General features: G+C 37.1%; 3 protein-coding genes across 4 annotated transcripts; all 3 read left to right on the top strand.

The window, feature by feature from the left end:
* The first annotated feature begins 33783 nt into the window (after positions 1–33783).
* LOC149818613 (uncharacterized) lies at positions 33784–35142 on the top strand. The gene has a single exon (XM_089986261.1). It carries the CDS (start codon positions 33784–33786, stop codon positions 35140–35142), a length of 1359 nt encoding a protein of 452 aa, XP_089842387.1.
* Positions 35143–35171: 29 nt separating this feature from the next.
* LOC149818612 (uncharacterized) lies at positions 35172–35984 on the top strand. The gene is made up of 2 exons (XM_089986260.1): positions 35172–35544; positions 35632–35984. Exons 1-2 carry the CDS (start codon positions 35172–35174, stop codon positions 35982–35984), a joined length of 726 nt encoding a protein of 241 aa, XP_089842386.1.
* Positions 35985–58647: 22663 nt separating this feature from the next.
* LOC149818611 (potassium transporter 6-like) lies at positions 58648–67847 on the top strand. Of its 2 annotated transcripts, XM_089985654.1 has the most exons (9): positions 58648–59340; positions 60018–60252; positions 60357–60602; positions 60688–60741; positions 62911–63171; positions 63250–63302; positions 64210–64333; positions 64419–64673; positions 66665–67847. In XM_089985654.1, the coding sequence occupies exons 1-9, from the start codon at positions 59302–59304 to the stop codon at positions 67714–67716; spliced, it is 2319 nt and encodes a 772-aa protein (XP_089841780.1). In that variant the 5' UTR covers positions 58648–59301; the 3' UTR covers positions 67717–67847. The 2 variants fall into 2 exon arrangements, with proteins under 2 accessions (XP_089841780.1, XP_089841781.1); XM_089985655.1 differs by lacking the exon at positions 60688–60741.
* The last annotated feature ends 4242 nt before the right edge of the window (positions 67848–72089 follow it).

Below are 72089 nucleotides of genomic sequence, written 5' to 3'. Positions count from 1 at the left end.
AGGACAAACTTCCCCCATATCATTATAGACCCCAAACCCTAATTTGGGGCCAGACAGAGAAAGGACACCTAAATCTCTTGACAAGATTACGTCTTATATGGGGCGGATCCCTTCACACACAATCCAAACGCCAATTTTGTCATTTCTTTGAAATGATATGTATGTGTCTTCCAAATTTGGGCATCCCAAATTTAGCCCACATCCCCATGATTAGGGGAGCAAGCGGATCGGATATATGCTGGATCATGGTTGATCTGATCCAAATATGAATTCTAAGCAATAGATCTGACTCCAAATTTGGATATGAATAAGATTCAATAACAATGAGTTTTCAGATTTAAATATGGATCAAATAAAAATTTGAATTCAAATCTGAAAAGAGAAAAGTCCAATTGGGCGAAACTGAATCTGATCCAATTTCACATTCAAATCTCATTGTCAGATCCATATCTGAGATTAACAGGTTGGATTTGGGCAGAGGCCTGACCGCACAGAATCCATTCACACCTTTACTTAAGATTCTTAGTTGGTTTTGTAATCCAAGTACCAGATCCATTGGATAAACAGCAAGAAAGGTGGGCCTAACAAAGACCCAAATCCAGCTAAACTATCTCACTTATTAATTTAGTTTGAATGAGGGCAATGAGCTACTTGGATTTGGATATTATAATAAGTGGAGTATGGACAAGGCCTGGGTAAGGACCTAAGAATGCTACAACGATCTTGTTGGATTAGGCTATATTTATAACATAATCAAACCCAAGATTGTGTGGAAAATTCTCCCTATTTCGTATCTCAAATTGATGAATTCATCATCTAGATCTCATACTTAATTTACAGAGGTGTAGAAGGTGCAAACAGACTTAGGTTGAGAGCCATAGTGCCAAAAAGTTTAAAACGGCAAAAATATCATAAGCAAAAAACTCGCAAGAAATCGAAATTTTTTGAAAAAAATAAGAAATATATACAAGTAACAAAAATTAAAAGAGTTAAAAAAATAAAATTTTATGAAGAAATACAAATAAAAATATTTAATAATAAAAAACACATGATTTTTTCACATTAAGAACAGTTAAAAACAAAAAATATCGTCTTTAAAATGTGATATTTATGTTTTTACAAAAAATCATGATATTTGGAAAATATTACAAGAAATTAATGTTTAAAACTTTCAGGTAATTTCTTGTGATTTTTTCATGTCTTTTTTTATAAATATTGTAATATTTGTCACACTGGTAAGAACAATGACTAATCAGAGTCCATATGTAGTTTGCCTCTACTTCTCTCGGCACTCCAAGCGAAACGATCAGGTGCAATATGATTGCACAAATATTTGTGCGATCACCTTCCATCTTGGTCTTGGGCCTGTAAGGTGTGAGGCCCAAGACCTGAAGGATGGCAATCCCGTGCTTAATGCACAATTTTTGTGCAATCATATTGCACCCGATCTTCTCACATCCTCCAATCCTTTTCGAGAGGACTGCACATTGTGGACCCCAATTCTGTGGAAAGGCCTAAAAGGTTAGGGTTAGGTCTAGGGTTAGGGTTTTCTAAAAGAGGAAGAAAGAAACAAATGGGAGTGCTTATCATGACATGAAGACCTTGTGAAATGACTCAAGTGCCCTTGTTTAGAGGCCATATTTTCCTCCTTTTGCATAGTTACTTTTGTCCATGTGCAAGGCTCAACTTTAAGCGTCCGTGTCTGATTGAAAACCAAAAAAACAAAAAACTTTTTCTTCTCAAAATTTTACTCGTTAACAAGAAAGTTTGTACTACAAACGCCTGGAAGCAGATCAGGTCATGCAGAACATGAACGTTTTTGCTCATGCTGACATCCTGGCCGTCTGTTTGCATTTTGGATGAATGCCACGTGGTTTTGTTTAACTTTTGAGCTTTTTAAAATGCAAATCGGATGGCCACGATGTTGGCATGAGCAAAAACGCTCATGTTCAGCATGACCTGATCTGCTTCCCAAACGCCCCTAAAAATAGGTCTGGAAAACAATGAGCATCTCTCTATGGGGCTCCGGCTTCGTCTCAAAAATTGAACTTGACGAGCCTAGCTACGAGCTAGCTCATTTAGGTAAATGAACCCAGTAGGAACACAGCAAGCTCAGCTCGTATAAGCTCATTTTGCATATTATATACCTATATATTATATATTTTATACATATGTTATATAGAGTAATGTATCTGTGCTAAATAAAATATGCTAAATGAGCTTTTCAGGTCTTTTTCCTTTTGTTTTTAAATTCTGACAGAACAGATGTGATTTATGTACTTGATTTTATAGGGATCAAGCTCTTGAAGTGTTCCATTCCAACACATGAATGGGTTTTTATAAAGTTCAAAAAATCAATGGTCTAAATCTTTGTAAAATTTTGAGGCTTCAGATATCATTTTTTTCATGAAAAAAACATGATCCGGGTGTGGATTCCTGGTAAATTGACCATGCCCAACACATTTATGGGGATGAAACTACGGAAAAAACAACTAAAGAGCAGAAAAACCCATTTAACATGTTTCAATTAGCTCTGACCTATTTCTCATGATATATATTATATATAATATACATATTATATGTGTTTTATGTATATATTATCAAGCTTAAAAATACTAAAAAATATTTTTAAATTTTTTAAAAAAAATGAACCAGCAGCTACAATGGGGGTTGGCATATTAGGCTTTGGCTATCATATGGGTGGTTAAGGTTCAGTCCTTGTGAGCGTCACCTCCTTACACAAGCCAATGCCCAACATAGGCTATGGGGCGGGTCCTAGCCATGAAATTTTCTCCCCCTAGGTGGTCCATCTATTATCTACCCATTCCTAGGATTCCTAGGTCTTGGGTTTCTCTATCTAACTAAATAAAAAACAAAAACGAGCCAGCTCGTGATCGGCTTGTAACAAGCTCGAGCTCGGCCCGGATTGTGAAGAGCTCATGAGCTGAGCTTGAGCTGAGGTGTCCCCTTAACAAGCTGAGCCCGAACAGTGCAAGCACGGCTCATTCAACTTGTTTGCCAGCCCTACCTAAAAACACTCAACATAAATCTAAATTTAGTAGAAATAATATTTGGATCACATTGCATCTAGGACATAAAGTCCACAGTTTTTACACTTTATAAGTTAAATTTTAAAAAGCATATATATGTTCATTTTCTGACATCGTTTTATTAAAAACGAATACTAAAATAAACTGAAATATATCATTAGCTGATTCCTTTAACTAATATTTTTCAACAATTTTTTCTCCATCCTTTTAAATGAAAAACACTTTAAAATCTGCATTTGTTCTTTGATCATTTTTTGCCATTTTTACTAACGGGGGCTCCGCTTGTCTGGTAGGAGCAGCTAGTGCATGTCACCTTGTGTTGGGACATTGCAGGTTCAAAACTCAATGGTGTAGTTTGTATAACTGGTAGGGGTCTGCCTATCCCCAGCTTGCCTTTCAAATTTTTTTTTGCCACTTTTGCATATTTTGCTGGCTATTGTTATGACCTACATAAAATGAGAATGGACCCATTAAGTGAGCCGGTTCTAAGCTAGGGTTTCTCATCATTAAGCAAAAAAAAAACAATTACAAGTTGCCAGCCTACGAGGCTGAACCATGGATGACCAACCTACGTCAAATGAATGATTTACAAAAAAAAAAGAAAAAAGGAAATCATGCGTGCCTTATCTGTCAAACTGATTGCTATTTACAGTGCCTAACATTTTGATAGTTATTTTAGTTACACATTTTTAGAATTTATGTTTTAGAGACACTCTCTATTAAAATCATTCAGTTCTTAGAAGAAAGTGACTCAAACACTCACGGTTGTTGATTTGTTTAACAAAAAAACACAAAATGATCGATGTGAATTGTTATAATTTTTTCTTGACTAAGCGAAGGAAAACCCTCCCATCGTCGACCTTGCGTTCGCCGACTCTGGTTGGTAAAACCTTTTAGGTTCTCTCAAAAAAAAAGAAAAAAGAAAGAAAGTTATGCTGTTCTTCCTGACTCTGGATCAGACCTTGCAATAAGGGGTGTCTCCTAGGTTTCAAACTCACAATTTTCCATAAATGTAGTGCCATTCACAAAAGTTCCATCAACTTAGTGCCACTCAAAAGTCACCCATACCAAGTTAGCAGAGTAAAAAATAAAATAAAATAAAAAAATGTTATTTTGTACTTTAAGGTAATAAGTAAAATGCATTTACATAGTGTGCCCTTGAATGTAAGGTTTGGGTTGGCTTTTTTTGTAAATAAATGATAAGTTAAGCAGGTCTTTGTAATTTTTTTTTTTTTGCTTTGTTTTCCTTTCTTGATAGGCACTTTTTATTATCAAAGAAGGGGAAGTTCGGTTGGATCATTTTCTCAGGGGAATCTGAGAAAACAATTCTAATAGCTTGAAATCTCATATTCCAAACATAAGATTTCTGGCAACCCGTGAGATTTCAAATCTGCCCTGGGATTTAGAATCAAATCAAATCATTCGGATTCTAAATCCCGTCGTGTTGAGGCACCCGAACGCACCCCAAACTTTTCAAAAAGTATGATAAAACTATTCCATTGTTGAAAATTCTGATGGCTACTTTAGTATGATGTTTGTCTGAATCAGATGATAATACAACACCTGCTTTGTGCAACGTGTTGATGTGTTCTTTTAGGCTTTTGTGATACTTTTCTGTCTGCATTGTTACATGATCATGTGCTCCATAGCAATTTTCTTTTACTTTTGTATGATGTGTTGGTATCGCTCAACCAATCAATGCGACAATGCAATGAAATGCACAAAAAGTAGAAGAGGCTTGGTCTCTTATTAATGGCCACCATGCATATTTATATATTTTTAAATTGTTAATAAGTTAAAAGTTATTATTAAGATCATCCGGCTAGAGGCCGACCATAGTTTGTCACCTGACATAAAACAACCATGGTGAAAACTCGCTAGAAGAGAGAGAGAGAGAGATCTTTATTGCAAGATCGAAGCTGGATGTGGAAAGACTTCAGAGGTTTACCAATCGGACCTGCTAATGTATAGTTCAATTAGTTTAGTGAAAAGAATAAAAGTTATTATTGAGGGTTGAATGAGAGCTGGATGGATGGTTAGGTCTATTTTTTAGGTTAGAATCCTAAATGAATTATGTTCCAAACCATTTTTCCTAAAAGAAAAGGTCGTTAACATAATGAATTGAGCTGCCCTTAATTACACTACAAGAAATTTCACCTTTACTGACTCAAAAATTATGCTAGTAAAGACAGGACTAGTGCTAGTAAAGGGCTTTACTAGTATTATCGATAAGTCAGTAAGTGCACCATTAGTAGGTCCTGTCGGTATAGCCTTTACTAACACAAAATGATAGCACTAGTAAACATTGTCTTTATTAGCGCTAAATTTGCATCAATAAAAATCTCTTTACTGGTGCCATATTAGCACCAATAATATAATATCTTTACTTGCACAAAAATTTTTTGCAGCAGTAAAGGCCACTTTTCTGGTGCATTTTTTTTGCCAAAAAACATCACTTCATTGGCACAAAATACGCACTAGTAAACATAACTTTTTTTATGCATTTTGATTCCAAAAAAGTATTGTTTTCTTGTATTATTTTGTACCTATAAAATTATGTTTTCTGACATGAAAAATATGCCAAAAAGTGGCCTTTATTGGGACAAAATTTGTCATGTCAGCAAAGCTGTTATTTATTTATTTTTTTTCTCGTTATCAATCTGTTTATACATTCATTTATTTATCCATAACCTGCTCATGCACACATTCAATAATATATACATGTTCATTTATTCATTCATTCATGAACTTGCCTATATATTCAATAAAATATACTTGTTTCATTCATTCATTCGTAACCTATTTATACATTCATTGAATACAAAAATTGTTTATACATTCATTCCTTCATGAACATATTTATACATTCATTCATTTATTCTTTGATTTATTCATGAACCTGCTTATACATTTATTAATACAAAAAATACTTACACATTCTTTCATTTATGAACCAAATCATTCATTGACTTTAAAAGTTGCTTATACGTTCGTCCGTTCATTCATTCATCTAATCATTCAATATTTATATATGCACTACCATATATCTTATTTCAACTCTCCATAACTACATCTTTTATAATTTTAACATTCATAATTGAAATCATACAAGAAACATAACATACAAAATATTTATACATACACTACCATATATCTTTTTTCAGCCCTCCATAACTATGTGCTTCATAACTCTAACATTCACAATTGAAATCCTCCAAGAAACATAACATGCAAAGCATTCATACATACACTACTATATTTCTTCTTTTAACCCTTCATAACTATATCTTCCAAAACTCTAACATTCACAATTGAAATCTTGCTATAAATACAACATACAAAGCATTTATACACACATTATTATATTTCTTCATTCAACCCTCTATAACTACATCCTTCATAACTTCAATATTCACAACTACAATATTTATATAATATTTAAAACATGCTAAATAAGGAGACAGTCTTAAAGGTTAAATCATTATGAAGAATTCATATATATAAACAATATCAAATAACAAAAAAAACAAGTTTTGTCTCATATATATATATATATATATATATATATATATATATATATATATATATAGAGAGAGAGAGAGAGAGAATTTCAAAGTTCATGAATTGCATGGAGGAGAGACAATTTAAAAACCTGAGGTGCACCACCACAGTTGTACACAAGACTTACAAACAAATATAAAGGAAAGAATTACAGATACACATATATATAATAGTTTGAATAATTTTATAGTTTACAAATTAAGAAATGATGACATCGTATAACCTAAAGTTTTATGCATCACAATAATGCACTAATGTCAACCACTGATGATCTTTTCATGTTGGTACCTGGCATTTCTTCAATAAATATTTAACACACACATATTTAACATGATTTTCAATAAATAAATTATAAAATAAAAAATTAAAATATAAATCTCTTAAAATTTAAATTATATATAAGAAAAAAATACATTTAGCATGCATTCAATAAATAAATCATAAAATAGGTAATTAAAATGTAAAGCCGTAATATTTAAATCATATATGAGAAAAAATATATTTAACATGAATTTAATAAATAAATCATAAAATAGTCAATTTAAATATAAAATTCATAAAATATAAATCATATATGAGAAAAAAATACATTTAGCATACATTAAATAAATAAATTACAAAATATATAATTAAAATATAAAACCCTAAAATCTAAATCATATATAAAAATATATATATTTAACATGAATTCAATAAATAAATCACAAAATAAAAAATTAAAATATAAAACTCATAAAATCTAAATCATATATGAGAAAAAAAATATTTAACATGCATTAAACATGAAATGGATAATTAAAATATAAAACCTCTAAAATATAAATCATATATGAGAAAAAAACATATTTAACATATATTTAATAAATAAATTATAAAATATACAATTAAAATATAAAACCCCTAAAATCTAAATCATATATGAGAAAAAATATTTAGCATGCATTCAATAAATAAATTATAAAATAAGAAATTAAAATATAAAATCTCTAAAATCTAAATCATATATAAAAACAAAATACATCTAGCATGTATTTAATAAATAATTCATAAAATATACAATTAAAATATAAAACTCCTAAAATCTAAATCATATATGAGAAAAAATATATTTAACATGTATTTAATAAATAAATTACAAAATAGGAAATTAAAAATATAAAACCTTTAGAATCTGAATCATATATGATTAAAAAAATATATTTATTATGCATTCAATAAATAAATTATAAAATAGATAATTAAAATGTAAAACCCCTTAAATCTAAATCATATATGAGAGAAAATTATATTTAACATAAATTTAATAAATAAATCATAAAATAGGTAATTAAAATATAAAATACCTAAAATCTCAATCATATATGAGAAAAAATATATTTAATGTGTGTTCAATAAATAAATTATAAAATAAGTAATTAAAATACAAAACCCCTAAAATCTAAATGATATATGAGAAAAAATATATTTAACATTCATTCAATAAATAAATCATAAAATATGCAATTAAAATGTGAAACCCCTAAAATCTAAATCATATATGAAAAAATACATTCAACATGCATTCAATAAATAAATTATATTAAACTAAAAAAACCCTAAAATCTAAATCATATATAAAAGCAAAAACACTTTAGTATGTATTGTCTAAATAAATTTAAAATTAAGCAATTAAAATACATAAACCCTAAAATTAATAAAAAATATTACCTTATTAGTTTACATAACATGAGGGAGAAAGAGGGGGTTGTCGATGAACATAATGCGAGGGATAAAGAGGGGATGATAGTGAGAGAGGGCACAAAGAGAGGAGAGTGCGGGGGCAAGAGAGAGAGAGAGAGAGGCGTGGCAAGAGAGATGGGAGCAAGAGAGAGAGAGAGATGAAAGAGATGGGGCAGGGGCAACATAGGGGGGTGACAGAGGGCTGGGGCGAGGGCGAGAGACATGGAGAGAGAGATACGAAAGAAGGTTATGTCTCGCGGACCTTTTTTTTTAAACAAAGCCCTTTAATGTCATAACAGTATCAGAGCCTGGGAACAATAAATCAAAGATCACAGTCGTGCCACACCCTGCAAGCGCTCTGTGAGTATAATTTATTTTATTTTGTTATTGGTCATGTTACTTGTTCTTTTTAGTGTGATGCTCATAATAGTATATAGGTGAATTCATGCATACAATTTATTAATTTTGACCTATTAGGTGAATGACTTATCACACCTACAAATCATTAGTATCGATCTACTAGGTGAATGATGTATCACACGTACATAGTTTCATTCTAGATGATTGTATTATGATTGTCTGAATAGATCTATCATACTTGCATAGCTTGATTGATGCATGTATTATGAATATTTGACTAAAATTCTTAGTAGATATGTGCGTGTGTTTCACGTCAAAATAATCGAATGTGATATGATGTAAGAATTATTAATGCACATGAAATGATCTGAATGTCTTAGATTCATATATGATTTGAATCATGTATGCATAACTCGAACTACATAAAAGTTATGTATCTTGAGGTTTAGTTGATTCTTGATATATACAGAATCACATTGTATAGAACTCATGCTTTGGTTATGCATGCTTCGAGGTCTAATTAGAGAAATGTAATGTTCTTGGTGACAGTGATATGATGCTTTAGGTATTATGCATCTGTATGATATGATTTAAAATGCCACATGATATGAAATATTGAATGCATGTGATATATGCTTAAGTTCAATAGTGAACTATGATTAATAGAACCTTATTGGTGAAAGGTGATTTTATGATTTATGTGTCAGATGAAGTGATGATGCATATTGATGATATGTATGCTTGTGCCCGTATTGGTGACCACCGACCTTAAGAGCGGACATTTGTAGTTATGCATGTATCACTATTTTGGCACATGTTGAAGACCTTTTTAGTAAAGGATTATCTGTGAGGTTGTATATGACCAAGATCAGGTAATTCGGCTAGAGCGGTAGATCTCCGTGAGGTAATATATTGTCCAAGAACGGGCAGCCGCAAAGACGATAAATTCATGTTAGGAAGTGTATTGTCCAAGACCGAGTATACCATCTAAGGCAGTAATTTTGTGTGTGATTGTATATTTTCCAGACCAGGTGATCCAGCGTAGATCTTGATAATCTTTAATTAATAAAGAGTTATGGTAAATTAAGAGAATTTGCCGAGATTGATTGATATAGCCAGTTAGAGATCAATAGATTTGACTTTAGTTATAGAAGAATTGAATCATTATTAATTTTAGATCTCGATATAATGACATGTTTGTGTCTTTTTTGGATAGATGGGTCACTTTGTGAGAGATTCTAGACCTTGATTTAAAGATATGTTTGGGTCTTCTGTGAAAAGATAGGGCTATTTTGAGAATAATATCATGGCCGAGGTTACGACATGTGACAACTAGCTGCGCAAAGCCTTGAGAAATAGAAATATGTGGAGGTTATTTAGGACAAAAAGTCTATTAGAAATAGCGAGGACAACAAACAATGGCGTGATGAGATCAAGATAGAGTTTTTTTCCTAACTCTTCGCTCCTGAGGACATGTTGGTAAATTTGGTATAAAGTGTATTTCAAAATTCTCTTTTGATTAAACCTTGAGTTACTAAAACTGTTTTAGTAAACTTCTTTTTGGTTTCAATAAATATAATGGGTTGTAAAATCCCATGAACAAATTCTCAATTATTGAAACTGCATTTTGAAACCATTTGATTTTAATAGTTGTGCGGAATTCGACAAAGGAAAGTTTATGATGTAATGCACTCAAGATCCATTGACTTGTTGTTTTAAAAATATCATTTTCCGCTGAAGTACTATTTAAACTCTGATAATCGTATGATTTCAAAGCTTTCTAAACTATTCTAAAAGTTACAAGTCCTGGATTTTTGGGGCGTTACATGATAGGGGTGGGGCAAGAGATGTGGGAGCAAGAGAGTGAGAGAGAGAGAGAGAGATGAAAGAGATGGGGCAGGGGCAACATAGGGGGTGACAGAGGGCTGGGGCGAGGGCGAGAGACATGGAGAGAGAGATGCGAAAGGAGGTTATATCTCGCGGACCTTCCATTTTTATTTTTTTAAAACAAATCCCTTTACTGTCATAAAATTTTTTGTGCCAAGAAAGATCTTTATTTCACTGGCGTGATTCTTTTCGTGCTAGTAATAACACATCTTTAATGGTGCGAACATATTTCACGCCAGTAAAGATGTTTACTTCATTGGTGTAAAAAACAATTGTGCCAGTAAAGGTGTTATACTAATGCAATGTATGTCACACCAATATAACATACTTTTTTATTGGTGTGAATATATTTCATGTCAGTAAAGATGCTTCATTAATATCATTGTATAAGAGGTGTACCAATAAAACGGTAATTTCTTGTAGTGTTAGTTTAGCTTGGTAATAAACTTGTTAGAGCTTAGGGCTTGTGTTGAGCTCGTAAGGCTGGATGATGATGATGGTGATAATGATAGGATACTCTATCATATAATAATGAGTAAATTAAGTAGTTGTTCCCCAATTTAGATACAAGTGATAGATTTTCAGCTTTTTCAACCGCCCATTTATTCCATTGCAAGGCATGAAAAAAGCAAGCTATTTTCAAACAAAAATGGCCCATTTTTTCATGTGAAACCAAACTTAAGAAAATTTGTGGAATAAAGTAAACAAGATTCGATCATCATAAATTCCTATTTACTTCCCATTTCATATGAAAATGAAATTGTAGTCTCTCCCCAAACACACACATACAATGATGCAATGAATTTCCTCTCCTTTCTCTCACAACGGGTCTCATCATAGAAGGCAAAAAGTTGCTCTTAGAACTCACTCATGTAATGATTGTTTTATAATATATAACTTAGATAGGGTTGTCAATGGATCGAGTTTGTATCAGATACTTGACCCGACTAGAACTAGAATTTTTAGGTATGGGCATCAAAGCTGCAGATCTAAATATTATTTAAATTTGGCCAAACATGTCCAAAGTGATATGTGGTCCATGTTTGGGCTACGATTTTTGTTGAATATCTGATCCAGCATAGCTTGACTTGAGTGTTTTGTATGCATTTTTAGTAAAAGTAAGTTCTTTAGATTATATTGATTCAGGTTTGGGCATTCATTTCTTTGACCTGACAATCAAATCCGACTAATTATTTGGGCAGGTTTGGCTACTCCCTCATGGATTGGGTACCCTTACAAATATGAAGCAAACATATAAAGCCACTTTCATAAGAAAAGTCTTATGTGATTTATTGCTATACGAAATTCAAATCACTTGACGAGATTTTCTCTCATGCCCAAAATAAAGGGTTGTTTGAGAAAGAGAATCTCTTCAAATAATTTGATTTCTTCACATGATTCTAAAATCATATGAAAATCTTTTTATATGAAATTGACTTTTAATTTTTCTTTTTTGTAATATCTATGGAAAATGCTCCAAGAAGGGGACCTCACTAACTTACAGAAACAAATAGTGAAACCACCAAAAGTGAGAAAAGGATGTCACAAATATGGGGAGAATGTGCAAATTTTGACTTGGTGTAAAACGTGCTCTCGATAGAAATTACGTATCTGTTTGTTTAGGCATACCTTTTTCTTTCAAGTTTGGTTTCATATGAGAAAGTGGGCCATTTTTCTTTACTTGAGATAACGGGAGAAAACCACTTCACACTCACTCTGGAGCTCATTGGGGTAAAAATATTAGGTCCTAATTGCCCACCAAAGACAACATCGACTCCATCCTTGCAACAAAAAATGCGCATTCATGAGGTTCGAACTTGTGACATTCCTTCAGCTTGGGAACATTTAGAAGTTGTCCCTATCAGTTGAGTGAAGTTGTTGTGAGTCATTATGTGTTGGACCAAATGTATGTGTGCGGAATGCCGAACTCAGGGTTTTGGGCTTGCATTGTTATGCAGAAAATCGTCACAGTTTTCTTTAAATCTCAGCCTCTTGATCTTTTTGATTTCTATATTTCAAGAAATCTGTAACACTGCTTTCTCTTGTGTATTCGTGAATTCGACCCCATGAGCCATATACACACCTAAAAGGTGGGCTGAATTGGGGATAAGTCAAATGGAGAATTGTTTCTTCAACCCCAAGGGTCACAACCCTTGAATGAGACATGCTTGGGTGCTTTCTATAATTTGGATATCTTGATTCTTAATAATATATTATATTTGTGTTTAATTAACCATATATGTTTGTTGGCCCAACCATTGGGAGGGTATAACCATTAGGGTGGCCCTCCCAATGGTTGTCTTATGGCTACTACATTTTCTATATCTTTCACTTGACCATAAGAGACAACAAGAACTATGCATTGGCACACACTTTTGAGTAGTATTTTATTCACACAATTTATGTGGACTTATATATTCAGTTAGACATATTCGAGTCTCATCTGACTCACATGTCCAGTGAAAAGTTTCTTAGTGACAGCCTTGGTCAATAGTTCCACTACCATGTCACTTGAAGGAACATAATAAACTACTATTTCATTCGTCATAAATGTATCTTGAACATTTTGATATTTAACCTTAATATGCTTACTCTTAGAGTTATTTGCTCTTATATGAATCAAATGTATAACAACTTTGTTATCACCCTAAATTTGAACTGGATCTCTTAGAATATTCAATTTCAAGTCATTTAGAAAGCCATTTATCCCAAACACTAAATGTGTCTGCCATATTGCAGACTATATATTCAGCTTTCTGGGTATGGTGTGCTACATGCTTTTGCTTCTTGCATAACCATGCAACTGCTCAACTTCCTAAGATAAATACATAACCAGAGGTAGATTTTGTTTCATTTCTATCACCAGCTAAATCTGTATCTGAATAACCCGCAAGCTTTAGTCTATCTGCCTGATAGCATAACCTGAGTTCTTTAGTTGCACTTAGATACCAAAATATTTTCTTTATTGCTTTCCAATGAAAGATCCTAAGATTGCTATGGTATCTACTTATTAGACTTACAACAAAACTTAAATCAGGTACATAACATATCATATATCAGGCTTTCAATTGCATAAGCATAGAGAACATTTTACTTTTTTTGTTTATCTTTTGGACAATCATTCTTGTTTAGTATTAGGCATTTAACTATAATAGTTGACTTTTTCTTGGTACTTTCTATTCTAAATTTTCTTAGAATGTGTTTTAGATACGTCTCTTGACTTAAGTATAATAATCTTGATTTTCTATCTTTAGATTTTAATTTCAAGGATATATGAGGTTTCACCTATATTCTTTATTTTAAATCAAAAATTCAACTAAGACGTTTCATTTATCATTTTTAAGTCATTTTTTATAATTAATATATCATCAACATAGAGAGACAAAATAGTAAACAGTGGTCTAGATTATTTGCCTCATAAATCATATTGGTTATGACCTTATGAAATATCAAGCACTACTGTTTAGGTGGTTGCTTAAGTCCATACAAGGATTTATTTAATTTGTATATTTTTCCTCTTGACCTTTAATGTTGCATAAATATAGTTTTTTAATTCACCATTTAATAAAGTTGTTTTAACATCCATTTGATATAGGCCAAGATTAAAATAAGCCACTAATGCCAAAATAATATGAATACAAGCTAATTTTGCTATAAAAGAATAATTTTTTTTATAATCTAGACTCTCACATTGAGAATAGCCTTTTATAACTAATCTTGCCTTGAACTTATCAATAGTTTAATCAGCCTTGAGTTTCTTTTTAAAAACTCATTTACTATAAATTGCCTTGTAACCCTCAGACAATGTAGTTAGTTTTCAAACTCCATTTCTTTCTACAGAGTCCAACTCATCGCTCATTACCACTATCTAATGTTTAGATTTATTTGAGGCAACTGCATCATTAAAAATCAGGTTATCAAGAGTTTTATCCAAATTCATAGAATAACATAACTCTTTGCTAAAAAAAATATAATAATCATCTAAATAAGAATGAAGAGCTCTCGACCTTTTCTACCCAATCACAAGTTATGAAGACTGGTGGTCATTCACATTTGAGTCAAAATGCTCAAACTTTTGATTAGGTACCCCTAAATCATCTATGATATCAAGAGAGACTTCATCATCCTCAAGATCAAAACCACATGCTCTACTTTTTAAGAATTATACTTGCTTTCTATAAATCATTTTCCAGGATTATATAGTCTATAACCCTTTGATCTATTTGAGTATCTTATAAAAATACATTTGATAGTTTTACTATTCAACTTGTCTCTCAATTGACTAGGAATTAACACATATTGGCGACCCCTACTTTTACAAATGACTTAGATATGACTTCTTGTCAGTCTACAACTCATAAGATGTAAGCTCTACTGTCAGGTACCCTATTCAGAATATACATGTGCTTATAGCTTCTCCCCAAAACTTCTTGGAAAGGTTTGCATATATGAATATTTTCATATCCATTAAAGTTCAATTCTTTCTGACCGCTATAATATTTTGTTGTGGTCTAAAGGCATAGTTGTATGAAAGGTTATGTTGTTATCATAGCAGTAGAACTTAAACTCATTAGAGTTATATTCACCACTTTTATTAATTATTTGGATCTTTCTTCCTAACAACTCTTCTACCTCCTGTTTATATGCCTTAAACCTTTATAGAGCTTCAAAATTTCTAGAAATTAGGTAGATATAACCATACATTGAATAATCATTTATGAATATAATAAAATATTATTTTTTATGTGTTTCTGCTGTCAAGAGCCCATATATATCAGTATATACCATAACTTGCAATTCAAATATTTAAGTGAAGGTAATAATCTCATGCGAACTATCTTTTTTTATTTTATTCATATTCAAATGCCCTTACCTTAAAGTCCATAAATATGCATCCACAATCATTGCACAATTAGTATAACAAAAACTAGTTATTGCATTAATTTTTTAAAAGAGTTACATTAAGATGAAAGAGACTATAGTATACATCATAGTGACTCATGAGCTTCACTTTCTCACATTTCTCAAATGTGACTTTATCACCACGGATATAGACTTTGAAGCCCTTCTTGACAAAGTCTACTACAAATAAAAGATTTATTCTCATAGAAGGTGCATACATTATATTAGTTAATATCAGACTAGTCTCATCTAACTGAAACCTATAGGTCTTTATCTTGACCACATCACTGTAGGTGTTATTTTTCATGTATACCCTATGGTCACCAGGCTTCAGCTCCTTCAATTCCACAAGTCCTTCATTCGCCTTTGAAATTTGCTGCATCACTTCTGAGTCAATCTACTAATCAAGGAGGTCGCCATCTATGATTAATGACTCAAACACTCTGCAGTTCACTTCATGCTTTTTTGTCACCTGCTTTTCTAGATTTTTTTTTATTTGTTTGGGCAGTCCTTTTTTAAATGCCTAGGTTTTCCACAAGAAAAGCAAGAACTCTTTGTTGCAGTTTACGGATTCTTGTTTTGCACATGATGCCCCTTGAATTTTTTCTTGAATTTCTTGAAAATTGAACCTTTAGTCTTGAACCCACATGAAGGCTCTGAGATGGAGACTTGTATGTTCATGACTTCTCTCTTATTATCTTTATTCATATGCTTTTGTTCAAAAGTTAGTTGCACGAGGAGCATGGTTAGAGCAAGTCTCTTTTGATCTAACCTTATGACTACTGTCACTGTTTTTCATAATGGAGGGAGACTATTTAATGGGGTGGAGATTTGCATCCTTTCTAGAATTTCATTTTTAGCTACGACTAAATCTTTGGTCATCACCAACATATAATTTACATGGTTGACTACATTATCACACTCCTTTATTTTGCATGAATTATATTGTTTCAAGAAAAGCAGGATATGAGTCTATGAAGTCATATCGTATTTCTCTTTAATCGCCGCTATCATTTTTTTGGCAGTGTCAAAATCTTCAAATATCTATATAATGTCATCTTACATGAACGTGAGGAGAGTATTTCGAGCAAGTTGTTATCCTCAATGAATTTGTTACACACTTTCTTTTCTTCTTCACTAGATTTATTAGTTAATGAATGTTTTGTTTAGTACATGCAAGGTTTTATCACGTGTCAATAGGTATTCCATTTCCCTCAATATTCCAAAATTTATCTTATTTAATTTCTCAATTTTGAATAGTTCAACCATGATAATTTTGTTTGTCATATGCCTAAGCATTGATAAATATTAGGATTAATAAAATTTTCTTTAATTAGTAATTCTCAAAATATATTCACTGAAATAACTAAACAAATATTTTGTATGTCTATTTTAGTTTAGGCATGCAACAAGAACCCCTAATATGTCAAAAATATAAAAAAAATGCTAAATCTCATAATTTTCATCAAAATAATGCACTAAGGGAATTCAGCAAATCATAAACCCTTTTCTATAATTTCAGAAAAATAGAAGACTGTTCTGTGCAAAAAATAACAAGACAAAACCTTTAAACAATAATTTTGTAATTTTTTGAGTTAAACAAAAAAGCCAAGACACTTTTCTGTAATAATAAAAAAGTTCAAAGGGATGTTTTTAAAAAATTAATATACAGTAAGGGTGTCTTCATGATTTTTTAAGCAAATAAGCCTATATCTAAAATTAAACAGAATCACAGTCATACTCAAAATAAACACCTAAGGTAATTATCAGATATTTTATGTACTAAAAAGAAGATATGCAATAAACAAGATTAAAATAGGCTTAAAAAGGAAAAAACAAAGATGAAGGGTTTTCGATCCTTCTTCTCAATCGAAACCCTAAACCCCTTTTGCCCCTTTTGCCCCTTTTCCGGTGTGATTTCTCTATAAGGAAATCCCAACCAAGCGGCGATTTACTTTTCGGTGGCGGGGATGATCCTTACCCACAACAGGAAATGGGTGATTAAGCCCTTTCTCGGCATTATAAGTTTTTTGGATTTTCTGTAAGAGAGGTTCTTTGGCTGTTTTCTAATCTTTCTCTCTCTGTGTGAATGGTTTTTCCGTCTTCTCTTATCCCTTGAGATAGCTGGTTTTCACACCAAATCGGTGTTGTCACGTCCCTTGCTTGTTGTTCTTATGGAGTTTGCCTATCAAAACTTTTCAGGATTTGAAAAAAATTCTTTTCTTTGTTTTGATTTCAGCCCTGTGATTTCTGGTATGTTTTGTTTTTATCTTTTTACAAAAATCTAGACATGATGGATTCTGTGTCGCCGGTCATGGCTCCAATAATTTCTAATGATGGACCTGAACGATCATCGATGACCAGTAAACCCGAGTATGTAATGTATTTTTGCACCCTAAGAAACACAAATCAGGGTTGCCACAACCAGGAATCTCCAGTTCACTGTTTGCCAAAACAGAAAAGGAATTTTACTAACCTCTTTGCTAAATCCTTTTTTTTTTTCGATTTTGGATGCATAAACAGTATGCTTTAAATCACAACCTCTTGACCTTGTTGATTTCTAGAAAATTGTACTACTGTTTTCTCTTGCGTATTAGTGAATCCAGCCCCATGGGCCATATAAACACCTGAAAAGGTGTAGGATGAATTGGGGACATGTTCAATGGAGAAGTGTCTCTTCAACCAGGCATGTTTGGGTGCTTTCTGTAATTTGATTAGCTTGATTCATAATGAAGTGTTATGTTTGTGTTTAGTAAACTGAATATGTTTGTTGGCCCAACCATTGAGGTGTCCCTCTCAAGGATTGTTCTTATAGTCACTGTATTCCGTACATTTTGGTGCCAAGCCTGTTTGGAAATTGTCACTGTGGCAGATAAAGATGCAATTACAAAATCCCAAAAAAAAAAAAAAAGGTTCTTCAAATCCACATAGTTGTTTGGGATAAGTGAAACGGTTCAATTGGGGATTTACCACTTTAACTTATGCAGTTGTTTGGAATGTAACTGAAAAGCTAAAATTAAAAGTAGAAGAGCATTGGGAAGATCGCCGGAGCAGTGATAGGTGTAGGAACTAGTGTAGTATTTGGTAACCATCACCTCATCTAGGTGGGAAGTGAAACGTGGAACTGGAGGTCTCAAATACCACCTCAATTCCATCATTTAATGGGCCCTCCTTCCTATTCTTAAGCAACTTTTGTTCTTCTCTTTTCCCTTTGATAAAATGTATTTTCTTCTCTTGTTTTGTTTGCATCCCTTATATATATTTTAGCATGTGGTCTAAAAGTTCATTAGTAAGTTTTTTATCAATTAATAATCCATGCATCTAAAATTTTAATATATTAATTATTAATATTGTCATTAACTTTTTTTAATTGCATAAGAACTTTCTAATATCACCCACAAAGTTTTCGCTCATCTTGTAGGAGCAACTAGTGAATGCCACCAAGTTAGCTAAACATAATGAGTTCAAAACCTATGGACATCTTTTGCTGCAAGACCCAAGTTGGGGACATAGTGACAAACTTTTTTATCGGCAATTTTTTATTTTCAAAAAACTCATGAGAAATTGAAAATTTTTCATAAATCTTGCATTTTTTGGCAAAATCTTGGCAATAAAAAATAAAATAGAAAAATAAAAGATATTTTTTAAAAGAAAATATTAATAAAAAATATTTAAAAATAAAATACATGGTTTTTTCGTGATACATAGCCATTTAAAATGTAAATATCGCATTTAAATCATGGTATTTATGTTTTTTTCATAAATCTTGCAATATTTTGAAAATCTCCAAGAAATTGCCGTTTTAAACTTTCAAGGCAATTTCTCACGATATTATCATGAGATTTATGAAAATCTCGCAATATTTGTTAAAGAGGTTGTTGATACCCCCTAGTAGTTAGGGGGCTCTCAAAGGTATTACCAACTTGAGGCTACCCAATGTGCTGCGGATGATAAAGGAGTTTTCTAGCAAAAAAAATATTTATAAATAATAATAATAATAATGTGAGAACTAAGTTCTTGATAAGCATGTCATGAAATCAATGCAAAGAAGTATCTTTGAGAGGGCCACTGTAAAAATCCACGTGGGCCTGTAGAATGACAAAAGGTAACTCAGCTTTTCGAAGGATCAGCATATTTTATTTCACCCTGCATATGCGCTTTAAGGGTACTTTTGGTATTTTAAAAATATGCAATTTCATTGTCACTAGCATTAGGACTTGTTTGGCATTCCTTGCAAAGAGCGGGGAACTGTAATAATTAACCACAAATATCTTCCGATAAGCTTTGGCTTGTTCCGTGTTTATAGGACTTTACTATAATGTCACTAGAACTCTACTGATCAGGTAGGGGTGACTCGTAGGGGCCCACTAAACTGAAGAGACGTCATGAATTCGAAACCCATGAGTGTACAACCTAAGGTTTTTATACCAGCTCAATTATCACCTAAAACAAGATAATTACCCACGTAAAGTCCAAACACAAGAACAAAGAGACATCAAAGACACACACACACATATATATATATATGTGTGTGTGTGCGCAAAAATGATATGTCCTCAGTGAGTTTTTTCAGGGTTTTTTTTGTTTTATTTTTAAATTCTGGCCTTGAAGTGATCTATGTACTTGATTTTATAAGGATCAGCTCTTCAAGTGTTCAATTCCAACATATGGGTGGGTTTTTATAAGGTTTGAAAAATCAACAATCTAAAATCTTTATAAATTTTTGTAGCTCCAAATATCATTTTTTTCATCAAAAACATATGATTCAGGTGTTCATTTCTCATAAATCGACCATGTCCAACACATTTATGGGGTCCCAACTGCAAAAAAAAATATCAAAAGAACATAAAAACCTATTTAGCATGTATCAATTTCACACTTACCCATCTCTCTCTCTCTCTCTCTATATATATATATATATATATAGAGAGAGAGAGAGAGAGAGAGCTTGATCTATGCATACTCTACAGAAATTTGATTTTGCTGATGCTTGGCATTTTGAAAAACTGCTGCAAAAAACATTTTTTGGGGATTCAGCGGCGCTTCAAAAAACTGCTAAAAGCCTTTTTTTTTAAAATGCCACACATTTCTTAAGGCCTTTAGCGGTGCTTTTAACGATGTTTTTAAAGCGCCACAAAGGTCTCAACGGAACTGAGACATTTAGCGATGCTTCAAAAGTGTCCCTAAAATCTCTTTTAACGCCTTTTTGCATTTTTTGACGGTTTTGTGTGCTGACCGTCCGTCACACGCTTGTGATGGATGGTCAGCGTGATTAAGCATAGGTTAAGAAGCTATTGATCAATCAACTACCACTTTTTCTCTATATATAAAAAAAGCTTCATATGGTGACCCAAAAATCTTCAATAAAGAAAGAAAGGGTCTGGTTCAGGGTGGGCAGTTTCCCACCCTAACCCAAATGTTGTGCCCCTCCTAAATCCACCCACAGACCCTTTTTTTTTCTCTCTCTCTTACCTAGTTGTTCCATTGCCATGCAGAAAGTCACACACTTCTGCCTACCATAATTTGAATTTTTGTCTCGACAAATATATATATATATATATATAGAGAGAGAGAGAAAGAGAGAGAAACTGAAATATGTTTACTAATCAAATATGTTTGGTAGTAGGAATTGAGATTTTTATAGTTTTTTTTTTTTTTTACAAATCTAACCTTAAAAATACATTCGGCATGATTTATTTGCTAGGAATCGACTCTTAGATCATCACAATTGGATAAAAAAATATGATTTTTTATACTTGAATATTTATGAAATTTCTAAGCCGTTAATTGTTCACCCTTAAAAGATCTTTCTTATACATCATAATTGGATTTCAAGCATTCGTTTCTATAAAACCAAATCTCTAGATTATATCCTTACCACTACAAGAAAAATGCGTACTAGCGACAGACACTATTCATCATTAAGCCGTCGCTAAATATGTTAGCGACAGATGTTACAACGGATAACATCTGTCGCATAACCCTGGTCGCTAAACTGCACCAGAATTTATCTGTCGTCAATCCGTCGCTAAGTAGCGACAGATTAGCGGTGGATCATGTCTGTCACTAATCCGTTGCTAAATAGAGACTGATTTGGTTATGCGACAAAATTTAATTCATCGCTAATCTGTCGCTACTCTTTAATGAGAGATATGTATCTGTCGCTAATGTTCGTCTTCAATTTGGCGATGGCCATTAGCAACAACTTAAATTCTGTCGCAAACCAATGACTTCTTTAAATTTACGACGAAGTAGCGATGGATAATATCCATCGTTAATTTTTTAAAAAAAATAATTTTTTTTTTGAAATATTCTGAAACTTGAGAAAAATTTCTCGTTATATAATTCATATAACCTGCTTATAAAAAATAAAGTACACATAAAAAATACATATATAGGTGAAACAAATTTAAAGCAAGTTCTAAGTTAAACAAACTTTAACAACCAAATGCAGTCATTGCCAAGTTATAATTAGTTACAAGTACGTCAAACAAATTAAACAAATGAATCTAATCATCGCCAAGATTTTGGGCATCATCCTCTTCATTTTCTCGATCTGTCCCTCCCTCCATGCCTCCATCAGCTCCTATACGTTGATCATCTTCAACATCCTACAAGAGAACCAAAATGTTAGTATTTATAAACAAAATATAATAAAATAAATTATATGCAATGCACCTAATCTAATGCAACAAAGTAAATGGCTGAATGACACATAGACTAGCAATAAACTGAAGGACATTAACAGAATTCAAATATGTGTTCTAAGACTGAATTTTTTTTTTATAGTGATTCAATCATGCAGATATGTGTTCTAAGGTTGTCAAAGAATGTCACAGTGATTCACGTATGCATATATGGTTTATAAGGCTATCAAATAAATGTGTTATGTATCACAATCATGCATATATGTGTTATAAGGCAGTCAAAAAACGTTCATAGTGATGAAATCATGCTTATATGTGTTTTAATGTTGTCAAAAAAGTTTCATAGTGATTCAATCATGCTCATATGTGTTCTAAAGCAGTAAAAAAACTTTTATATTGATTCAATCATGCATAAATGTGTTCTAAGGAAAATTTTATAGTAATTCAATCATGCATATGTGTGTTTTAAGGCAGTAAAACAATTCCATAGTGATGAAAGCATGCTTGTATGTGTTCTAAAGTTGTCAAAAAACTTTTATAGTGTTTCAATCATGCATATATGTGTTCTAAGGTTGTCAAAAAGCTTTTATATTGATTCAATCATGCATATATGTGTTTTAAGGTTGTCAAACAACTTTTATATTGATTCAATCATGCATATATGTGTTATAAGGCAATAAAAAAACTTTCATATATACTAATATCAAGCTCATGTGTGTTATAAGGCAGTAAAAAAACTTTCATAGTGATTCAATCATGCTTATATGTATTCTAAGGCAGTAAAAAACTTTATATGTGATTCAATCATGCATATCATGTTCTAAGGCAGTCAAAATTTTTTATAGTGATTCAATCATGCATATATGTGTTATAAGGCATTAAAAAACTTTTGTATATGTTAATATCAGGCTCATATGTGTTCTAAGGTTGTAAAAAAACTTTTATAGTGATTAAATCATGCATATATGTGTTATAAGGCACTAAGAATATTTTGTAGTGATGGAATCATGCATATATGTGTTGTAAGGTTGTAAAAAAACTTTCATAGCGATTCAATCATGCGTACATGTGTTATAAGAGTATCATAAAAATTGTATAGTGAATCAATCATGCATATATGTGTTATAGGGTGTCAAAAAAATCCATAGTGAGGCAATCATGCATATATGTATTCAATCATGCATATACTAGCTTGAAATCTAACGACATGAAACAAATGACATGAATCTTTATACCTGACGGGTATCAGAGCTCATGTTGAATGCAAACGAAGTTCTCCTGTCCTGAAAAAAGTTGCACAACTCATTACAGACAATGTTGGAAATGGCTTCATTTAAAAAGTACTGTATTTTATTCTCAAGACACTGACAGACATCATCCCAAGACATAGCAAGGTCAATCGGACGTTGGGAGTTGATGCTGACGGGAGAACTCTGAGATCCATGGCTGCAGGAGGCAACGACTGCTGTAGTGTTCATGTTACTCCCAAACTCAAACACATGACCATTTTTGGGTTCACCGGTTGTAGTCATCCATGCTGCAAGATCAAAAGGCGGATGTTGAGTGGAGTCATCGCCATATCGTTGTACCATTTGCTGCTCATATGACTCCTATAAAGTAATAATTAGAATATGAATTAAGAATTAAGAATTATAATATTTATGATAACGTAGTTCATAGTAACTTGTATATTATAATATTTATTAATATAATAAATACATATCGATGTCACTCTCACCTTCTCTAATACAAAATCTCTCATGCTCTTACATTTATGTGTTTCAACAAACACATCATTATAAGGCATAATGTCTTCTTTTTTTGCTTCTTGCAATGTTAAATGATAAAAAAATTGATTAATAAGTATGCAGAAATACTTACAAATTTGACTATATATATATATATATTGATGAGTTAGCATTTTCTTCTGGTAGCTCCCAAAAGTTCTAGATCCACTTGTGTGTAGATGGGCATTGGGCATCTTTGCTCGGTTTTGTGCAGCCTTTGCTGAGTAATTTCGAAATTCATTGCTCGTCCACTTGTCGCACATGCCCTCTCATTAATCTCTCCTGATAGTAGAAGGCCCATGGCCCTTCCACTGCAGTGGATCATCTATCCCACCAGCTATTTTTTTTTTGCTGCAGTCTTTATATTGTGCAGCAGGTTGGCAAATCGATTGACAGTCACCTTCTGCCACACTACCCTTGCGTCTTTCTCCTCGTTCGCAGTCGTAAAGCGATGGGAAGCCTACAAATACTTTTCGAAAGTTAGCACACATGAGTATAATAAAAAATTAAATATGAAACACATTAGTTATGATAAACGATTGCATATCATGAATGAGGACATTAATCTATCCAATACCTCCGTCGGATACTCTTTCTATTGCGCGACCAGTCCTAGAAGATGCTACAGTAGTGACTTTCTAATTTCTCGTATTACTTCTTGCATCTCGAACATCGCACTGCACATGAATTGATACACATTAACAATGGACTGTCGATATACACTATTTATAAGATAAATATTGGACAAGTGACAATGAAATACTTACGATCGACTATCAATATATACTATTTGAATGAGTCATCGTGTGTTACACTAAGAAGACCCTGTATCCGACGTTGTCTCGTGATGTGTATGAGTAGCTGATGTAGGTGGGTCATGTGTAGGCGAAACATCACCTACAGAACAATGAGTTAGAAATTCACATATTACACATTTAAATTAATCAAGTATACAATTATTTAAATAATATACCTATTGAAGCATTGCGTGAAGACAAAGGTTGAGTCTGCCTATCACTGAACTGAGATCCTATAAAGACGATTAACAAGTAACAATATTTATATCAACATATAAGCAAAAAATATAATGAATGCCTATATTTAAATATAACACAAAGACATTTACCTAATGATGTTCCACGACCTTCACTTGGTCCTTGACTACTGTGACCTCCATGAACCATATTCTAACAAATAAAAATGTTATTTAGATCAGTTACATGATATGCAATTTCATAGATATATATTCAAATAAAAAATAACTTCATGCAAGCATGGATACAATCATATCAAACGTGGCAATACATTCAAATCATTCATAGCATATCAATGTCAAACATGTACCTACAACAAACACACTCCAATATTCTGCTAACTACTACCTCATGAAACATGGCAATACATTCAAATTCTTCATAGCACTCAAACATGTATTTCACTAGATCGAGTATTCTTCCTCATCACTTGTTTCACTTTCATATTCTTCTTCCTCCTCCTCCTCTTCGTCTTCTTTATCTTTTTCTACATTGGGTGCCCATCCACTTGGTATATCATTTGGATCACATTCTTTCATACATGTGCCATCGGATAATGGAGATGTGACATGCAGACCATGTGTGACATCATGACCATAAGAGAAGTCATACATATCATCTGATTAATAGTAATCATTCTCTTCAGTTAACTTATCTTCTTGTAATTGATCATACTCAGAGTATAGTTTAGACTTCACCTTACAAACTGCCCACCATTCATTTTTATATGACTTTCTTGTACTCGAATATGAAGTATAGTAAACTTGTTGAGCTTGCGAGGATAATATGAATGGTTCATATGTTCCAAACCTTGATTTATGATTCACCTCCATAATGTCTGAGGCTTTGTCGACTCTTGTTGCTGTGGGATCAAACCAATGACACTTGAATAAATGGTTCATATGTTCCAAACTCAAATTCAAGGAAGAGCGTCGGGCTACGGGCATCTGTCAGTCCACATGGAAAGTATCACAATCTTCTTAAAATCTCTATGCCAGACAACCTTGTGGGTGAACCTTTTATTTCAGTTGTGCCTGCTCAAAACACATTCCTTTATCATTGAAACAGATGGTCGCTGGGTAGAAATCGATGGTGACAATCAAATCAGCACGGCTTCCTTACATGCATCAATCTAAAAGATTTTATATCCTCCATGTAGTACGGATATGCCAACCTCCCATGTGTGCTCCAACCAGATAACATACCATATACTGAGAAGTCACTGATTGTCCATAGAACAACAACCTTCATATTGAAGTTTTGTTTTTGTAGGCATCGTACGTTGAACACCGTCATCCCACAGTATTTTCAGTTCATCAATCAATGACCTTAAATATACATCAAGATTTTGGCCCCGAGAAGTCGGACCAGGGATCGATAGAGACAAGAAAATATTTTGACGCTTCATATACAAGCTTGGAGGAAGGTTGTATGGGGTGACAAATACCGGCCAACACGAGTATGGGATTGATCTACCCCCAAATGGATTAAATTCATCTGTACATAAACCTAGCCTAACATTTCTTACTTTCATTGCGAAGTTCTGATGAGTATGATCAAAGTGCCTTCAAGCTTCTGTGTCAATAGGATGTGTGATCTTGTCTTCATCATGTCGAACTTTATTTACATGCCATATCATTTGTTTAGTTGTTCTCGAAGACATATACAGTCGTTGCAATCTAGGGGCGAGAGGGAAGTAGCAGAGTGACTTGTATGACACTTCTTTTGACATCGTGCTATCATTTCTCCTTGTCTTTGGATTGAACCGAGGATGTCCACATGATGAACATGATCTGTTATTTTCTTGATCTTTGAAATACAACATGCAGTGATTTAGACAAGCATCTATCTTTTGATACCCCATACCTAGAGCATTGACCATAACCTTCGCACGATTGAAATTTTCTGGCAATTTTTCATCTTTGGGCAACATACTCTTCACAATAGAGCACAGACAGTCAAAACATGATTGACTCAAATTATACTCTGACTTCAAATTCAGAAGTTGAAGAACTGCAAACAAGATAGTGTGACTCTCGCAACCATTCCACAGTGGCTCATCAGCATCTCTAAGTAAGTCATAAAATCTACTAGCTGCAGCATTTGTTGCTTATTCCTCTACCCCAGTTGGTGCATTACTATGTCCCATAACAGAACCCATTTTTGGTCCTGTGACATCAAATATCAAATCCACGTATGAATTATCGTGCACCACATTCACCCGTGCATCAAAATTATTTTAAAATTCTTCACCATGAAGCGTCCAATTCTGATAACCACTAACAAAACTCTTCCTGCATAGGTGATGTCTAATGCCATGAGGTTCTACAAATCGATTATTCTTACACATCGTGCATGGGCATCTGATCCGACCGGTGAGATCCACTGTACTGACACTTGTCGTTGTGAATTCAATAAAACTGTCAACACCATCCATATATTCATGCGACACCTCATTATCAACTATCCTACGGTATATCCATTCACGGTTTGCAGTCATTTTGTTCTATAATGTTACGAATATTATCATCACCAGTTAAAAGAGAATCTTAATAATGATATGATGAAAAAAATATCCAATTTATCTACTAATTCTTGTTTGGTGATTGTTTGTGAGCAATTTTTTGTTTCAATTAATGCATAAATTTTCTTCCCCTCTATACCACAAACATGTTTAACATAAAATGCAATTCCATGAACTATTATGCATGCATTGATAATTCAATATTTTTGTGTATAACACAATCACATCATATTTATACACATCACGAGGATATTTAGAAATATGAAATCACATTCCATAAAATGATACATTCATTTGAAGCATGTTTTCATGATACAATTTCACATGAATGGCATAATCAAATGAAAAATAACTTCATGCAAGAATGGATACAAACATATCAAACATTGAAATACATTCAAATAATTCATATCAAAACAATGTCAAACATGTACCTGCAACAAACACACTCCAATATCCCGCTAACTACTACCATGCCTAACATGAAATCCGTACTCCAAAAATAAGAACACTTCTATTTTCATACATTAAAATCATGCTCGGCATGATCTCCAAACACCATCAAAGCAGTTATAGATATCCACAACTAAGTGCGTGTGTGAACAAAAAAGTGTTGTATCCAAGAAATTAAATAGCATTTGATGCACTTGCATCACTTACTCACCACGGGTATTTGCCCGATTTGCATTTTGTTTGTTTATTTTTGCATAGCATCTTAAGCCACATGCGATGCTTAGCATTCAACATTGCGCATTTGCTCTGTTATGCACCTGCAATGAACATTACTCTTGCCCGCTAAAGACAAAGACACAAGAAAGTACAAGCCCAACAGAGCAAACACAACAATAGGAGGCGGATCCCTCTACCGTTGTTGCTTAAACAAGGGCAGAGGGTGGGAGCCCCCTACTGGAAAGTACCAACGGGTAGGGGTGTGGGGCTTTCTATCGACCGAGCAAACACAACGGCAGTTGGAGAGGATCCCCCTGCCGCTGTTGCTTAAACAAGTGCAGGGGGGCTTCACCCCCTGCAGGCAGATCCCCCTGTCGCTGGAAAATACCAGCAGCAGGGGGGCTCCCGCCCCTGCCGGCAGAGCAAACAGAATGGCAGGGGGGGTAGATCCCCCTGACGTCCTTTCTTAAACAAGGGCAGGGAGGCTTCACCCCCCTGCCAGAAAATATCAGCCGCAGGGAGGGTGGATCCCCTGCCGCCCTTGCTTAAACAAGGTTTGGGGGGCGGATCCCCCTTGCCGCCCTTGCTTAAACAAGGGGGGGGGGGGGAGAGAGTCCGTCCCCTGTCAAAAAATAACAGCGGTAGGGGGGGCGAATCCTCTGCTGCTCTTGCTTAAACAAAGGCAGGGGGTCCGCCCCCCTGCCAGAAAATAACAACGGCAAGGGGGGGGGGGGTCCCTTGCCACCCTTGCTTAAACAAGGGCAGAGGGGTTCACCCTCCTGCCAGAAAATAACCGTGGCAAGCGGGGCGATCCTCTGCCGCCCTTGCTTAAACAAGGGCAGGGGGTTTCAGCCCCCTGTCGAAAAATAACAACGGCATGGGGGGCAGATTCCCTGTCAAAAAATACCAACTGCAGGGGGGCGGGTCCCCTGCCGACAAGTTAGAAAGAGGGACATAAGGGAGGTGCGGGTACGAGAGGTGAGCTCACAGGTGTACTTTCCTGTCGGTGGGTCACCGAAGAGCGGGGGCGTTCGGCGAAAGAGCGGGGGCGGAGATGGCCGGGGCGGTTGCCGGAGAGCAGCACATGGGTGGTCGGCGAAAGAGCAGGTACGAAGATCGCCAGGGAGGTCGTCAGATAGTGGGAGGTGGACGGGGCAGTTGCCGGATAGCGGGAGGTGGTCGAGGTTGTCGCCGGAGAGCTGGAGGTGGCTGGGGCGGTCGCCGGAGCGCGGTAGGTGGCCGGGGCAAGCAACGCGGGGGCAGTCAGGGAAATAGTGGGTGCAGAGAGGGTTGGGGCGGTCGCCAGAGAAAGGGAGGTGGTTGGGGCGATCGTCGAAGAGCGGGAGGTGGCCGGGGAAATCGTCGGAGAGCGGTAGGTGACCGGGGAAATCGCCAGAGAGCGGTAGGTGGTCGGGGCGAGCAACGTGGATGAGAGAGAGAAAGAGAAAGCAAACATAATTTTGTGCCCTAGATAGGCATTTTACATCGAAACTTAATGACAGATTCGAGACAGAACAATTATGTCGCCAACACCGATGCTAATTAGCGACAGAATAATATCCATCACTATGTCGTCGTTAAGTTCTGACATGTTTTACGATGAAATAATATCCATCGCTACTTAGCGATCGATATTATTCTGTCGCTAATCCTGCAACTAATTTCAATGTTAGTGACGACTCATTTTGTCTCGCTAATCCGTCGCTAAATTACGACGGATTATTTTCATTGTAAATTTTCATCTCTAATTGATGTTTTTCTTGTAGTGTATGATGAAATTTTTGAAAAAACTATAATTTTTTTTCATACCAGTAAACATATTAGGTTGGTAATATATATATATATATATATATATATATATATATATATATATATATATATATATATATATATATATATATATATATAGAGAGAGAGAGAGAGAGAGAGAGAGGTGTATCATCGAATGCCTCAACCATCAAACTATTGTTGAATGTGTGCGCTTAGAAGGCAGGTGTGCCTGTAGTAAAAAACACTTTTAGTGGCGTGCGAAAGCGCTAGTAAAGGTCAGGGGGACTTTAATGGCGAGAAGTGCCACTCATGACGTTTAGTGGAAGGCAAAGAGTGTGGCTGAAGCCTCGAGGCCTTTAGTGGCACTATATATTTTTTTTAACTTGGGTGTGCCATTAATCCTGTGTGTCCAATGTAACGCCGAACTTTTTGCAGTTCGACATTACACCCGTCTCTCTCTCTCTCTCTCTCTATATATATATATATATATATATATATTATATATATATATATATGATCAATGAAAATGCAAGCCAAAGTATAAAAAGAGGTCTTCGAGGCAGTCACTGACCGCGCTAAATCCTTTTCAGGGGAGAATTAAAATTACTAATTTTTAATATTTTGGCAAATCACAAGTGGAACCAATAGATAATGTGTTTCAGAACAAAGAAAGGGCAAAAAAAAATAGTACTTCACAATACATTAAGACCACAAATTTTTTTATATTTACAGAGAGAAACCATAGGCGTGCTGGCTTTGCGTGACTTCTTACGCTCACTGTCCTGACAGCGTAAAACTCCGTGAGTTTACCTCTCGCCCTCAAGGAGTCGCCACGTTGGCCTTGTGCAAGGGATGGTGCCCATAAGATTTAAACTTAGACCATCTGCCCTATGACAAACCGCTTTAGGGCAAGACTTCACAATTCTAAATCAGATTTTTACATCAAAAGAACACGATCCAAGGGGCAATCCCTAACAAACGAACATGTTGATTTTTAGTGACTTAAAAACATGTTTAAACATGAATTTTTTTAATTTAATATATATATTTTTGCTAATTACGTTATACAAGGTACACCAATAATTTTGGATTAAGCAAACACCTAGAACTTTTGTATTTTGAAGTCATTTAGTCAGTACTCTCTCTCTCTCTCTCTCTCTCTCTATATATATATATATATATATATATATATATATATATATATATAACAATTGCTAAAACCATTTGTATATACAAATGACAATACATTTTCTTTTTTGTGAATCTGAGTCTATCATGGCTTATTTTGTGAGCATCAACATTTGTATCATTGGATTCCTACATGTGAGTGAGATATTTTGGTGATCCAGAAATCAATTTCCATAAAATGCTTCAAAATTTCTTAACTTATTAGAATATTTGTCAAAAAAAAAAACACAATACAATATTTGATTTCTAACAAACCAACCATGTTGAATACGTATATAATGTCAAATTAACCTAACTTGCATTATGAGAGTTCAACTAGACTGTACATAAATACTATATATATATATAGAGAGAGAGTGATGCGTAGCTGCGTAATGCCAGCTGGATGATGCTGAGCACAGCGTCAATTTCTGCAAAATATCTTTACTGGCGCACTAAAAGTGTACACCAGTAAAGGCCTAGGACCTTTAGTGGTCAGCTCGTGGCCTTTACTAGTACTTTTAGTGTGCCGTTAAAGGTCCCAAACCTTCATTGAGGCACACTTTTTGTAAGCTTTTTCTGAATTTTTGAGCTTTTTTGTTGATAAGACCTTATGGATATGATCTACAATTATTATTTAGTATAAAACAAGTTTTGGATCATGTGATTATGGTATACATGTAGGTTTTTTAAGTTCAACAGAATGGATGGCTCACATTGTACCAAAATTTTATAACTTAAAAAAATCCTATTTTTTTATCAAAAAACATGATCCATAACATAATTTTCATCAAATAATCTATGTTGAATACATCTTTAAGTTGTGATTGAGAAGATGTAATATGAACTATGATTTCCAGTAGGTGGGAGTAAGTGCATGCTCCTGGAGTACCATAGCATTACCCATATATATATATATATATATATATATATATATATATATATATATATATATATATATATATATATATATATATATATATATATATATATATAGAGAGAGAGAGAGAGAGAGAGAGAGAGAGAGAGAGAGAGAGATGGCCATCTATCATGGGGCTTGATAGACGGTAGTGCAAAAAAACACTAAAAAAATGCTAAAAACATTTTTAGATGTGATTTTTGATCACCGCTAAAGGTTCTAGATTCTATTGGAACCTTTTTGCGACAGTCAAAAACTGCTGCTAAATACCTCAACAAATTTAAAAGCTTAAGCGACAGTGTTTTGACCACCTGTAAAGGCCTCAGTTTTTGCTTGGACCTTTAGCAGCATTTGAGAACCGCCACTAAAAATTCTTTGTTGGGTTTTGTACTCTATTTTCAATGTTTTTACGGGAAAAAAATGTGGGTGTCTATCACTCTCGCGATAGACGCTCAATGTCATTCCAATCAGGGTTGCGCTCTTATGGATTGCGCAGCTAGAAAAATCGGTAGCTGCAAAATGCTTAGGTGCTAAATCGGTAATCAATTGCGTTGGCTGCCCATTGTGTGCATTGATGGACGTTCACATGCAAACAAAATTAAAGTCAAAATGCTGAGTTTTTCCTCCAAAAGGGCATTAGCGACAACAACTAATGTTCATTGTTTTGCCCAGAGCATCAGCCGTGACAAAATTGTCATTGCTAATGCCCTTTTGGCAAAAAACTCGTCAAAAACGTGATTTTTTGTTTTGTGCTGGCCATCCATCAACGCGCACGATGGATGGTCAGTGTGTTTGACCACTAATTTAGTACCTATGGATTTCGCAGCTACCTCTCTCTCTCTCTCTCAACTGGTTTTTGAGGGCTCAGAGACTAGTTGATTGGTGCGATGCATCCTTGCTTTTAGTGGCAACGAGGGCTCTGGGCTTTGGCGTCTCGGTGGCTTCTAGGGCTGAGGCTTTGGCGTCTCTCCTTCTATCGAGGTTTGCTCTAGTCGGGTGTGCTTGCCTCGATCATCGACTCAGGTCTCGACGTGTGTAGTATCTGTGGGGATTTCCTATCGGCGTCTGTATGGTGATCTGGCCCCGCCTAGTATACGTTGCTTGCTCGTAGAGGGGTCCTCGTTCGTGGTGTTGGCTATCGGTGATCGTTGCTGCCCCTATTCGTTATGTCGAATTTCATGCAGTTTCATCCCTACACCCCCTTCCTTCGCAGCTGTCGGACCACACTCATCTCCTATCGTGCTACATCCACTCAGGGAGTCAGGTTTCGGTGGGAAAGATGTTCCTCCCGTTCAGCATGCATCTTCAGTGGTCGATCAATATTCTCAATGCAACCGCCTATATTCTTTTTTGGGTTGTTCAGTGGACGTAGCAGCTCAGCGTCTCCATCTATCGCTCTCTCAGTCGCAGTTGCACAACATCTCTATCATGATGGAGGAGTCGTTCGCTGCTATCATCGAGGATTTGCCGTTGGTGGACGTTGGTGCCTCTGATCCTCCTCCAGTCTCCGCGCTGTCCTCGTCGGCGATCAGAAAGAGCCATCGGTCGAGACGAGAGGGCGCCTCACTTAGGGGTAGGCGACGATCTTTGAAGGTCTCTGCATCTCAGGTTGGGGTATCTCCAAGGCATTCGGCGCGAATCCTCTCTCCGTGGGGATTTCCTGATTTCTTGACATGAAGATTCTATGCTGGAATATCAGGGGCTTGAATTGCCCTCAAAAGCGCATGTTCCTTGCTAGTTGGATCCGGCAGGAAAACCTTGACCTTATCGCTATTTGTGAAACCAAGATGGCAGAGGTTTGTCGCTCAGTAGTATCTGAGATCTGGCGTGACGCAGTTTCTTTCTCCAAGCCATCGTTGCTGTTTGCAGGCGGTATCCTTGTCCTTGGGAGGCCGTCCCTTGGAGTCTACCAGCTTGATGAAGGCACGTTTTCTCTATCCGTCGCCATTCCCCTTCCTGCTAAGTCGATGCCAGCAGTGGTCACCATGGTGTACGGTCCGCACCGCCCGAGCCGTCGAGAGGAGTTTTGGGAGGACCTGAATAGGATCCTTCTGTCTTTTGGGGACCAGCACCTCATCATGGGCGATTTCAACTGCCTGTTGTCCTCTTCTGACTCGAGTAATCCTATCTCCTGCTCGGCTTCTATGCTTGGGTTCCAAAATTTCATTCAATCGAACCAACTGTATTCTGTTCCGCATCATGGTGAAGCTTTCTCTTGGTCCAATCGTCACGCTCGCCCATGCTACCGCTTGCTTGACCGTGTTCTCGTCTCTCCTGTTCTGCTGGCCTCGCTAAATGACCTCTCATGTTGTCTTCTCCCTCCATCTGTCTCTGACCATAGTCAGTTGGTCATCCGATGGGGGCATGGTTTTTCCTGCCACATCAAATTCAGATTTGAGCAATGGTGGACCACGGAGCCAGATTTTGAGTCTCTAGTCTGTCTATCTTGGTATGGCTCATGCACCGCAGCTAGGGCGACTACTCGTTGTGTGGTTAAGTGTCGCCGCTTGTCTCAAGCAATTAAATCATGGCTTATCTCAAGGCATATCAGTAAATTTCAGCATATAGAGGATTGGGAGCGTGAGTTGTCGTCAATCCACCAGTCTCTCTCAGACTCGGCCTCCATGTCGAACTCAGGTATTGCCTGCCTGAATGCTAGATCCACAGAGTTGACTCTGCTTTTACGATCGTGGCGCATGAAAGAGGAGATTCGGTGGAGGCAGCGGTCTCGTGCTATTTGGCTTAAAGCGGGTGACAGAAATACTCGTTTTTTTCACTCTGTTGCCTCTCATAGGCATCGTAGGCATGTCATTCCTTCCATATGCATTGAAGGTATTTACCACTCTGGGGATCAGGTTCTACCAGCGGTGACTGATTTCTTCATCAAGCTTTATGCCAGAAACCCCTCGGCCAGTGGGTCGATGGGTACAGACTTCATTCGTTGCATCGATCATGCGTTATCCAAGTCTTTGCAAGTGCCCTTTTTGGAAGAGGAAATCTTTGCGGCAGTTACAACTTTGTCTGGGTGGAAAGCCTCTGGTTTTGATGGTTATCCTGTGGACTTCTATCGCACCTTTTGGACGTGTGTTAAGGGTGATATTCTGAGTTCCACCGCAACAGTCGGTTACCATCTATCTATCACCTGACCATTGTATCTCTTATTCTGAAAGACGCTATGTCGGTGGACATATCGTGGTACCGTCCTATCTCAGTCTTAGGGGGAATCTATCGGATCATTGCCAAGGTATTGGCTACCAAGTTGCGATCTGTCGCTAATCAGATCTTTTCAGATGCTCAATTTGCCTTCATTCCCCATAGACGGCTGCAACATTCATTTATTTTGGCCACAGACGTGGTTCACTCTATGAAGTCCAGCGGGAGGCCGTTCTTTACTCTTAAACTTGACTTCCACAAAGCGTATGACTCGGTGCACTGGCCTTTCCTCTTTCACATGTTGGAGAACTTTGGATTTGGTCGACGCTTCTCTAGCTGGGTGCGTGAGTTGGTCACTAATGCACAATCCCAAATTCAGATTAACGGGGCCTGTGGTAAGTAGTTCAAGGTTGGGCGTGTTATTCGGCAAGGATGCCCCTTGTCCCCTCTGCTTTTTAACGTCGTTTTTGAAGGCATTGTAGTCTTGCTCAAGAGGGTCATGGAGTGTGGTTTTATTAAGCCACTAGGAGTTCAGGAGTTCCAGAGCAATATTCTTACTTACGTCGATGATATGATTGTTTTCGGCGTTGGATCCATCGAACATATGTTAAGAGTCAGGCTCATCATCCTCTTCTTCCTATCGATGTCGGGCCTCTCGCTAAACAATGATAAGTGTTGCATTTCCATGATCAATGTTCCTACGCATATGCAGGCCATTGGGCAGAAGATCTTTCAGTGTGCCACTTCGGATAAGTTTTTCTCCTACCTTGGTCTGCCGCTTCAGCTCTCACGGATTCCATCAGTTGCTTGGAACACCACTCTCCAAAAGGTTTAGACTAAAATTTCGACTTGGCAAACCTCCTACCTTTCGATTGCCGGCAGACTTACTCTCATCAAGCATGTTTTAAATGCGATGCCAGAATTTATTATGTCTATGTTCCTTATGCCTGTGGAAATCAATAAGAAGCTCTCTAGAGTATTGACCAGGTTTCTGTGGTCTGGGCAAGGTAACAATAAAAAACGTCACCTTGTGGGTTGGGAAACGATAAGGCTACCGCAGAATAGAGGGGTTTTGGGGATTTCAGACTCTAGGTTAAGAAGCATTGTTCTGGTTGTTCAGCAAAGTTGGTTTGCACATCAATCGGGGTCCCCTTATGCGAATTTCCTTCAGGCTAAATATGGATCAGTGGAGTCTTTGTTTGGGGGTCAGCACACAATTAGGTCGCCCATTTCGCATATGCGGAGATCGTGGATTCAAGCTTGGTCTGCTGTGTGGGGTGGTGAGGGCGACGACGTCGCTCAGAGCCTGCTCATTTGTAGAGTGATCACCCCGACTGGCTCCGTCCGCACTAAAGACACATACCTTTCTCTCCTGCCGGCAGGTGTGAATCGGTTCCATATGAGAATTATCTGGGGCAAAGGTCCTCCTCCGAGAGAGCGCTTCCTTGCTTGGCTTATTTTGCATGATCGGGTGCATACAGATAACTTCCTCAAGTCTATAGGTTTCTGTATTGTGAGTAAATGTGTTCTCTGCGAGAGGGCCGAGGAATCTGCGTTGCACCTATTCTGGGAATGTCAGGTCTTTCAAGATATCTTTAAGGTTACCTGGAATAAATCAGTCGTGTCCGTACGCCAGGAGTCTTTCGCTGTAGACCTTTTGTGGGGACCCCAGCCAGTTCGTAGATGTAAAAGTTGGCGGATCATTTGGAGAACTTGGTTGCTCTCTTCCTGGTGGGCCGTTTGAATGTCGCGCAACAATGCTATTTTCAGGCAGACCCCGGTTAATTTCAACAAGTTAGTAAATTATATTTTGGCGGATGTATACTCATCGTTACGCATATGCCTTCCGGATCTTCAACGCCACTTGCCGATAAGGCCTCCCTCGAATCCGGACTGATCGCCTCGGATTTTATCTGTATTTTGTGTCTATTTTTTGGCTTATGTGTTCTTTGTCTTGTTTGTCGGTTTCAACGGCTGTTGAACCTGTCGTAATGTTGATATCTTTGATTCGGCTCTCTCTCTCTCTCTCTCTCTCTATATATATATATATATATATATATATATATATATATATATATATATATATATATATATATATATATATATATATATATATATATATATATATATATATATATATATATATATATATATATATAATGGCTGTATAATGAGCCGAGCAAGCTCAACTCATTTAAACTTGACTTGTACACGTTCAAGTAAGCAAATTAGTCGAGCCTGATCAGGCATTCTTGTTCGATATTAAGCTCAATCATTAGAGTCATATAGCTGGTTTTAAGATATGCAGATATTTTGTTGAATAACAAGTACAAAATGAAGTTTCACTAAAGTGGGTTCAAATCCCACCCTCTACAACCTTATTCTACGTACTTATATCTTTTTAAATAAATCAATTTGGCTCGAGCTTGAACTCGAGTCAAGTTTATATGCAAAGTGTTCAAGCTCGGCTCGAGCACCCTCTCTCTCTCTCTCTCTCTCTCTCTCTCTCTCTCTATATATATATATATATATATATATATATATATATATATATATATATATATATATATATATATATATATATATATATATATATATATATATATATATATATATATATATAGTGTTAATGTTTTATTAATTTAGCTGAATAGATAGTTCAAAAATGAAGCCCACTGTTTTAGTTATAGATCAGTGTGCAGTGCTTGGAAGGTGAGGGAAGTGTCTCTGCTCTGTACATTCAAAATGACTCTTTATAAATCTATAATCCTGTTGAATATTAAATTGTTGGCATCTAACTTTATTTTTCTGCTTGTATTGATCTCTTTACCCAGCTGAGGGATGATGCCTCATCGGCTTGATGCTCATGTAATGACTTCACTTAATTAATAAATTAATTTTATCTTCTCTAAGAAAACAAAAACTTTAATTTGGATATTTTTTTTCTCTAAAAACTTTGTATTTTGCCCAAAAAGATCTCTGCTCATCTGGCTACGGGCTGCTCATAAAGTCATGAGTTTGAAACTGATGGTTCATGTCCCTTACTGCAAGGCTTAAGCTGGGTGTACTCCTCCTAAGGCGAGGGCAGTTGAGGTTTTATGCTGATGTATTTCTGTTTTTTTTTAATTGATGAAGAACCATTGTGAAACAAGTAAAACCAAACCCAGGGTTGAGCCCCACAACCACCCTGCCTTACTTGGCCCACCTCTAAAAGCTAAGGGCGTGTCCTTGAGCCAGTGGGGTTTGATCCAGCATCTTCATCTCACTGCTGCTACTTACTGAATGCAGTTATTAAGGAATAGGTAAACTTATTATACTTTTTGCAAAAAAAAAAAATTGATGTCTTCTACTCGGGTATGTAAAAAAAAAATGGACTTTTTTAGCATATGATCTAAATTTTAAACTACCCCGGATTAACAAATCTGTGGTTAACTCGATAGAGTTGACTGCAGCTTTGTCATTGGCTTCAAGTCTCTTCCTACTCAGATCTAGAATTATCTGTTGGGCTCTTCAAATAAGGGCAGCAGTTAGGGTTTGGAGACATCAACTCTGCGTTTTGCAGCAAGTGTATTAAAAAGTATGGTAAAAAATGATTTTAGTAATTAAAGTTTAGTACAAAATTGACATCTACAGGGTTCAGTTCATCAGGCAGGAGTGACCTGTCAACTTTATCAGGCTGAAGCCTTAAGGGGTTTGGCGCAGTGTAGAGAGCCTTGGCCTTTAAGCAAGTGGTGAGAGTTCTATTTTCATGAATATTGATCCCTTGCATTTATGAGGATAAGGGATAGGTCCTTGCTCAGCACGACTCTTTGGGGACAAGGGGTGCACCATAGGTTTACACTAGGGATGTCAACGGGTCCGGTTTACTCAGACTCGACCCGGACCAAACCCTATAGGGTTCTGGTATGGTGACAAAATAAGAAGTGTTGATTAAGACTTGGGTTCAGACCCGAAGGTCCGATTAATACATGGACCCAGGTATAGTTTGTGAAATTTTATACCAAAAATGGGGCTGACCCGAGTTCGGATTAAGACCCATAATTTTTCAATGTAAAAATGATAAAAAATATTATTTTACAGGGTATGGTCCGGGTCTAGTTCATGTTGTTCTTATCAAGTTCGGGTATGATTTCTCTTCCAAATCTCAATCCAAGTAAACTACTTATTAAGATAAACTCTTAAAAAATCAAACTCTTCTTAATTGTCCTAATCTAATAAAATCTGAATATCGGATTGAAGATCCATTATAAAATAATTCAATTACTAAAAATGATCTAATTGATTTAAAAAAAAATCAAAAACATCAAAGTGGATCCAAACAGATCCTTGGGTGGACCCTGGGTCTTTGGCTATGCTCCTGCATCATTCTCCCCGGGTTGAAGAAGACTTGACCTCAAGTTTGGATCCTACTTACGCATTTTTCTAATTTAGTTTCACAGACCCACAATAAGAAACTGGATCTGTATATTGCTCCACAAACTGAGTAGTCCAAACCGCCAGAATATGTGTTTGAAAGCTATATATATTCTTCCTAAACCATCTGTAGTCATATGGATCCCGATTTTGATCAAATGGATCAAATAGCTCTAATATAGACTTGATTCAATTTGAAAAATCACTGAATATAGGATTTGAACCACTCGCTTTGTCATCTAGTGTTTCAAACACGAGTTTAGAACATGGCTTTGGACCCAAAGACTTGAAGAAATGGTAAATGGAAGCTTGAATTGAGACTAGAACTGTGAGACTTGGGTCTGAAGGCCCGAACCTGCCCCCACATAGATGAGAGAGATGGAGGGAACCAGTTCAATCCTGAACTGGTTCCTCCCCTGTCATCATGGAGGGGGTTCCCACCCACGCTAGGTCAAGAGACACCCACCCCCCATATGCCAAACCACGGGAGGGGCCTCCGACCGGCCATCCCATCGGTCAGAGAGCACCGACGACCGGTGGTGTCTCCATCAGTGGTGGGCCCACTGGCGGCTTACTGCAACCCAATGGTGGAGGAGGCAACTCCAACCACCAGCACATGGTTGGTGCTGGAGTCGACTCCGGCAAGAAGGGGAGGTGTCTGACGCCCAAATCTGGTCAGTGAAAAGATGTCGACCGGATCCCTGCAGGCGATGGGGATCTGTTTCGTCGATCGTCCCTCCACGAAGGGGAACTCCACGGAGGATTTGGGGGCCTGGTGTCCTCCACGCAGCTGGGTGCTCAGCAGGCCATCTGTCGGCGATGCAAGGTTTAGTTTGCTCAGTTCCAGCCGACAGAGGGACGTCGGTCTGATCTTGGTCACTGCCTGGTTGGTTGTCCTCTCCAAGAAGAGAAAAACCCAGCAGAACTTTGAAAAGCTCTACTGGTCATTGAGGGCCACTTGATGGCGTCTGACCGCCTAGATCTAGCCGACAGGATGATGCTGATTGGATTTTGGCTGCCGTCGTGGCCCTATCTGGTGGTTGGTTCTTCCCACAAATGATGTGGAGGGTTCCGTTGGTTGTTTGAGGCCCTACGTTTGTCCAGCCGGTGTGCAGGCTTGTCCCGGTGGCTAGGGAGACTGTCAGATGACTGGGTCCAACTAGCAGATGGTGGCTGGCCGAACTTAGGTGTCATATAAGTTTGTTGAGCCTTTATTTGAACTCTGCCAAATTTTGCGGTAGTTGATCAATTATTTTCAATATTGAAAGTGTTCTTAGCGCCATCGTGAGATTGATTGGTGATGATTCCTGGCTCTGATACCAAATTAATATAAAACAAGATGACCCAACTTAAGAAAAAATTATACCAACTACAACTATTTAAGAAAAATTGAAAATAACAAAAAATAACTAAAAATTATAAAAAATTAATGTAAAATAAGAAATAACTAAAATAAGCTAAAAATAACAATATTTGAAAAATCCAACTCTTCATTCTCAAGTCTATATACGACACTCATCTTTTTATAGATGATGTCTTCCAAATTTCATTTCAAGTAAACTACCTAATCTGAAACTCCTAAAAAAATAAAACTCTTTTTAATTATCCTAATATAATAAAGTCTGAATATCATATTCAAGATCCATTATAAAATGATCCAAATACTAAAAATAATCCAAATATGAATATTATAAAAATAATCTAAATATTAAAAATCTAATTAAGAATAGTTTTTTTTGTCGTAGAAAAACAAAAATGTATTAATCAAAGTTTCACATTTATTGCACTTTAATCTAAATAAGAGTTGTTAACTTATGTGAGTATCAATGTTACTTCAGAAATAAATACAAATAAATGTCATGCATTATGATCAACAATCTTCTCAAATGATATAAAGGGCTCCATTTTCTGGCTAAGGACAACTATAGTTAGAAAACTATATTATGCTACTCCTATGCACGAAAATTGAGAAAAACAGGGGGGAAATTAGAAATTGCATAAACTAAAAAATAATAATAATTTTCATTTATCAACTATCTAATATCCTCCCTACATAACAAGTATTTGTAGAAAAATAAAACCCTAATCTTACTTTTGGATCTTAGATATATCTAATATCCATATACAAAGATCCAAAAACTCTAAAAACTAAAATAGATCAAAATGGATTCTTATAAACCTGAGTCTTCTATTCTACTCCTGCATCATTCTCTCCAGGTTGGAGAAGGCTTGCCCTCAAGTTTGGATCTCGCTTGCACTTTTTTTAATCTCGTTCCACCTTGTGGGTTATGGGCCCACAATACGAAACTAAATCCTTATACCACACCACAAACTAAATAGACCAAGCAGGATCTGCTCTAATATGCATATGAAAACCTGAAACATTTTTTTTTGAACCATCAATAGTCCTCGACTGCCACTTTTTGAAGATCTGGATCAAATGAGTCTAAAGGTGGTTTGATCTAATTTGAAGTAGTCCATGAACAAACAATTTGGATCTCAGGCTCCATCATCCCATGTTCCACATGCTGCTGATATTGCACCCTAAGCATGCTCGAGTTCTGTGGCAAGCTTGTATTAGGTGAGGTGGGTATGGATGAAGTTTGATAATGGATAGGAGGTGATGAATGGATTGGTTCTTTTGGAACTAGATCAAATGAACTCTGGTTTAATTTCATGATAGGTTTTTTGGATATGGGGTTATGAGGGTTCAAGATTGGTTTAAAAAGATCCAACAAAATAGATTTGGACTCATCACATGATTTTAAATCCAAATCTTCTTTAATTGGATCTAGGATTGGGATGGGCTCTAACCGATTTTGGGTATCTTTTAGGCCAAAATGGAAAGGGTAATGGACCTACGAAGCATACCTGCATCATTTGCTTCAACTCGATCTATATAAGTTGTTCATACCAAGCATTTGGGTTACACTGGGTCCAAGTAGGTAGATTTTGAGACAATAGTTGGTCCAAATACAAGTAAGGTGGGGTTTGGAGTTGGTTAGAGTCCAAAACAAGATAAATTTAGTTAAAATGGGTTTTGGGTCAGGGTTTGGGTCTGACACATGAGTATTCTAGGTTGTATATGGGCCAAGGTTTGGGTCTAACACATGATTAGTTGGTTAACTAACTGATGTAAACCAAGCAGGCTAAATTTATGAGAAAATTTTATTATGCTACTCCTATGCACAAAAATTTTAAAAAACAGGGAGAAAAACTGGAAATTGCATAAACTCAAAAAAAAAAATCATTCAACTCTTTGATCTCCCTCCTTACATAACAAGTATTTATAGAAAAATAAAACCCTAATCTTACTTTTGGATCTTTTCTAGATCCAATATCCGAATACAAAGATCTAAAAATTGTAAAATCTTAAATAGATTCAAATGGATCCTTATGGACTTGGATATTTTGTTTCGTACTTGCATCATTCTCAGGTTGGAGAAGACTTGCCTTCAAGTTTGGATTCCACTTGCACTTTTTCCAATATCGTTCTACCTTGTGGGTTATGAGCCCACAATACAAAACAAGATCCTTATACCGCACCACAAACTGAATAAACCAAACAGGATATGCTCTAATATGCATATGAAAACCTAAAACATTCTTTTAAAACCATCCATAGTCCTCGATTGCCACTTTTTGAAGATCTAGATCAAATAGATTGAATGGGTCTAAAGTTGGTTTGATCCAATCTGAAGTAGTCTATGAAAAAATAATTTGGATCTTTGGCTCCATCATCCCATGTTCCACATGTTGCTGATGTTCTACCCTAAGCAGGCTCGAGTTCTGGGGCAGACTTGTTTTAGGTGAGGTGGGTACGAGTGAAGTTTGAAACTTCATAGGAGGTGATGAATAGACTGGTTCTTTTGAGACTATGTCAAATTGACTCAGGTTTAGTTTCATGATAGGTTTTTTGGATTTGGGGTCATGAGGGTCAAAGATGGGTTTAGAAAGATCCAATAAAATAGATTTGACAAATCACATGATTTTGGATCTAAATCTTCTTTAATTAGATTTAGGTTTGGGATGTGCTCTAACCTGTTTTGAATATTTTTGTGGCCAAAAGTAAGGGGTAGTGGATCCACAAAACATACGTGTATCATTTGCTTCAACTCGATCCATGTAGGATTGTTGTCCCCTCTTCTCATACGAGCAAGTTGTGTATTTGTGAACCACCTTCTAGCCTATTGACGCAATGCAAGCCTGATTAGGAGTATTTTTTATACTCTGAGATATGGTTCTCCTCGAAGATTCACTTAATTGCTTGAATCCAATCAAAGAATGTTTTTGGATCACATCAACTTGTGAACTTTGGAATACAAAACTCTTCACCATATTCAACACAGATCCAATGCTTTAGCCATTATTTTGGGGTTTTTGGTGAATGTTTAGGTTCTGGGGTTTGTGCAAGTTTTTGATGCTTGGTTAAGGTCTTGGGTTGGTCCTGTTGTAGCTCTTGAACTAGGCTAAGGTATGGATATAGGTAATAAAGGATTTGGGTATTGTTTGGTGAACCTGAATAGGTAGGTTGTTCATATCGGGTATTTGGGTTACACTGGGTCCAAGTAGGTAGATTTTGAGATGATAGTGGGCTTAAATACGATTGAGGAGGGATTTAGAGTTGGTTCAGGTCCAAAAAAAGGTTAAAACAGGTTTTGTGTCAGGGTTCGACTCTGACATATGAGTATTCTAGGTCAGATATAGGTTAAGGAGGTTGAAGTTTGGGTCAAACCAGGTCGGTTCTACATGAACTGTTCCGAAATTTTTGGTTTGGGCCTGATCCAGATTAAAACCTTGACCAAATTCGGTCTCAAGGAGTGTCATTTGGGCCAAAACCGCACCCAAACCTATTTGAATCAGGTATGGGTTTCTAGAATCGGTCCACAATATTAGCAGGTGGACGATCCAATTATAACTGGCTCAGATGGGGCCCCCCCACCCACATTAGGGTTTGCACGGGGACTCCCCCATCAAACCAGTGAGGGCTTAAGGAGTGTTGCAACCAGTGGCTTAGCCTCCTGCCAACCATCACTAGTAGGTGGCCTCGGTAGAGAGACGTCGACAGGCGACTGAGCCACCATGCCACCCTCATAAAAATAGGGGAGGTCAGTGTGCTCTCCCTTGGAAACTGTGAAGCCTTGGAAAGGTTCTGCAGTCAGCGGTTGAGCCTCCTGCCAACCATCACTGGTCGGTGGGTGGTGACCCACTGGCGGAGAGTTGATGGCCAGCGGTCTGGCCATCACCCCCTCCTCATGGTATTGTGGGTAGCTGGTGGTGGATGCACCACCACTGGCTGCTCTTTCCATGTTCTCAGGTGGCCAAGGCGCAACCCAACCCATCAAGTTCGATGGCAGGGCAGTGATGGTGGCAGTGATGATGGAGATAGGACCAGGTGTAGATGAAGAAGATGGAGGGGAGAACAATGGTTGTGGTGAAGGTGATGGTGGTAGGGAATAGAAGAACAATGTCTGTGGCAATGATGGAGAAGGCTAGGGTGGGGTACAAAGAATTGATGAAGATGGTAGGAGGACGAACAAAAAACTAGGGTTGTGGTAGAGGTACCTGGGTCACCATTGGGTGATGCTCTGTCGAATCTGATGATCATGTGGTACAATTGATTATGGTGGACGTCATGGGTGAATATAAAAGTGAGTCGTGCGACCTTGAAATGATGCTTATTGTAGAACATGATTGCCATTGATCCCAGTAGTCGTGGGACATATGATCAATCAATGTGCTTCCCTGGTTGCAGTTGGAAAATTTGAAAATATGATAGAATTGTCTTCGAATATAATCAAGGTGATGATCCCTTGCTCTGATAGCAACTAATATTAACTGAGAGGGCTCAATTTATGAGAAAACTACGTTACGCTATTCCTATGCACAAAAATCAACAAAAGAAGGGAAAAACTGAAAATTGCATAAACTTAAGAAAAAAATAGTTTTCATTAATCAACTCTCTGATCTCTTTCCCTACATAACAAATATTTATAGAAAAATAAATCCCTAATCTTACTTTTGGACCTTGAATAGATCCAATATCTGAATACAAAGATCTAAAAACTCTAAAATCTAAAATAGATCCAAATGGATCATTATGGACTCGGGTCTTCTGTTTCGCTCCTCCATCACTAACATACTAACTGAAGGTTTGCTAATGTATAGTCAAAGATGAAGGCTTTTCTTTAGGTGTAGATGAATATAAAGAACACTCATTTAAACATTGAATTGAATTTTGGTGTTACTTAAGTTGAGATCATATACACAAAATCTCCTTTCAAATTTCAACCCAAAGAAACACTAAGTAAGCAAAATTTACTTAGCTTGGTGGCGAAAAACAAATCTTCTAATAATAAGAGGTCTTATATATATATATATATATATATATATATATATATATATATATATATATATATATATATAGTGAAACTGAAATATTTAAACCAACAAAATATGTAAACGGGTATTTTTTTTTCTTTTTAAGATGCAATTTGCAGACTAACCTATATGCCTATGCTGGAATGAATCAATGATGCTATAGTATGTTCCCTACACTATGAAAAGAGAATAGACACACACAGTAACACAATGAAAGAAAGAGAAACAAAACAAACTTGGTGGACTCGGCTGGACTGGTTGAGGGAAGAATGGTCTCTCCCCATATCAGATCATCACGCTGCCCTCCTTTTGCTGATGGAAAGATGAACTCACCGGTTAGAAAAGAGGGAAGAAGGGGGAAATAAGGCACGGCTGAAGAGAGAGAGAGAGGGAGAGAGAGAGAGAGAAGACGTGAAATCTAATGTGGAAAAATAGAAGAGGCTAATGGTGGGCTGGTGGAGAGAGAGAGGTGGGAGGTGTGAATTCCAAAGAGAGAGAGAGACGGCTCTTCCTTCTCAACTTCCCTTTTTATAATAGTTTAATTAGGTTTTGGAATTTTTTTTCAAAAAGAGCCTATATATTTTTCAAATATTTCAAACAACTCAATTTTTAAAAGTATTTCCCAAAAACTTACTTAATTTCTCAAAAAGGCTCAGAAAGGGTTCACATTGCTCAATTTAAAATTTGATAAAAACTTTGACAAACTTCGCAAACAAGCATTTTTTAAGCAATTATTGACATGATCATGCATGAAAAATATATGAATTTATGTGTAAAAGTTATGCATGATCAAATACCCCCATGCTTAACGTTTGCTAGTCCTCGAGCAAACTGAAGCAAAAACAAAAATGATACTAATCAAAACAAAAACCTAACTCACTTTCGTAGGAATCACGGTTGCATTTAGCACATGCAACAAGCCCTTTTAACCCCTGGGTTACCCCAGTGAACGAGTAAGGTCTCGTGAGGGTTTGCAGTGATGCTACCCACAAACATCTTTGTCATGTATGCATACAAATTTTAAAGCACAAAACATTAGGCAGTTAAGGAGTTTGTTTTCACAAATATTTCATGCCATTGCATTATCAAAACATGATTAGAGTCTTCTACTTGCCACCACAGAATAAAATATTTTCTTTCACTTTTCTAAATAGCATAATCATTTATGTTTCATCCTCAGAAATTCACATACATACATATCATTATTTACTTATCCTCACTCATATGTGTTCTGCACAAGTTTTCTCAATATTTGCTTTTAAGCAATGAACTTTTCTCTTTTACGCTTTTTTCTCTTTCTGGATTTTCAATTTTCCACATTTTTCAATTTTTTTTTCTCTGAGCACTATACCCAATTTCCAGTTTTTGTGACCCGTGTAACGAGCTTTGGGTCAGTGACTCCCAGGCCAGACGACCTTAGGGCACCAGATACAAAGTATCCCTCAGACTTAATTGCTCGAGTCACTAGACCTTCAATTTTCTATAGTTTACGTATAGTCTACTTCTCTGTCATGTGCAATGTCAATATCTATTAGGCTCTCTATAAAGTCCATGTAACGAGCTTTCGGGCCGATGACTCCGAAACCAGATGGCTTTAGGGCACCAGGTGTAAACACCCCTCAGGCTCTACTTGCTCGAACAAAATAGGCCACAGATATCAACGTAGACAAAAAATTGACTTCCTTCGTTATCCTTTTCAACATGGACTCAAACACTTCAACTTGTGTCTAAGCCCATCTACTAGGGAGTACGAAGATATCAAACAACTAAACGTATGCTCGTTTCACTTTTTGAGCTCTTAAATGCAATATTGTTCATTTGCTTAGTTTTTCCAAAAAAAATAAAACTGTGCATATCCATACTTGTGATTCAAAATAAACTCTAACATGCATCTATAATCATTTCTTTGAAATCCACATAAATAACCATGGTTTTCTAGATTCGTGTTAGAAAAAAAAAATCGTGGGGCTTAAAAATTCTCTAAAAACGTTAGATGTTGCAAAGCAGTCATATAAGTTCAAACTCATTCCCTAAAAGTCTAATTTTTATGAGTTGTCATAAAAATGCAAGTATAAAGACATGAAAAAATTGGGTGTGCAAACTATACCCCCCCCCCCATGCTTGAATGACACTGTCCTCAGTAGCACTCCCCCATGCTTATATGAAACTAAGGGACTGCATATGAAAACAAGATAATCGGGAGAAAAGAGTAGAAGTCACCTGACATATGAATGCATGTCCTATGAATGCACAAGAATGGATACCTGATCTAACAATATACTCATGAGATACAAGAACACAAAGCAAAATAACGAAAAACCATCTATGATATTTACTAGATCCTACTAAAAATACAACATACAAACCTGTGCTCCCCCTCATGCATCCACGAGGTTAATAGCCTCAATGTCTTGCTGCACCACCATATCAGAAATGTAGGGCTTCAGTCGCTTCCCATTAACTTTGAAAATGCTACCCGTTCGAGGGTCCAAAAGATCTACCGCTCCATGTGGAAAAACTCTATGGACTATGAATGGTCCATCCCATCTGGACTTCAGCTTCCCTGGAAAAAGATGGAGACGTGAATGATAAAGCCACACCTTTTGACCAGGCTCGAACTGCTTCCTCACAATATGTTGATCATGGAAATGCTTGGTTCGAGCCTTGTATATTTTGGTACTCTCGTAGGCTTCATTGCGCAACTCCTCAAGCTCACTCAACTGCAACTTCCTCTCAGCGCCAGCTTGGGCCATATCAAAATTGAACTTCTTGATAGCCCAATATGCCCTATGCTCCAATTCAACAGGAAGGTGGCATGGTTTCCCAAAAACCAATCGGTATGGGGACATGCCAATCGGAGTCTTGAAAGCAGTCCTATAGGCCCAAAGGGCATCATCAAGGCGCTGAGACCAGTCCTTGCGGTCTGGCCGGACTGTTTTTTCAAGAATCCGCTTGATCTCCCTATTGGAGACCTCGACTTGGCCACTAGTCTGTGGGTGGTACGGTGTGGCAATCCGATGATGTACCGAGTATTTCCTAAGGAAGCTACTTGTACATTACGAAAGTGCGTACCACCATCACTAATGATCGCTCTAGGGACTCCGAACCGACTAAAAATGTTGTGCTTGATAAATCGGAGCACCTCCTTATGATCATTGGTTCGGGTGGCCACGGCCTCGACCCATTTGGAGACATAATCAACCGCCACTAGAATATAAATAAATCCGAACGAAGGCGGGAAGGGACCCATAAAATCAATGCCCCACACATCAAAACTCTCAACAATCAAAATAGGAAGGAGGGGCATCATATCACGCTTGGCGATGCATCCTGTCTGCTGACAGCGCAAGCACCTCCTACAAAAATGATAGAATGGAGTCATACTCCTCCTCAGGAACACACCTTCGAATCATCTGATCTGGGCATAATCGAAACAACTCTGGTTTCTCCCAAAAATAGTGCTTTACCTGCGAGAAAAATCGATCTCTCTCATTGCGGTTCCAGTGCGCAGGGTATTCTCTAGTCACCAAAAAGTTGATTATATGCGCAAACCAAGGCAGATGCTTGACGTGAAAGAGCTGCTCATCCGGAAATGAATCATCAATCTGCCCCTGATCAGTGGATGTCTCCACTGTCAATCTAGATAAATGATCTGCTACAAGATTCTCACATCCACTCTTATCTCGAATCTCGAGATCAAATTCTTGTAACAGAAGGATCCATCGAATGAGACGTGGTTTGGCATCCTTTTTACTCATCAAATATCACAATGCTGCATGATCTGAGTAAATGATGACCTTGGAGCCTAACAAATATGAGCGAAACTTTTCAAGAGCAAAAACTACGGCTAATAATTCCTTCTCTGTGGTGGTATAATGCATTTGCGCATCAGAGAGGGTCCTACTAGCATAATAAATCACATAGATCGTCGCTCAATCTTCTGACCGAGAATCGCTCCAACCGCATAATCTGACGCGTCACACATAATCTCAAATGGCACTGACCACTCAGAAGATCAAAGAATAGGAGCAGTAGTCAAAGCCTCCTTCAGGGCCAAGAATGCCTTCAAACAGGCATCATCAAACACAAACGGCTAATCTTTCGATAATAGGTTGCACAACGGTCGAGAAATCTTGCTAAAGTCCTTAATGAACCTTCTATAAAAATCTGTGTGCCCTAGAAATGATCGCACCTGCCGCACAGAGGTTGGTGGAGCTAATCTAGCAATGGTCTTCACTTTGGCCTTATCAACCTCGATCCCTTTCTCAGACACAATATGTCCAAGAACAATCCCTTGTCTCACCATGAAATGACTCTTTTCCCAACTAAGAACCAGATTTGTCTCCCTACAACGCTGAAGCACACGAGATAACTTTTGGAGACAATCGTCAAATGAAGAGCCATAGACCGAGAAATCGTCCATGAAGATATCAAGGACATCATCCATCATATGTGAGAAGATCGCCATCATGCACCACTGAAATGTTGTCGGGGCATTGCAGAGCCCAAACGGCATTCTCCTATAAGCAAAAGTGCCATATGAACAAGTGAACGTCGTCTTCTCCTGGTCCTCGGGATGAACGACCACCTGGTTGTATCCTGAATAACCATCCAGGAAACAAAAATACTGCTGACCCGCGAGTTTCTTCAAGATCTGGTCGATGAACGACAGAGGGAAGTGATCCTTCCTAGTTGCATTGTTCAACTTTCTATAATCTATGCATACTCGCCATTCTGTGGTAGTTCTCATGGGGACACTTTCTCCTTTTTCATTCATCTCTACAGTGAGCCCAGACTTCTTGGGGACAACCTGGGTAGGGCTCACCCACTGACTGTCGGAGATGGGATAAATGATCCCAGCATCCAACCATTTGACTACCTCCTTCTTTACTACCTCCTTCATATGGGGATTTAGTCTCCTTTGCGCCTCTCTTGAGGGTTTAGCCCCCTCATCCATGATAATCCGATGCATGCAAAAGGAGGGGTCTATCCCCTTCAGATCTGTCACCGACCATCCAATCGCCTCTTTATGCTCGTGCAAGACCTGTAACAACTGACACTCCTGTGTGTCAGTCAGGTCTGCGGAAATAATGACGGGGAGAGTCTGATCCTTGCCTAGGAAGGCATACTTGAGTGAGGCCGGTAAGGGCTTCAACTCAAGCTCAGGCGGACTCTCTATGGATGGTCGGGCCAGCTTTTCTACCAATTCAAGAAGCGGCTCGAAGTGCCAGATCCAACTCAGATCACCTGTCTGACTCTCTATCGACCCATGACAATCTTCTTCGAGTGATTCATCAACCTCCTCCTGAGGTGGATCACTCAATAACCAGGTATGCTCTGCTTCTACCAGGTCCTGAATGAAGTCGACCTCGAAAGAAGCCTCCTCGCCGGCAGGTCCCATCACTGCATGAAAGATGTTCAGCCTCATCTTCCTGTTGCCAAATGAGACATCCATCGCGCCTGTGCGGCAATTAATGCACGCATTGGCAGTGGCCAGAAAGGGGCATCCAAGAATGATGGGAGTCTGTCGCATATCATTGACTCCCTCCATATCTAAAATGATGAAGTCGACAGGGAAGTAGAAGTCCTCTACCTTGACTAGAACATCTTCCAAAATCCCTCGCGGGACCTTGATTGATCTATCTGCAAGCTGCAGGGTCATAGGTGTTGGCTTCATCTCCTTTAATCCAAATTTGTCATAAAAGAAACTCGGCAAGATATTGACACTTGCCCCAAGGTCGAGCAATGCATGCTCGACAGTGATGTCTCCTATGACACATGAAATAATTGGAGTCCCTGGGTCCTTAAGCTTTGGTGGGGTTTGATGCTGCAACACCGCACTCACCTGCTCAGTCAAGTATATCTTCTTCGGCACTTGTGACTTTAACTTTATTTTTTGCGTACAAAGCTCCTTTAGAAACTTTGCGTATGCAGGGACTTGCTGAATGGCATCAAGCAAGGGGAGGTTTATCTGGACGTGCTTGAATATCTCAAGCATCTCCTGCATGTTCACTCCATGCTTGCCTAATGACTTCGGTCTCTCTAGCGCCTCAGGAAAGGGGGCTTTAGGAGTATAGGACTTTGAAGGCTCAGTTGGTAGAGCCCTCTCGCGTTCCTGAGGTGGGACGGTAGGGACAAGCTGCTTCTCACTCGTTCTCTCTCTTTCTTCCGCAGCCTCCCTCGCCTGGTATTGCTTCCCATTCCTAAGGGTGATTACCGCTTGAGCCTGCTCTTGATGAGCATCTGTCATGTGCAGACCATGCATCGGCTCCTTACCCCTAGGGTTCACCACCGGTTGGCTAGTTAAAGCCCCCTCACTCCGCCTGCTAAGCACCTCGGTGAGTTGTCCCATTTGCGTCTCAAGCTTCGCAATAGAATGTGTATGGGAGCTCAGATTTGCCTTGATATCCGAGAAGGCTTGCAGCATCTTATCCTCAAAGGACTGGCTGGACGAAGGCTCCTGAGACTGGGGTTGATTATATGTAGGCTGAGTTGAAGGGTAGCTAGTTCTCTGAAATCCAGGCGCATAACTGCCTTGCCTGGGTTGGCTTTGGGAAGGGTTGGGAGGTTGGGCTTGTGGATTTCTCCATGAAAAATTGGGATGGTTCGGCCAGCCCGGGTTATATGTACTGGAATATGGATTGGGTGCGGGCCTAGCAAAACTCTGCGCCATCTGAGCTTGCTCCTGGACAAACTCAGGGTACTGTGGCGCAACGGGGCAATCAACAACATGGTGTGCAGGGCTAGCACACAATGCACACACCTGTAGGACTGGAGAGGGACCCGACAACAACTGATCCAATTTCTAGGACAGTTGGTCGACCTTGTTTTGCAACTCAAGGTGCATCCTTATCTCGAATATACCAGCCTTCTTCGTGCCATCTTGCACAGGTGTGACCCTCTCAGATCGTGAAGCAGAAGCATGGTGCATGGAGTTCTCGCTCAAGGTCTCAAAAAGGGCCCATGCTTCATCTTCACTTTTGAGCATAAAAGTGCCCCCACAGGCAGCGTCAACCATTTGACGGTTCTTCTCAGTGAGACCATCATAAAAATATTGCACCAGTTGCCAGCGGGGCACCTGGTGGTGGGGACACTTGCGGAGAAGATCTTTCATCCTCTCCCACGTTTCATGAAACATTTCCCCCTCGATCTGTGAAAAGCTGGTGATGGCTTTTCGATACTGGTTCGTCTTACCAATTGGGAAATATTTCTTTAAAAACTCCCTTTGCATATGTTCCCAAGTGGTAATTTGAACTGTATCGAGGGCCTTCAGCCAATGCTGGCTTTATCTTTAAGGGAGAAGGGGAATAATGTCAACCTTAACACGTCATCTCCAAAATTGTTGATCCGCACCCTAGAGCAGATCTTGAGAAATTCGTCGAGATGGCGGTATGGGTCTTCGTTGCTAAGGCCATAAAAAGAGGGTAACATCTGAATGACACTGGCCTTGATTTCAAAATGGTTCGCTCCCACATCAGGTCTTGTGATGCAGGAGGCAGGAGTGTATGTGTTGGGCATGAAGTACTCCCTAAGAGGATGGATCAACTGCTGATCTTCAGCCATGGGGCTGGATTGATGGGCTCTCCTAAAGAAAGATTCGGGATCCTCAACAAATTCGGCAAGCTCAGGTTCAAGCGAACGTCGCCCGTGCATGCACCAAAGGGTAGACCGGTGCAGCAACCGTCCTAAATTGGGTTTTTCTACCTAACTAACGCGCTAGCGGCCAAACCACACAAACCACAAAGCGAGTAACAAAAACAATTACTGAAAACAAGAAATAAACAAGCACCACGCAGTTGCACTCAATAGAGAATTTATAAAAATGAAATCTATGTGCACGGTACCAATCGTGCACAGTCACTTCTAAGGGGATCCTAATGGGTGAGCTGTGCAGAAAAGTAAGCTTGTCTCTACGGTATGCACACACGTGGTTCTAAGCCTAAATGCGAAAAACAAACTAAACAATCCTAATTAAAGAACTGAATTAAACTAACAACCTATAAATACGAGAACAAACACAAGGCAATAAAGTGAATACTAGTATTTCGCCGTTTCCCGGCAACAGCGCCAAAAATTTGGTGTGAGTTTTAAGAAAACCCTTTTCAAAATAATATTTTTAATGAAAATCTAATGAAAGCCAGACACCAAATATATAAAAACCGGCTCGCACGAGTAGTGGAGTCCGGGTCGATCTCAGGGAACGGGAGATACTTGTATTCAACACACACAACTATGCTACTCTTTATTGCCCAAAAAAAAAAATTAATGAATAACTAAAGAGTGTTTCCCTACACAGAGGGCTTAAATGAATAAAAGAATAAAAATGGCCTTATTACAACCCAATGAATTGAATAAAATCCTAGTCTAAAAGGAAAGGAAAAAAAAAAGTCTTCAGTAATGAGGTCTTCTTGTCTCCTTTTGAGACTTTGCTTTCCTTATTTATATATCACTTTATGGTCCTCCTGAGGAATCTCTTGAGAAGCCTTTCTGAGGGTCTAGGGAAGGATCTTTTCACACGTCAACCGGTTCCCTGCAAAGCACAAAGCAACACAGCAGCACAAAAAAAAGTATCTACGAGAAAACTAAAAAAAAAAACAAAAAATGATATCACGAAAAGTCACACAAATATAAATGAGATAATCTAAACTGCACTAAGTGATAGCACACTGACTATGAACTAACTTACAACCACCTACCCATGAGATGCAGAATATACCATTATGCATAAATCCTAATAACCAAGACTGGCAACATCACATTAACCTAACTACGCATAAACTCAAATAAGAATAGACTAAACTAATTTAATCTAATTTAATTAAATGCACTGGATCAGTGGAATAAAAATTATGTTGCTATGAAGTACACAATACCCAACTAACATTAACTAAAGCATGCTATATTGAAAAAACTATCTCTACGGGCTGACAAATCCAAAAGAATATCAAACTTAATCAAATTATCTAACTACTTCAGAATTCAACACTATGCTAATTAACTATTATTAATACTAGCATTCATGTAGAACTACCCAGCATTACCCAGAAGCTTGTGAAATCAAGAACAGACGCTAATAACATAGAATGCTGACCAATATGAAAGATACTTATTCTACCTACACTAACTTAATATGCTGTTTGCAGAAATTGACTCACTAACAAATACACAACCAAAACTTACCTTACTGACAGCTAACTAATCCAAGAACCCAAAGGACGTTGCTGATCCTAAAGCAACTACACAACTAATCGGCAATGTTACGGCTAAGGCTACACAACAGAAGAAAAGAAACAAAACTCTGCACTACAAAATGTTGATTAATAAATCACTATAACTGTGGTATGCAGGAACAAAAGAATGAAAGTAATTAATGTCTAATAGCTGTTGTTAAATGAAAAACTAGAACACGCTGGAAAAACAAAAGGAAGGATAATAGAAAAAAAATTCTCTAATTTTTTTTTCTTTTTAAGATGCAATTTGCAGACTAACCTATATGCCTATGCTGGAATGAATCAATGATGCTATGCTATGTTCCCTACACTATGAAAAGAGAATAGACACACACGGTAACACAATGAAAGAAAGAGAAACAAAACAAACTTGGTGGACTCGGCTGGACTGGTTGAGAGAAGAATGGTCTCTCCCCATATCAGATCATCACGCTGCCCTCCTTTTGCTGATGGAAAGATGAACTCACCGGTTAGAAAAGAGGGAAGAAGAAGAGAAGAGAAGAAGAAGAAGAAGGGGGAAATAAGGCACGGCTGAAGAGAGAGAGAGAAATCTAATGTGGAAAAATAGAAGAGGCTAATGGTGGGCTGGTGGAGAGAGAGAGGTGGGAGGCGTGAATTCCAAAGAGAGAGAGAGACAGCTCTTCCTTCTCAACTTCCCTTTTTATAATAGTTTAATTAGGTTTTGGAATTTTTTTTCAAAAAGAGCCTATATATTTTTCAAATATTTCAAACAACTCAATTTTTAAAAGTATTTCCCAAAAACTTACTTAATTTCTTAAAAAGGCACAGAAAGGGTTCACATTGCTCAATTTAAAATTTGATAAAAACTTTGAAAACCTTCGCAAACAAGCATTTTTTAAGCAATTATTGACATGATCATGCATGAAAAATATATGAATTTATGTGTAAAAATTATGCATGATCAGGTATGAACAAGATTTTCATAGTTTCTTTGCAAATTTAACTTGCAAATGCATTTAGTGTGGTCCATTTGCTTGGAATCAACTATTGGATCATCATAAACAGATCAAGAAATGCTTTTTTTTATGCTCAAATATTTACAAAAATTTTAAGTTGTTGATTTTCAAGCCTTAAAAGATCCTTCATATACATTATAATCAAATGATCCAAGAGTCTGTTACGATAAAACCAAGCATATAGATCGCATCCGTATGGTAAAATTTTAGAAAAAATTAAAAAAAAACTTATAAAAATCTTAGTGTATACCAGTCTACATATTTCAATTATTCTCTCTCTCTCTCTCTCTATATATATATATATAGTAGGGTGTATCATCAGACACCCAAAGTGTTTGATGATACATCAGACCATTTTGCACAAATAAAGCTTTTTAGTGGCGGTTCAAAGCTGCCTCTAAAACTCCATTTAAAAAAAAGGATGCACGGTGTGATGCTGCACATTCGACTTTCATGTGACGAAAGGGGGTTCGATGATACCCCTTTCATATATATATATATATATATAGGGTAACTGAAATATGTAAACCAATGTAAACGGGTATGCATTGAGAATTTCATAGGTTTTTTTATTTTTTTTCTAAAATTTCACTGTACGGATACAATCTAGATGCTTGGTTTTATATACAAAGACTCTTAGATCATCCAATTACGATGTATGAGAAGGATCTTTTAAGGCTTGAAAATCAATAGTTCATAATTTTTGTAAATATTCAAGGATACAAAATCATATTTCTTGATCCGATTACAATGATCCAATAGTCAATTCCAAGCAAATAGACCACACTGAATGTATCTTCAGGGTTAGATTTGCAAAAACCCTTTAAAAAAATCAGTTCATACTAGTTTACATATTTTGCTGGTTTACTTATTCTAGTTTTCCTATATGTATATATAGTGAGTGGTAGGTGCTCAATCCAAACTCAAGCGCATTGACCGTCCATTGCACGCATGATAAAAAGTCAACATGCAAAAAATAAAAAACATCATGAAAAAAAATATGATAAAGTGCAAAAAACATCTTTTAGTGATGCTTTCAAAGTGTGCTAAAAACAAAACTACAATATCGTGCATGTCCCTGCTGGGCTTTTAGTGGCATTTTAAAGTGTTGCTTGCGCGATGAATGGTCAGCGTGATTGAGTGCAAGTTGAGCACCTATGAATTGAGCAACTACCAATTTTCCTATATATATAGGGGAATGAAAACCTTCTCAATGGGAACCCTCCCAAACCTCCCCATAAAAAAAATAGTGTTTTTTTAAAATTCTTACCATACAAATGTGTTTAACACGATTGATTTATTATAAATTGATACTTGGATCATGAATTTTGGATAAAAAAAATAATATTTTGAGCCTAAAAAATTGTATGCCATTGATTTTGAAACTTATAAAAACCTATCCATGCATCGGAATCAAATGCTATAAGAACTAATTCCTATAAAAGCAAGCATATAGATCACATCTGTACAATAAATTTTTTTAAAACAACAACAAATTCTAATAAAACGTCCATTGAGGGGGCATGAGAGGGTTTTCTATTAGGAAGGTTTTCATTTGGGAAACTGAAATATGTTTGGTGGTAAGAATTAAGATTTTCATAGGTTTTTTTGCAAATCCAGCCCTGCACTCAGCATGGTCCATTTGCTAGGAATTGATTGTTGGATCATTGACAGCTTTTGATTTTCAACCTTTAAAAGATTCTTCTTATACATTATAATTGGATGAATCAAGAGTCTGTTTTTATAAAAACAAGCATCTATATCATATCCAGTAATTTTCTTTTTTAAAAAATGAAAAAACTTATAAAAATCTTGATTCATACCAATAAACATATTTGGTTTGTAAACATAATTTAGTTACCCTATATATATATATATATATATATATATAGGGGTGGCAATCGGGTCGGGTTGGCGGGTTGGCGTGTAAGCATACCTCAACCCGAACCCGACCCGTTTATTAAACGGGTCGGCTGTGGCAAACACGAACCCGACCCGTTTAATAAACGGGTAACCCGACACGACCTGCCAACCCATTTAATAAATGGGTTGGGTCGGGTAAACGGGTTTTAAGGTTCGCGGGTCAGGTTGGCGGGTCGGGTTGGCGGGTTGACGGATCGGGTTGGCAGGTAGGCAGGTTGGCGGGTCGGGTTGACGGGTCGGGCTGGCGGGTCAGGTTGGCGGGTTGACAGGTCGGGCAGACGGGTTGGCGGGCTGACCCACCCGCCTAACCCGTTTATTAAACGGGTCAGCCGGGTTAGCGGGTTGGCTTAAGCCCAACCCGAACCCGCCTAAGAGGCTCGTGTCAGAAATTGCCACCCCTATATATATATAATCTCTAGCAAACAAACATGAAAACAAATTGACCTAAATGCGCATTGCGTGCACACTTTGCCCACGCACACCTACCCATCACTGATATATCAGACATACATCACACGTGTAAGGATGTGAGTGTGGGTGCGGTGTTTCATGTTTTGGTATCTTGTTATCGGGCAGGTTACGTGGTTGCATTTCACTAATGAAAGAGGAAAACAAAATATTCCCCAAGGCCTCAAAATCTAGAATAATGTTTGGTGGGGATCTCATATTGTCAAATAAGAAAAAAAAGGCGGGGCATCCTTTTTCTCTTTCAAAAGTAAATGTCTTTTGGAAGCACAAGTTAATTCTTTTCTTGTGTTGTGGAATCAATCATCCTTTTTATTAGTCTTTTGCTTGCCTATGTTTGTTTAGTGTTTTTTGAAGTGCTTTGTTGAGCACTTGTCATCAACAAGATGGTTGAACTGCTTGTTGGACTTGGAGAAAAGAAAATTAAAAATTGAACTCACCTACTATTAAATTTCTGACCATCTAATAGACACCAAAATTGAAGATTCTTCTTCTTTGGTGCTATAGCTGAAGTGGGGATTGAATCTTTTTGGTGGTTTTGCACAAGGACAGAGAAAAAGCAAAGTTGGTTATTCTTTTCCCGTCCCTCCAGTGGGCTTCAGAGGTTGAAAATGCAAAGAAGTGGGTTCTTGAGATCGATGCTTGGTGATATCTCTTTTACTTCTGGGAGGATCTGTTTTGGTTGGTTTTGAGTGGATGGTGCATTGGGTTTTGAGGTTGCAGACTGGAGATGGGCTAGCTGGAATTTTGGCTTCTCATCGTCATGGATCTTGAAAGTGGGATTTACAGAAACCAGGTCAAGGTACTCTCTCTCTCTCGCTGGTTTATGTATACTGTGAATTGAGAGTTTAGATGGTTGATTTTTGTAATCAAAGCTTTCAGTGTTGGTCATGGCTGTCCTCTCAAGGTTCATTCTTTCATCATTGTTTGTTTTGCATCTGGTTTTTGGTTGTGATTCTTTAGAAAAAAAACGAAAACCATTTTTTACAAGTTGAAGATTTTTTTTCATGCAATTTCTTTTATTTGATTTTCCTTGAGCCTTCTAGTAGTAGTATCGCAAATGAATTTCTTGTGCTAATAAAATCTTCTCTGTCAAGGAAAAAAATGCGCTTGTCATCACCTTTAACTGATACTAATTCGAGCCTAATTATTTAGATGAAAATAGACTGAAAAAACTCTCTTGGTTGTGTTGGAAGTGTTGTTAAAATGCTCATTCTTTTCATTTCAAAGTGTGATGGAACAAAAAAATGGTCTTATTTTTAATTTTGTGAAGACAAAAATGATACAATGTATTTCTCAAGCTGTTTAATGGGGAAAACGAAGGCAAAAAAAAGTGTTTGAAATTTTCCTCGATTGGTGGTAAATTTTTTTCTAAGAAAAATATTTATTTTTTATTTTCCGACTGAGAAGTATGACGGGTGTTGTTCAACTGAGCACTCTGTTTGGTGAATGATCTAGTAGTTGTTTTGGTGTTAACAGAGAGAATCGTGGTGGTCTGTACTGACGCTGGCATATCAGAGCTTGGGTGTGGTATATGGAGATCTGAGTACTTCCCCCTTGTATGTGTACAAGAGCACCTTTGCTGAGGACATTCATCATTCTGAGACTAATGAAGAGATTTATGGAGTGCTGTCTTTTATTTTCTGGACGCTGACACTGGTGCCTCTTCTTAAGTATGTTTTCATAGTGCTGAGGGCTGATGATAATGGGGAAGGTAGTAATCATTAACAAGTAATTTGCTTGTGCATATGTATATGTATCTTACATGCATATGTATGCTGCTGAATACTGTTTCCAATGTTCTTGTTTTAATTGCAGGTGGAACCTTTGCTTTGTACTCTCTTCTCTGCAGGCATGCCAAAGTTGGCTTCTTGCCAAATGGTCAGCTTGCTGATGAAGCGCTATCAGCATATAAGAAAGACGTGTCTTCTGATCCTGGGGCTGATTCGAGGGTAAAGATGGTGCTTGAAAAACACAAAGTCCTGCAGAGCGTATTACTGATGTTGGCCCTACTAGGAGCTTGCATGGTAATTGGTGATGGAGTCCTCACACCAGCAATTTCTGGTATTTCTTATCTTAATCTTCCCTCTGTCTTGTTGAATTTAACCTTTTGATTCAGGAGTCTTTAATTTTATGTTGGATTTTGCAGTTTACTCTGCGGTATCAGGCCTTGAGCTCTCAATGTCAAGAAGGCAGCATGAATGTAATTATTGCACGATTGTATCTTTAGTTAAGACTACCATTTTATATGTTTGATATTACTTTTTGAATTTTGAGTTTTGATATTGTTTGGAAATCACGTGTTATGCGAACAATTGCTTGATAATTAATCGATTCATCAACATTGACATGTACTTAGTCAGGCCCTGCAAAATCAGGTCAACCTGGAATAAACATGGATACTGTCGGCTAAAAATGTGATTTTTTTTAGAGAAAATCTATATGATTATATTATGGATATGTTGTAATGATTCAAAAGCAAGATGACTTGACGTTTTGAGAGCTTTGTGGATTGTAAGCATAGTGATGAATATTGCAATATTCCAAAAAACATTGCCAAAGTATCATGTGATGTTTATCATCTATTTTGAAGTCAATATCAGAATATATGGAAAATATCATGATACAATTAAATGAAAATATCACAATTTTATCATGATATTTACATTCTTATTGGTAAAACTTAGGAAAAATCAGGTTTTGTGTGTTCACATATTTTTATAATTGTATTTGTTTTTACTTATTTTTCTGAATTTTTAAATTCAGCTGCTTAATTGCAATTCTAAACTTTGTGAATATGATTGTGAGAATAGAATATTGTAGGTTTTTCTGCAAAAAGTTGACTGTGAGATAGTCACCTGTCATGTATGATTGGTTAATACTTCTAAGCGACTTTTCATATTGTGTTCAGTAGGCAAATGAAGTACCTATCTGGTCTGTTCTGATAATTAGAGTATGGTACAACAGCTAAGCATGTAAAACCAACGTTTTATGGGCTGCCTCAAAATTCATTGTACAGCTGTCTTTTTTAATTCTGCTGCTTGATAACTAGGCATAGCAATCAGCCAGCTCTTTGGATTCAGCTTCCTAATCAGATATTCCAGGAAAGACTAATGAAAAATAACTTTTGTGTTAATAATGAAAACAGTGTTGTAAGTGTCGTACAATCAGTGTTGTAAGTAACGTACGTATTGTTTGATATGTATCATATTTGTATCAGGTGTATCATATGATTATTGGATGTTCAATATTTTATGTACTTCATCATTGTTTGATATGTGATGTTATGATTATATTTTATAACTTATATTATTGTTTCTTTCATTATGAATTTTTTAGAGTTTTCTTAAATGTTTTGAGTTTTTTTTTAGATTTTTTTAATAAAAAGATATGATTTTTATGATGCAATACACATCTTATTTTGGGCCCAGCTGATAGGACAATGATATGCTTTTTACAACCTTGGATGAGACCTTGCAAAATTTTCTACTTGATCATATTTTATTTTATTAATTTTTTCTTTTTAATGTCTATGATATAAAATAAACAAATGACAAGTTCCTGAGTAATGTTGTTTTACAGTAAGTGATTGGAAGACACCGATTCTATCACTTTTCCTTCCCCTATATCAATCAAGATCATGGACTTCCCAAGTTTCACATTGTACAAACTTGGAGTCATGAAGAAATAGATCATGATGGAAATAGACAATCAAAGTTAAAGAGGAAGGACCACAGTTGAGCCATTAACCTCTAAATCTGGCTCAAATTTTTTTCCCAGGCTAGATATTCTAGTATTTTGTCAAATTTGGGTATGTCAAAGATTGTATATTTCATTCTTCTTTTTGGAGATGCTAAGGAATACACATGCACACATCCCTGTGCACACACAGAAAAAAGAAACCAGTGCACATTTTGTGCTATTTGTTTGCTTTATGGGTTTTCCAATCTTTTGCATATTTTGGATTTATATTTAGAGGATATTGATTGTCCAGTGCAATTCACCTAGTTATCAGTCTTAAGAGTTATTTAGTTTAATTTATATTTTATACTAAAATTTGTATGGTGGCATGCACTTTGGTGCTTCTCTTTTCTGCAACATCATCTAATCCAAGTTAAGAATAACTTCCTTCTTCAAGCAAAAGGATTGTTCTTATTTCGGGTTCCTTTTACAATTGCAACTTTGCAAGTCTTTTTATTTGGTGAATGGATTTAATAGTCCAGCATCCACGAGTTTCATGGGTCCAGGACCCAATTTTTTCCTCATTTCACATGTGATTGTTAGCATTTTCCGATGCATATTATGTGCCAGCAGGATCACATGCTTGTGCCATTCTGGTGGCTTGATTTCTCAAATATCGGCAGTTTTGCAGATGCAGAAGTTCTTATTGCATGTATTATACTGGTGTGTCTGTTTGCTCTTCAACATTATGGCACACATCGGGTAGCATTCCTCTTTGCACCAATTGTCATAACATGGCTTTTATGCATCAGCCTGATTGGTGTTTACAATATTGTCCACTGGAATCCTTATGTATACCAAGCGCTTTCTCCATACTACATGTACAAATTCTTGCGGAAGACACAAACGGGTGGATGGATGTCCTTGGGAGGGATCCTCCTGTGTATCACAGGTAGAAATCTATCAAATGTAGACTCATTCTTCTTGATGATAATGCACAACTCAAAAATTTGCTATGTTGTTTTTGCAGGCTCTGAAGCTATGTTTGCAGATCTTGGACATTTCTCACAGTTATCAATCAAGGTATAGGTCAAAACTCCACACAAACTACTTCCTAGAGCTTGAGCTTATTGTCAAACTAAATTTGCAAAACATGGCCATGTGAGTTTGGTGGTTGCATAGGTTTTGCATATTTTTTTTGTTGTTTATGTGTCCACCGAGCAAAGTATTATTTGATTGGCATTTATATATGCTTTGTCATAAACAAGTAGGAAAATTTCCAAAACCTTCTAATTCTGATTGTATTCACATCTAAGGATTTTTTTTTATGAACTTGTGCACTTTCTAGCTTCTGACATAATTTCCAGTGCTTCATAGCATCCTTTGTTTTAATGGCATGTATGTTTGAATATTTCTAGAGCATTCTAACCCAAAGCCAGTGCTTGAACACGTTCACATGTATAGACATGTTACTTTGATATTTCATTTTCTGGTGTTACTGATACTGTGGTTGACTGGTTTTTTCCTAGCCATTAGGGCTGCAAATGGATCAGACATGGTCAGATATCCAATCCTAGTCCGACATGTTATTTCCAGATATGGATTCTTTAAGTAAAACCTGGATGTGCATTCAGATGTGTTCAATAGGATTACTTTTGGATTCGGATCAGCATTTTATGTCAGATTTGGAGTTGATCTGAATAAAAAATCCAACCTGATTGCATTTTTTACATGTAAATAGCTTGTTTTTGTTCTATTTTTTGCAGATCCAATATTACCACATGTATTTCGGATTTGGATTCAACCTTAGCTCCTTCAATCTGATTAGGATCTGAATCGAGATCCAGATCTACTGTTTACACTTTGGATTTGGATTCGAATCTGATAAGATCTGGCCTGAATCTCACTCGTTTGCACCCTTACTAGCAGTCCTTAATTCTTATGGTAATTGGTCTGTTGAAATTTATCTAATAATTTAAATCTTGTGCAGCTTGCTTTTACATTTGTCGTCTACCCTTCACTGATCCTTGCATACATGGGACAAGCTGCTTATCTATCAAGGCATCATGTCATTCAAACTGGATATCATATAGGATTCTATGTATCTGTGCCAGGTACTGTCATTACCTTGTGGAGCATCTTTGTCTCAAGTTAATAGCTGAATCAATTCTTATTTTTATGATAATTGAATTCTTTCAGAGATTGTAAGATGGCCTGTACTAGCAATAGCTATACTTGCGGCAGTAGTTGGGAGCCAATCTGTCATCACAGGAACATTTTCTATCATTAAACAGTGCTCTGCACTAAGATGCTTTCCAAGAGTGAAGATTGTTCATACATCAGATAAGATACATGGTCAGATTTATATACCAGAAATCAATTGGATTTTAATGCTTCTGTGCCTTGCTGTTACTATTGGGTTCAGAGACACTAAGCGCATGGGCAATGCCTCAGGTAACATGTTAGATGCTGCTACATTTTGATTCTTAATTTGAACTTAGGTCAGTTTCTACCTGGATTTTGACTCTTACTGGTTTCTTATTCAGTGACATCTTTTGCAGCTGCCCCTTTCTTTAGAATGGAAATGTTACAACAACTATTAAAAAATAATTATTGAAGGGAAAGACTGAAGAGCTTGAAGAAATTGTATAACAGAAAACTAAAAGGAAAAAGATATATGACAAAGCATACATCAACTGGTCTACCTAAATTCTTTGCATACTAAATGCTTAAAGCATTTTTTTACTAATTAATTTATATGGTGCCGGTAGCCTTGCATGTGTTCTTTGAACCTCTGAACTCCACAGTTAACCCTAAGAATATTGAAGGGCAAAGGATATTTATCATTTCTTTGACTAGGTTTGATGAAATTTCTTTAGCAACTCCTAAGTTGTGAAGAATTGCCATAAACTCAATTTTGTTGTGTCGTTTTCTAGATCGAGGGTAATGTAGTTGTTCTTCCAGTGAATACCCACAAATTGGCTGTGTTCATTTATTCACAGACGATAAAGCTTGAATAATCTTCTAATACCTTTTCAGTTCATTGCATAGGTCCTGGGTCTACATTTTCTTATTTCTTTTGACCCACAGTGTTCTTGTCAATCCTATTTTTTTCTTCATGGTCTTTGTTCTTGTCGTGTTGCATGCTTTTGATAAATCGGGTGTCTGTGTTAGCTCAATTAGAAAAGAACAGTGTCATTGAAGACATTGCATGGGTTTATACTGTTAGACACCAAATCTCTTGATATTTAAAAATATTGCAATTGGTGAAAGAAGGAAAATATTGCATTACTTTGAGAAAAGGTTAACTGATAAGATCATGCTAATGTCACAATATTTTTGTGTTATTTTCTGAGAGTCAGTTTTTTGAAAAAAAAAATTGAATTTCTTATTTTTTTCATTTTCAATGCTGTTTATTTTTTAAAAGTCCCCAAGATTTTCATGAGAAAACCTACTTAATTTTTAAATTTTCCAAAGGAAAAACACTTGTTTGGGAGTTTTCCACCATTGCAGGATACCCTGTTAAAGCAAGGACTTTCAGAATCTATAAAAGTATGAAACTACTGACTAAAACCTTGACAGGGTCTGTAGAACATAAGAATTCTAAAATTGCATCAGACCTTTTTATCTATATGTTTTTTTTTTCTGATAATCTAGCTATATGCTTTTTATGTTATGATATATCAAAGGTTAAAAGCTTGTAGGGCTTCTAAAGATTCTTGAAACTTAGATTTATTTGCTAAATAAGTCACATTCAATGGTTTTCTCTAGTTGAGTCGGTAAAGTTTAAGTTTGACATGTTTATTGTCCTTAGTGCTTAGATCTATCAAGGCATATAATTTTCTTTGGCACTTTATGGAGTCGACCGAAACCCCTTGAATCTCTGATGACAATGCAACTTGCAGGAGTATTTGGTCAGAATTTCAATTTTGAGAATTATATCTTGTTTCTAAATAGATGATGCTGATTTTGACAGTAAATTCATAAGCCTCTCATTTGTCAAACTAGGTTTGTTTCATTTGTCAACCTTTTCACAAATAGTAGCTTGCCGGTATGGTCCATCATAAGCCTCTCTTTTCTGAAGAGGCCTTTAGTGGCATGAATTTTATCTTCAATCCCTGTTTTTGTTGGCTTCTTTTAGTTTTCCCCTTTTCAAATGACCCAGCTTAAACAAGTGGTTTAAATAGCATTTGGATGGAATTGCTAATATCTTGTATGCGTTGTCAAGTATTGAGAATCTCTTGATAAAATAAGCGAAAAAACATTTTACTAGCACAAAAGGGTGGTTTAATCTAGAGATGTTGAATAACAAACGTGATCCAAAATTTTTGGGGAGTTTATGCTAGTCTGGTTATTGATGGAAAAACTGTTTTGTTTTGTTGCTAGCACTTCCAATGGCTGGTATATTGTTCCTGACATTACAAGTCTGCTTATTCTTGATGCAGGCTTAGCAGTCATAACTGTGATGCTTGTGACAACATGCCTTATGTCTCTGGTAATCGTTCTTTGCTGGCACAAGAGTGTCGTCTTTGCCATTTGCTTCATATTCTTCTTTGGATCTATTGAGGCACTTTACTTCTCTGCATCTCTCATCAAGTTCTTGGAAGGTGCTTGGGTTCCTATAGCTCTTGCTTTCACATTTATGTTAGTCATGTACATATGGCACTATGGTACTATCAAGAAGTATGAGTTCGATCTTCAGAATAAGGTCTCCATGAAGTGGTTGCTTAGCCTTGGACCAAGTCTTGGTATCGTCCGAGTACCTGGCATTGGACTGATACATGCAGAACTCGTTACTGGAATCCCAGCAATGTTCTCACACTTTGTCACTAACCTCCCAGCATTCCACCAGGTCCTAGTGTTTGTATGTGTAAAATCTGTTCCTGTCCCATATGTTCGGCCGGAAGAACGGTTCCTTGTTGGCCGAATTGGGCCAAAGGAGTACAGGCTCTATAGATGCATAGCTCGATATGGATATCAAGATATTCACAAAGATGATCTAGAATTTGAGGAGTTGGCATATAGTATAGCGGAGTTTATCCGATCTGGGCAGCAAACTTCATGGTTGATGGATGACTCAGAGACGGATGAAAAAATGACGGTCATCGGAACACCAACAGCAGATTCGATCCATCCTTGTATGGAAGAAACTGCAGAAGATCTACCAGGTTCATCGAGCTCATGGAACGAGTTGAGCACAAACAGCTCACCGGTGGCTGTGAGGAGAAAACAAGTCAGATTTGTGTTGCCAGAGAGCCCAGAGATGGACGCAAGTGTGAGGGAAGAACTGCAGGAGTTGATGGAGGCAAGAGAGGCAGGCATGGCATTTATACTGGGCCATTCATATGTGAGAGCAAAGACGGGATCAAGTTTCTTGAAGAAGTTGGCGATAGACATTGGTTATGATTTCCTAAGGAGAAATTGCAGGGGTCCAGCTTCTATTCTCAGTATTCCACATACATCAACGCTGGAAGTAGGGATGATTTATCATGTCTGACTTGGGTAAGACGTACTGATTTTCTGCTTTTTCATTATAAAATTATTCAGTTTTATGACTTAGAGAGGAAGTTGTACAAATGCATACTTTCAGCTTGAAAAGATAGAGCCACGAGAAAACTTTCCTTTTTTTACAGTTATGACCATTTTTATTGACACAGTGGCACCGAGCCCTTATTGCAGCTGATGCTATCAGCTGCTTTACTTTGGTACCAACACATGGTTGAGCGATCCTACTCACATCCGACCCAGTGCCAGGCGGTTTGCCCATTCATGTTGCTTTTGGGGGGTGGATCCATAAGAATGCATTTATCTCAATAACAAATAAACCCAATTTGGAAAATCCTATATTAAGAGCTAAATTGGCTAAAAGGATGGGACCTAACTAGGTTTTACATTCTGATATAGAGTGATGCTGCATAGTGCAATTTTGCAGCATCGACAAGCATTTTCTTTCAAGCAGGCTTGTTTTCTGTCCAAATGAAGTATTTGGTAGGACCGCCAGCCCTTTGGAATTTCAATTTCTGCCACTAATGAACTTGACATAGATTCTATTTTATTATGCTTTACATGAAATGAACATCATTTATCTGTGACCAGTTGAAGCAGGTTACTTATCTTTAAATAAGCATATACTCCCTGAACTCTCTGGGTTGCCTAACATGATAAGAGTGTCTCACAACCAACCAAACAATTGCGTTTCCAAAATCAATAGACAAGAAAAATTTAGTTTGGCTAGTAGAAGTTAAGATTCTGGTAGTTTAAAGGCTCGACCTTATGCACCTTAGGGGCGACTTAAGAAAAGGGCTGCATAAACCAATTTCACAGCCACCAAAAGATAGAAAGGGCTACTTGGAGTTAAGGCTGGAGTGAATAGTCCTAGAGTGGGCTGCTGAGAACGTCAGCTGCAGAACGTGACAATCTATTAGAATCCTGATGGTCTAAGGGCATAAATTTATGCACCTTAATCACCCTACGACTTTTTGGTGTATTAGTTACGCATCTAAGATAGAGTACTTATTCAAAGCCTTTTTGGTGTATTAGTTACGCATTTTCTTGAGTGCTGCAGCATGATAATGTGGTTCGGATCTCTCTCTCTCTCTCTCTCTCTCTCTCTCTCTCTCTCTCTCTCTCTCTCTCTCCACATGCACACGCACATGTACACATGCGCGCACGAGTATCTGATCATCACGTTTTCAGAGGTTGGTTTAATACTGTTATTGTATGCAAAAACTTGTATTGAATATGATGATTTTAGCTCTCTTGAAGTTGGTCATCTTAATGCAATGAGTGCTTTGATTCTTTGCAAATGAAGCTTACAACCTTTTCAGCAAATCAACCATGTCGGGATCGACACTAAGCCATGGCAGACATCCCAAATGCAAAATCTCTTCTTTGGTAAGTGGACTTATGATAATCGTTTTCTTTTTTTGATAAGCAAGCTGGGGTTAGTAGTCCCCCACCAGTTACACTACATACCATTGGGTTTTGAACTTGCAACATCCCAACACAAAGTGACGTGCACTAACAGCTTCTACCAAACAAGTGGAGCCCCCCGCCTCTTGGTAAGTGGACTTATGATAATCAATGGCCATCTCAATACAATTTTTCATGGTTTGGTTTCGAAAATGTCTTGTCATCAACCACGTTCTTGAATGGTCAAATAAAATGTTGGAGGGCATTGTCCTTGAGTGCATGTACAAAACACTCGAGACAAATTTACGAGACAAATTTACTAGTTGTTGGTCTCCATTTTTTTGGAGTTTCAAGTTTTGATTTCCAATTCTTCTCGAAAGGTTTCTTTAAATATTTATATTCATAAACCATTTGTGGAATCATTCGGGGAATAATTACTATATGCTGGTTTGAGTTTTATTGTAGAGTCCAATGATGCCATCAAGCATAACCCATCTTGAAGCCAATAATGCACTACAATTGTCTGATATGGGTCCTTGGATTATTCTGTCAACCTTCTGTGGTTTTACTCATAGTTACCTGATAGCAAAATGGATACAGGAAGGGATGTGTGAAACGGAAGCAGCAAATGTTAAAAAGTAGTATGAAGCGCAAAGTGAGATTCATTTTGGAAGCTGTTGTGGAAGTGTGTGAGAAGCGAAAAAGGAAACATGCAGGAAACGAGTAGGATGCAAGGAGAAATTATAAATATTAACATGAAAAGCATAAAAAACCCAAGAGGAAGCAAGGGAGAAGCCAGGGTAATCGAGTGGGAAACAAAAGGGATGCAAGAGGAAAGCAATTTGAGAAGCCAGGGGGAAGCGCGCTTCCCACAAATGACACGTGGGTTTTCCCTAAGCTTCCTAGGAAGCATTTCTGGTGACAGTGATCTTATTGTTTTCTCAAAGGTAACAAATAGTTCAAATACAAGTCATAGGGAGGAAGGATACATCCCATGAGCATAGTGCCTTGTGTATGTGGTAAATCGTAGTCAGCAATGTGAAATGGAAAAAATTCGTTAAAAATTATATACCGTTTTTTTTTTTGGATAAGGAAGGTGGGGGATAACAAAGTGGGATTCAAACCCAAGACCCTTCAGTTATAATAATAGTATGACTATGACCTACCAAGTATGAATATCGGATTAAGTTTTTAATTGAACAGTTGGATTGAAGAAACAAAGACTTAAAAGAAAGTGGAATTCAAAAGCTAACCAATGAGACCAACGGGAGGCGGGGGGGGGGGGGGAAACAGGGATCCATCTGAAGAAGCTCCATTTGGGATTGGGATGTATGACATGAAATGGGGAATGAACCGGGGATGGAGGTGAAAATCAAAACCTGTGCAGGGGCAGAGATGGACTTACTCTTGCCTCTGCCTTGTCCGTGATTTCTATTAATGAAATTACTAATATGCCTTTATTATATTATAAAATAATATTTAAATTATATATATATATATATATATATATATATATATATAACCACAAGTTCCTACTTTCTAACCCTAAAAACGGGTCCCCTTTCTCTCCTCTTTCCTTCCTCTAATGGCTCTAAAGAAGAAACATTTAAATCTTGTTTCGGGGAAAAATGGGAAATCGTCGGAACCCGTCCCACTCGGGGCAGAGATGGGAGACATGAAATGGGGAATGGACTGGGAATCGAGGTGAAAATCAAAACCCGCCATGAGTATGGACAGTGGATGGAGGGCAAAATTTTGAGATGGGGCGAAGGTGGAGAGGTTGTCCCCTTCACCCACCCCAGTCCACTGCCATCCCTGGAGGGCTCCGCTTGTCTGATAAAAGCAGCTAGTGCATGTCACCTTGTATTGGGTCATTGCAGATTCAAAACCCAATGGTGCAGTTGTATAACTGGTAGGGGTCTGCCTAGCCCCAGCTTGCCTAGCCTATAAAAAAAAAGGCTAACCAATGATATCTAGTTTTTACCAAAAAACGGATGTAAAACATGCATGCACAATCATAAAGACAATGTTTGTGGGTATTTCTTGGCAATCAAGCTGGTCGTAGCTACCACAGGATGCAAATCTAACGTCCATAGGACTGACTTAATATTCAGGGGAGGGGAACCACCTATTTGAAATTTAAAATTTTTTTTTTCACTTAAAAAAAATTAAAAAATTTACGTTTTTTCGTTTTCAAAGTTTTATTTTTACAAAAACATGTTTTAGTAAAAAATTTGTGTTATGGATGTGAACAAAAGTAGTGCAATCAAAATTAAGGATGCAAAACAGATCAGATCCAATATGCCACTTTTATGATTTTGGGCTGTTCCAACCCAATTCAGAACTGGCTTTCCTATGTATTTAGCTGATCTAGATCTGATCCGTTTGCATCCCTAATCAAAAGGGTTGGACCACATGAGGATTCTATGTCCAATATCATGGGAGCAGGATGAACCCTCAAATTATTGAGAATAAACTTTCGGTGCTCCTTTGGCTTCTATAATTTGGAATTATAGAGCCCATGGTGCTTTATGGTTTTAGCGTGCATATACAAAAATCCTTGTGTCCTATTATGTGATTGGAAAAATGAAAACCATTATGAATGCTTTTCATCATGAAAGCAGAAAGTGGTGCCAAATTTGGGAACTGACAGTTCACAGAATTATATGAAGCATGGTGTCTAAGGTTGTTAACGAGTCAGTTTATATCTGGTACTTGACCCGTTCCGAACCTGAATGCCTGGGCGTGGACATAAAAAAACTGACCCAAATATTATTCGGGTCGACCCGAACCCCACCGGAGTAATATGTAGGCTGGGTTTACGTTATGATTTTTGTCAGATATCTGACCCGACCCAGCTTGTTGAAATTAGGGGTGTCAATGGGTCGGGTTTACCCGGACCCGACATGGACCAAACCCTATAGGGTCCGGGTATGGTGATAAATAAGAAGACCCGAT

The sequence above is a fragment of the Nuphar pumila genome, chromosome 13 (genome assembly GCF_984573655.1).
Source record: "Nuphar pumila chromosome 13, dmNupPumi1.hap1.1, whole genome shotgun sequence".
NCBI classification, from domain to species: Eukaryota; Viridiplantae; Streptophyta; class Magnoliopsida; order Nymphaeales; family Nymphaeaceae; genus Nuphar; species Nuphar pumila.
The sequence above is the reverse complement of the archived record's forward strand: the minus strand, read 5'-3'. Positions and strand labels throughout refer to the sequence as shown.

Bases quoted from the DNA above. Each gene is read 5' to 3' on its own strand.
- LOC149818613 (XM_089986261.1), top strand. From the start codon at position 33,784: ATGGCAGAGGTTTGTCGCTCAGTAGTATCTGAGATCTGGCGTGACGCA.
- LOC149818612 (XM_089986260.1), top strand. From the start codon at position 35,172: ATGTCGGTGGACATATCGTGGTACCGTCCTATCTCAGTCTTAGGGGGA. The intron at 35,545-35,631 runs GTAAGTAGTTCA...AAGGCATTGTAG, and splicing joins TCAGATTAACGGGGCCTGTG to TCTTGCTCAAGAGGGTCATG.
- LOC149818611 (XM_089985654.1), top strand. From the start codon at position 59,302: ATGGATCTTGAAAGTGGGATTTACAGAAACCAGGTCAAG. The intron at 60,253-60,356 runs GTAGTAATCATT...TTTTAATTGCAG, and splicing joins GGCTGATGATAATGGGGAAG to GTGGAACCTTTGCTTTGTAC. The intron at 60,603-60,687 runs GTATTTCTTATC...TGGATTTTGCAG, and splicing joins CCTCACACCAGCAATTTCTG to TTTACTCTGCGGTATCAGGC.